Source organism: Mya arenaria, chromosome 17 (genome assembly GCF_026914265.1).
Source record: "Mya arenaria isolate MELC-2E11 chromosome 17, ASM2691426v1".
In the NCBI taxonomy this organism is placed as follows: Eukaryota; Metazoa; Mollusca; class Bivalvia; order Myida; family Myidae; genus Mya; species Mya arenaria.
In genome coordinates this window covers 36,556,375-36,628,463 of record NC_069138.1, presented here as the reverse complement: position 1 = coordinate 36,628,463, position 72,089 = coordinate 36,556,375, and the positions used below count along the sequence as shown (strand labels likewise).

The 72,089-nt window shown below is 33.3% G+C and overlaps 4 protein-coding genes and 1 long non-coding RNA gene across 7 annotated transcripts; 4 read left to right on the top strand and 1 right to left on the bottom strand.

The window, feature by feature from the left end:
* Positions 1-5,434: 5,434 nt before the first annotated feature.
* Positions 5,435-8,453, top strand: LOC128223872 (uncharacterized). The gene is made up of 2 exons (XM_052933313.1): positions 5,435-5,958; positions 6,590-8,453. Exons 1-2 carry the CDS (start codon positions 5,529-5,531, stop codon positions 6,994-6,996), a joined length of 837 nt encoding a protein of 278 aa, XP_052789273.1. The 5' UTR covers positions 5,435-5,528; the 3' UTR covers positions 6,997-8,453.
* A 12,525-nt stretch (positions 8,454-20,978) lies between these two features.
* LOC128223871 (uncharacterized) lies at positions 20,979-22,585 on the top strand. The gene is made up of 2 exons (XM_052933312.1): positions 20,979-21,431; positions 22,049-22,585. The coding sequence occupies exons 1-2, from the start codon at positions 21,002-21,004 to the stop codon at positions 22,450-22,452; spliced, it is 834 nt and encodes a 277-aa protein (XP_052789272.1). The 5' UTR covers positions 20,979-21,001; the 3' UTR covers positions 22,453-22,585.
* A 9,079-nt stretch (positions 22,586-31,664) lies between these two features.
* LOC128223870 (uncharacterized) lies at positions 31,665-32,746 on the bottom strand. 2 transcript variants are annotated; one of them, XR_008259386.1, is made up of 3 exons: positions 32,497-32,746; positions 32,035-32,212; positions 31,665-31,723 (listed from the first exon to the last, which is right to left on the bottom strand). It is a non-coding gene; the product is annotated as an uncharacterized LOC128223870 (long non-coding RNA). The 2 variants fall into 2 exon arrangements; XR_008259387.1 differs by having other exon boundaries at positions 32,066-32,212.
* A 13,176-nt stretch (positions 32,747-45,922) lies between these two features.
* Positions 45,923-47,662, top strand: LOC128223869 (cerebellin-3-like). Of its 2 annotated transcripts, none has more exons than XM_052933311.1 (2): positions 45,923-46,223; positions 47,067-47,662. In XM_052933311.1, the coding sequence occupies exons 1-2, from the start codon at positions 45,986-45,988 to the stop codon at positions 47,468-47,470; spliced, it is 642 nt and encodes a 213-aa protein (XP_052789271.1). In that variant the 5' UTR covers positions 45,923-45,985; the 3' UTR covers positions 47,471-47,662. The 2 variants fall into 2 exon arrangements, with proteins under 2 accessions (XP_052789271.1, XP_052789270.1); XM_052933310.1 differs by having other exon boundaries at positions 45,923-46,415.
* Positions 47,663-54,512: 6,850 nt separating this feature from the next.
* Positions 54,513-56,272, top strand: LOC128223444 (uncharacterized). The gene is made up of 2 exons (XM_052932725.1): positions 54,513-54,933; positions 56,046-56,272. The coding sequence occupies exons 1-2, from the start codon at positions 54,513-54,515 to the stop codon at positions 56,270-56,272; spliced, it is 648 nt and encodes a 215-aa protein (XP_052788685.1).
* The last annotated feature ends 15,817 nt before the right edge of the window (positions 56,273-72,089 follow it).

The window sequence follows — 72,089 nt, the reverse complement described above, 5'->3', positions numbered from 1 at the left end:
TGGTGTCCGGATGATAACTCAAAATGAGTTGACGGATTTAAACAACTTTTGGTGCACATGTTTTTAATAATAAAAAATAGGTTATATTTTGGCTTAAGTGACAAACCACTCCTTTTTGTGGTAGCATTGTAGTTTATGTCCCTTTTCAAACTAGAATTTTGCCAAAAAACGATATTTTATTTGGTTTAACACCATACAATACATGTAAAAGTCGACTTTTGGTTTGGTTTTGGATTTGATATGGCGGACACATGTTTGCCAACGAGTCGAACTGCCTGGAAACAAAACAAAATTTGATGTTAAAAAACAATCACAGATAATTTTACACTTTTCCCTACCATTTTAAGTGATTATGTTGGAACTGCATATGCTTTTGTAATTAAAAGCATTACACTATGAATAAAATACATGCAAATACGTGCCCCGAAAATAAGGCCGCCTTGCATTAGCCAATTGCGAACCGCGGTCTTGGTAATTCATTCGAACAATCAATGAGAAATAACAGAACTATTAAACGTATAGGTGACTTGAACTATGATAGAACCATATTGCGCATTACTCACATATTGATTGAATTGTCAAAGCCATTTTTCTTGTCCTTAGAGTTAATACTTCTTTACAGAAATAAAAAGTGACAATATGATACTGCAATAAACTTATCATAGCTTAGTCGGTCTTGAAGTAAATGTACAAGGTCAAAGGAAATTTTTCATGAAAAATAAACGTTTCGTGCCATAGACATTTTGTGGATATTGCGGACGTGTCGTACCAATCATACAATTAGTGTTTGTATATATCGTACTGATTTTGGAAATTTGAATAGGGTGTTCCCCTTGCACTGGAATAATAACTTTGAAGAATCCATATCAGTGCACATATTATTCATTAGCATGTACAATGGAACATATCATAAGTTTTAGAATTATTCTCCATACCATGTACATATTTCAATCTGCCGCTCCTGGTAACATGACCAAGTATATTATCATCTTGCCAACCTTCCCCTGCAGTACTTACAGTTTTGTTTTAATTAAATACAATGGCTTACTTTATTACACATTTCAAATATTGACAATGTATATGAGCACATTGAATAACATTGTCATCACTGTATCAAGTAATTTCGGAATTTCTTCTTGTTTAATTCTTGCGTAAAATTGATCAGTTTATCATGAGAAATCATCTATAGTATAATGTTTCTAACCCTCGCGCTATGGTGTGTTGCAGGCCATCGGGAATTACCGATTCCTTTGATATGAATATTTATGCGAAAAGCTACAGAAACAAGCTCAGTAGCAAAAAGTTTAAACATAAACCCAGTTTAATGACACTGGGTAAACGGCAAAGACATAGAACATAAAATCACAAACAAGAAACATTGAAGAACATCTCAAAACCGAATTGATTTCTTCATTTAAGAAGATGCCTTAAAAGCAATATACAATGACATTAAATTGCATGTTATCGGAAATCGTACGAAAAAACGTATGGAAACGTAACGTTGTTTCGATTTAATTTCGAATTGAGAACGGGCAAAAATATAAAACTGTTCATAATACCAAATGCATACATTATATCTTCATTTAGCAAATTCAGCAATATTACAATGCATGTTGACCGACTTACTACTTCAAAGGTAATGTACCTATGTTATCATTCTCTGTTCGCTTGGCTGAATCTTCAACTTTTGGTCATAACAATGCAGCGTGCTAGTCTCTCGGTCTGTTAATGTTACTCTTCTAGTATCACTGAAATCAACAGATACACCGTAACTTGGTTTTATTCACCCAGACGGAAATTATTCGGTGCAATGAGTATTTTCAACGTCCCTTATCACCTAAAATCTCAAGACTGGCTGTTTTCTGGTCAGTACATTCTCGAATGAAGATAGTTTGGAAGCACAATCTATATCCAATAAAAATAACAGTATTCTATTTTCAAGAGTCAGAAAGACATGTTTATTAGAAGTTGAAAAAAGCACTTGCTTCAACAGTATTGTATTTCCTAAGACGTCACAAGATCTCTAAATGGCACATTACCGTCTTTACCGTGGATTGTTCTCAGTATGATCCGAGCCGACGTCTTAATACATATAGTTAAGAAGTATTCATGTCACGTATTTAAACATGTAATAATAATGACCTGATTGATAAAAATGAAAGTCAATGTCTTATGCATTAACTATAACTTGTTTATATCAGAGTCAGAGAAATTATTAGTACAACTATACTGAGTTGTATTATTAATAATTGAGTTACGTATAACAATTGCTTTTATGATATATTTACAAACAATAATATCTTCATTCTTATTATATGATGTCTGTTATTCATTGACTTTGAATACACTAGATTAACATATTATTTTTTTTTATAAGTTTACAGTTATTGACAATAAAATCGACAGATACAAATGAAGTGATATTCTTACTCTATGTCCCTACTGTTAAAGCATAAACAATACCGTTCGATTCGGTGTATATCATTACGTGTATATTGCTCTTAATATGCGTAGTACATTGACAAATAATGCATAAGTATGTCCAAATTTACAAAATCTAAATGTTTCAGACGGTTCTAGATAATACATATTAAGCCTGATCAGGAGTAGTAAGCTCTTAATAGAATGAATAGTTTGCAATAGCGGTTCCAAAGGAGGCGTTACCGGCGCCCCCCCCCCCCCACCTCAACCCGTCAAGGGTTGCTTTTTATTTCAATATAGGAGAGTACAAGTAATACAATACGCCCGAAATGCACCATATTGGAATATAAATCGTTAAAATGTTTTTGGGGTGACCCCCATATCACCCTTCCAACACTTTAAACCGAATAATTTTCGGTTTATCCGGGGGGAGCAAGTCAATAGGTTATCCCCTAAGTTACGCCCCCTCTAACTTTGAATCAACACTCCACCTCTGTTTTGCACACACGAAGAATCAAGTGCAGTCACATTAAAAAAAAACCCAGAGGATCGCTCCTAGCATGCCTCATGAAATACGAGGAAATTCTATATAATACAGAGTTTTATGTATATTAGACACGAAACAGACTTCCTTTGAGCGAAATTAAACAGAAAAAACATGCGCCAAAGCAGTCAAGATAAGTTTTTGCCTTATCTAACATATATATCACACTCATAACATTATGTTCCGAGAAAAATAGGTTTAAACATATGTTACTTATATCAGATGACGCTATTTTGAGAGTGTTATCACTTGTTTCATGCTATGTTTCATGATGAAATAAATCCTGTTCGTGGGAAAGATATGGCAGATATAGTATCTGCATGTTATGTTATCAAATTCAGGGCTTATTTATTAGTCTGGAACGAATGAAACTCCTGGGAAAATGTGTTTAAAGGGACATACCATCCAATAATTCAAAATAGAAAACATATATTCTTTCTAGAGATATAAATAATCGCATATATTTACTCATATTACCTGACTTTTTAAACTTTTGAATTTTTTCTGCCATCTATTTAAACAGATGGTTGTTAAACTGTCGAATCGTTGATAATCGATTAAGAATGAACTGCATTTTATTGCTATCATTGTCAAATATATCAGTAACGAATACGGCTTTCACTCTCTGTCACCTTCGTTATTTTTTCTGTTTCAATGGAATCAGTATTCGGAGTTCTTCCAGTTATCCATTGTAACCTACTGAAATACCCGTTTACTTCTTTTGGGTAATGTTATTCAGTGGAATACATTGGAAAGATATTAAATTTGATCATGCAAAATGTAGTAAAAATATTCTTACATTGTGGAAAGATATGTAAAACCCATGGTATTATTTGTTTGTGTTTAAATTTAACATTAATATAAAAATTTAAAAGTTATATTTTTACATGGGTTAAAGGTCATCGGACAATTGAAAAGAAAGATTTCAGAGAGTTTTTATTTTGTTTTGATGTGATTTTAACGTTACAAAACACCGACATATTTGACAATTATTTGCCAGTAAAAGTTTAATTGTATTCGGTCTTAGTGACACATCCGAAAATCCATTCTATTAATAGGTCGACAATTACAATTTTTCATAGAAAATTGCATATGAAACGCAAAGTTATAAATATATTTCCACTAGTAATACTCATTATAATAATAATGATAATGATAATAATACTAAAGAATAAGAAGAAGAAGGAGAAGAAGAAGAAGAGGAAGAAAAATAAAGAAGAAGAAGAAGAAGAAGAAGAAGAAGAAGAAGAAGAAGAAGAAGAAGAAGAAGAAGAAGAAGAAGAAGAAGAAGATAGAACAACAAAAACAACAACAACAATTATAATAACAACAATAACCGCCAATAATAATAATAATAATAATAATAATAATAATAATAATAATAATAATAATAATAATAATAATAGTAATAATAATAATAATAATAATAACAATAATAAATAATGCAAAATGAAACGCAAAATGTTGCGTCAGATAGATAGATAGATAAACCTCAATAAACCGTATTTTTGGACGCATATCTTGTCCCTGTATTTAAATTGTTAGCTCTCAGACAGAGAGATTTTTCGAAAGCAAAATCTTTTATTTTAGATTGAAAACAAAAACTGATGCCATGAATCACAGTAACAATAGAGAAGCTTTAGAACTATTCAAAACAATTTAAACGACTTCCTTTGGCAAAGGTTTTATTTCAAATTTGACAACAATTAAGCAATAACATTACTTTGTTAAAATGATTTCAAAGTTAAATGAGCTGATAAAGTATATTTCCAATCGGTTTCTGTGGCAACGAGATATGTTACTTATTTTACAGCTCATTATAATTTTTCGTTTTGGATATTACCGTTTATAAAAGTAATACCATCTTCCATAGCAAGTACAATACATCACTGAAATATATACAAAAATTTACCACGAATTAAGCATAACAATATGCAGAAAATGGCAATTATTATTATGTGTTTTATGGCATAATACCCGTGTCGGAAAATACGTCATTCCATTAAAAAAATGAAAAATTAATAGAAAATCCATATTTATGTGGTGTACTCAGGACATACCTTACAACACAGATGTATGCATATCGCATTTTCACCCATTACCTCATTTGGACCCATATTTTGCGTCACAAATAACATTTTTTTATAGTTTGCTTATAGTTGATACAAATAAAACAACGTATTAAAAAGGTTGCCATCCTTCTTACAGGTTGCAATTCGAGTTTCATAATTGCATATACAACTGGATTACACTTTTTTTTTCTAAAGCACTGAAATTAAACCCTTATCATTTAACCTTAATAAATCAAAAATTGCTTTACACCGATTGTAAACAAAGTTATTGTTCGTTATTACATATTATCAAATGACTGGTTTTGACATTTTAACTTAAGTGTGAAGCTTGTTCTTTAACTTTCATTCAAAAATGTTTAGAAAGATTTGGGTGACTTGTTTCTGCTGCTGCCTTAAACGTTAGAAAAAAGGCTGAGATCATAAGTTCATGATCATGAGAATTTCATTTAGCGACTTGTCTTTCGTCATTCAAATATTTTTTTTTCTTGGACATGTATTCTGTCAAGTACATTCGGGAATTTTTCGTCATGGTTCTTATGATTGAATCGACGGTGTGTGACATGAATGAACCCCGATGTTACAGCCGGTTTGACTACGAGGAGAAAATGTTGGAGAAAATGGTGAGAGCTGAGATCAAGAATGAGGAACTTCTCGGTAAGCTGGAAGCGCTTGAAAAGAGACTGACGAACGTTGAAACCGAGGTGAACACTTCGAAAATGGAAATACAAGGTCAAGAAAAGAAACACGATACTGATATAGAGAAGTCAGTAAATGCTTTTCAAGACTTAGAAAAAGCATACAATTGCTTACAAATTGAGTTTGAAAAGTTTGAAAACAGGACGAAATTAAATTTTGACGGGCATGAGAAATCCCTTGAGGAACACGATCAACGTCTCGATGTTATGGTCAAGAATATGACAGGTACGTTTAGTTTACTTGCAAAATGGTTAATAGTAGAAACATACTATAAAACAGCGCGTATAAATGTAATTTATACTTTTTTTAAATAGAATATCGTACACTCTACGATGCTAACCGTATTGATCTATTCAACCAATGCAAACTTACGTGTTATTGTATATATTGATGAATTTTATGTACTTAAATCAATTGTATTCAAATACAAAACTGATTGTCTGCTATATTGACCATTAGGTAGTGTGCATATTCTAAAACATTGTATATAATTCGGAATAAACTCTCCTTTTGCTTGTTAATATAAACTAGCAAATCTTATGTGTAATAAATACTGTTCTCGATTACGGGACCAAATGGAGGGAGTGGGTTTGATCCTCCGATCTCCCGCTTCTTAAATTTTCCAAGTGACCCTTTCATTCAAATATTTATGAAAACACAATGGTATACAATTATGAAACCAGATCGAACAATTTAAGACTTACCCCAGCCACACTTTTCTTGTATGACAACTCCAAAATGCCCTAAACAATGTTTGGAGTCAAATTGTATCTGGATAAAATGAGAGCACGCTAATACACAGTCGGTTGAAATTGTAAAGTGCAAAAAAGTAGGATTGTTTGAAATTTAATTTCAGATAGTTTGCACCACCCTCCCGTTGCCTTCTTTGCCACCATGTCGTCCGTTATAGCAAGTTCATCCTCCCGCCAAACGATCGTATTTAACAACGTTGTCACAGATGTTGGCGGGGGCTACAACTCGGGTACAGGCGTGTTCATCGTTCCGGTCGACGGTCTATACGTGTTCTCAACTACTGTCATGGTTGACCTGTCCACATCGACGACTCACGCTATTTTCAATATAAAAAAGAACGGCAATGATGTAGTGTCCCTCATCGTCCAGGACAGAGACGATAACTACGAGACAGTCTCGGGCACTGTCATTCTCTCGTTGCAGGTCGGGGATACCGTAAAGGTGACATGCAATGATAGTGGACGTAACATTTATGATCGCTATACTTTCGTATCTGGTTTTAAATTGTAATCATTGCATATATGATCACAGGACATTTCAGTAAAATGAGCATGCCTTATTTGTTTCTAAAAATCCAATTTAATTAGTACTAAATTTCTCAAGAAACTAGATAACGTTGTGCCTTTGTGTTTGTCTTTAAAGCTTTATTCATGAATAATATCATTCCAAACTGTTAAAATTATAAATGATCATTTCATCATAGTTTCATTTATTGAAAAATATAGACAGATCGAACTTAAAGAATAATTTGCTGAGACCTGACATATCGATATGCATATTCTGCGATATGTGGTAATTGTTTCGAAGTAATAGATATGGCATATATGTTCATTTCTGGAAATATCATTATATGGCAAATTGCATTTTTGCCCCCGTATCTTCCCCGAGACCATGTATCGACAAAGGTCAAAGGGACGATTATGTGTTACGATATGAAACTTAAAACATATTATCATGTACTTTCTTAAAATGCAAAAGCGCTCAGTATTTATAGTTTTGTGTGTTCAGATACATGTTGTAGCACAAGCTTGATCGGAACCTTTTAAAAACTTTCATTGACTGTCATAAAATCATGATTCTATACCTTAGACTTAAGGAAGCCCTTCCTCAAATATGGGAAGTTTGTAGCCTGTTGGCCTCATATTATTTTGGAATCATTTGAAATGGTTTTATATGTATGTGCAGGAAATGAAATGTGAAAACTAGACAGAAAACAATAACAAACAAGCTCTTTACGCCGTGAAAATATGCAAATAGGTCATTTGAAATTCGAATTCAATACAAACTGCAATAATTTTATGTTTAATTAAGTTGTAGTTTTACATAATAGTTGTTAGTAAGCAACACCCATCCAAAAATACCGAAATTCCTAATATATAAATATACAAATTGTTGTACACTAGTGTATTACTTCATACAAATAGCATTCATGTTTTGAAATAGTATTGTGTTGCCAGTGGACAAACTTTTATTTAATAACTCATATATTGAGTGGCAATACATTTTATCATAAAATGTATATATGTTTTTTAATGGGATTTTATTAAACTATCACACTCGTATAAGTGTTCGTTTGTTGCATGAACTGCTATGTTTTGCGTATGACAACATATATACTAACATGAATATCATAGTACATTCATTTTTCTATTCTGACCGTTTGAACATTTATATGTTTTGTCAATGATTAAGCTCGAAGATAAAATGTTCTAACATCCAATGAATCTTATTTGATAAAAAATGAAAATATGTATGCATGTAGAGATATGAAATCAATCAAATGCTTTGTTTGTTTAGGACTGCGACTGTCATTATTTCCGAAACATATCACTTGCAATGGAAAATAAGTTAAACATAAGACAAGCGATCAAATCTAAACTGAAATCACAACAATATAGACAACTTGTAAGCATGATTTTCGAACAATGGAATCTAATGTGCAGTCACGTTTTTGTTCATATAAATATAGTAACCCAGTTGATATACACTTTTTATTATATGCCGAATTTTATATCAAATTCCTTTTCCATATCCGACAGTGAAAATACAGCACACCGTCTTGAAAAATCCGTATCATGATACTATTTTCGTATTAGCAATTTATTAATTTTGCTAAGAATAAAATATTATGTTCTCGTTTTGCTCAATAAAGTGAATTCTGTAACTTCTGACTTCGTTACGCGGTAGTAGCCTCCCTTGACTTCATTACACCAAACAACTTAACACATTTAATTTCATACGCGCATTTGACAGAGGGCAGTAAATCTAAATCAAATTGAATCCGAAAAAATAGGAATAATTAAATATTATGATAAAACGCTTTTCTGGTGGCCTGCATCACATCTCGTTTGGTGAGTAAACATGTTTGTTACACGTGTATCCAACTAACGGGCAAATATATCAGGTGTTCGGGTATGGCACTGTTGGCAAACTGCTTTCTGAAACAACAACTGCGGCTTCATAGTGCACCATAGTCTTTGCAACAGTAAACTTAGACAGAGAGAAACATTATTAGGATTTGCACCCAGCTTGTGTCTAAGATATTGTGGTCATGACCTTTTAAAATGAATTTTTAATGCTTATGTATGTATGTTTATGGTCTGTTCGTTTCTCGCGAAAATGTAATGGAGTTATTTTTTTCAAAATGAATTTTCTTGATGCAACGTAAATGGAAAGGTATTGTACACACGAATTTAAAAATGGCCTGTATGTGATGCAAAATATTGATACAAGTACAATAAGCGACTACAGCTAGAGCCTCTTCGCCGTTATTTGGCAGTGTTATTGTTCTGTTTTGTATTATAGTTTTCTTAAATAAAGCCAATAGTTCCCATATGAGACTTACACCTAAAAGGAAATTGATAACGACTAGGAAACCCATTTATGAACCTAAAAGACTTTATAGACATAAGTAAAAAATCAGGGGTGCGTTTCAGAGACGATCGTTAAGTCAATCGTTAGCTGATTTTGGTAGTACGACCAAAATTACCGATCGGCACCGTTTCAGAGACACAACGTGCACCTGCTTTATCGTTAATTCTGATCGTAAACCTACGACCGGTTAGAGGCACTCGTAAACTCAACGATCAAGATGGCGGATGAAGATTTCCTCCATATCAAAGTATATTTTTACTTTTTATTATCATTTGAGAGTTTGATATTGAGTGTAGCACGTTCGCTGGTGTGGAATTTTCAAACAATGTCTAAAAATAGCTCAGTACGAAAATGTTCTATTTCCGACGATCTGTCAAAAAAAGGATTTTAACTGTACTAGTAGAAGATGTAAGTTTTTTTGTTATATTTAGTTAATGTGCTGATAATGTGTACATCTTAGACACGAAATATGATGTAGAATTTGATTTGCTTTCATTGCTGTTTAACATGTCCTGTAAAACACTTCTTGAAATTTATACTTTTTCGGATGGTTTTTAATTCGGATAAGTAAATTCCTGTAAAATAAACAGGTTCAATGTAATATTAGAGGCCTCTATGGCATGTAGTCAGTGAATTATTAAACAATGTTACCATTTTATCATGTCATGATATAATATTTTATTATTTTTATTATAGTTACACATCTTAATCTAATGCTAAGTCTGTAAATACACTGTACTGTAAACAAGACAGTCATAACCAATTAGTTGGTTTATTGGATAGTTTAATACCATGCACAATATCGGATCACAATGTAATCATTTTAATTCATCTTCACTTGTAAAGGCTACTTGTTTTTATTATAAGATGTCATATGTTCTTTGTAGAACTTTGCAGTATATGTCTACTGGTTGCGTTTGTAAATCCGAACAGTTTTGACAGTTTTTTAACAATATCGTTGCGAGTTTTGGTTCAAGTAACTTCAAACTTGGCATAAATAATGTTTAGTTCAAACCTCAGCCTCTGCTGAAGTACACATTTACAACATATTTTAATTCTTAAACACAAAACGTTAATTTCAAGCACAGTAAATCACCATTCACTCGGTGAATAGGAGAATGTAAATCCCGATCGCTTATATTTTATCTAAAATTAGATTGCGATTCCGTCATAGTTTGTTTTCATTTCTAATCAAACACACATTGGGAATGGGAATCAACTCGAACAGAATCTTATCTTAGGAAATTTGAGTTGTGCCCCTTGCTTCGAAAATCTAAGAACATTCCTTAATACCCATGGTAATGAATACAGTGCGATTTAAAATCTGACGTCATTCCCCCGCGTGCTTCATATTTACATTTCACCTGCTTAGGAGTTTGACAGGGATTTATAAGAAAAATACTCACCTAAATTTGACGCAAATTCGCATTCGTTGCTGAAGGCAAGCGTCTGTATCAATCTATATCATCGAATTATTGATCGAGGTAAACAAACGCGTTATTTAACAGGTGTTCGGTATTTATAAACTGTTCGGATTTACAAAGCGTCCCCTACATGGAAAAAACACTCAAATGACAAAAGTTACATTTGTTTCATATCTTTTCTTTTTTCAAACATACCATTTGATGCCTGTGTACAATAAAAACCTCATGAAAGATTGGCAACAAAGTGTCATGGTCTTGATGGAATATGCTGTGCTCCTCTTTGACATATGTTTCATAATGGTATGAAAAAGGGAATTAAAATCTAATGCTTGTTTTATGAATAATAATATAGGTATAATCAACATATGAACACATTGCCATAAGGACTATTACAGTAATTAAACTGCAAAACCATAGTATGTATCTGCAGGTAATGCACAGGACGTGTGCAGATGCTAATTGATATTCTATGTTCTCATTTAATTTGAGTTTCTTTTTATGCTTGTTAAATATCTTTTGTTTGATTATTTCAGGCTGGTGAGAGAAAACTATCAGGAATGATTCAAGCTAAGTCATGTAAAACTAAGTAAGAAATGATAAAATGCAATAGGACATACACCAATTTCATGAATAATACAATTGTATGAATTTGATATTAATACCATGTTGAGCATCTTACTTTGAACAGTTTACTGTTAAAACATAATTTTATTTTGTGATATTTAACTTGGTATGAACATTCAACTATCTGGAAGTAAATTGATACCAGAATAGTGTGTTTCATGTTTTCTTACGTACCCTACTAATTATAAGTGTTTTTTTTTAGTAAAAATATTTTTCATAAAATATTCAAACTGTTTCAGTTAAAAAAGGGGAATATTAATTGTGTTTTACTTATATGTTAACTATAAAAGGCGTTTTCATAAAGGTATTGTTTTATTATGTTGTGCTGTATTAAACAATATATTATAACTTTTTGTCTTTTTCAGGCCACTGAGTAATTCAAGGTCTCAGACATCTAGAATATGCTCATAGTCAGTCTTCAAGATCTTACCCCAAGCATTCCACTGTGAATAAGGAGACTTTGACAAAACAGTACTTACCATTTCCACTGGAGATAGCAGACCAAGCAGACTTTATGCTACATATATATGGACACAGACACTGCAATTCATTACATATTCCAACACACCATAAGACTTCCAACTGTTTCATAGGCAGTGAGGCATTTGTGTTAACCTCATGAGTTGAAATGAAACTTATTTTTGTTTTCTTTTTTAAGTTTGACTTTGCATTGAAAAAGCCTTTAACTTAACATTTGATTTTCCAAATATATATATATATGTATACAGTGTCAACTGTGATATCCATTTGTACATATCTTCCCCCAAGCATTTAAACAATTGTGATTGATAAAGAAAAATTTGAATGAAACATTTATTGAATCTTATGATAATAAATAAAACACATTCTACCATAGTTGTTCATGTGATATTACCATGGGTTTAATTTCAATGAAACGTTCATACTATCTTTTATAGAAATTATGTGAATGTTTTTATATTTCTGAATACACATAACTTGTTGTTTTTTACTTTGACTGACACATCTTTAAACACACATTGGTGTATATAGTGTATACTCCAGAGTAGGTCATAGCATAAAAGAAATAGTTGATAATATTTGCATGAAACTCTGAACATGTTACTACTATGACAATCTGCACCACTTATTAAGCTACTTTTTTGTTAAATAATGTGTTTTGATAAGACGAGCTTGTAAAATAGCTATATTTTTTTTAGTCATTTTGTGTATCAAGTCTGAATCATGTCAGCAACTGTTGGTTTTATCAAGTATTATGAATGGAATTAAAATACTGTTTATTGAACAGTTTTTACAACGATTGACACAATAAAGATTGATTTATGAATTGTCTTCATACAATAAATCCAACCAGTCAAAATTGTATTTTCGAACTGTTTCCCAATGCAATATCGCTCACTCACAGTGAATATGCATTTAAGTATGAACTAAGGCCGGTTGTTGGTAATACGATCAGTCGTCATCATCATCATCATCATCATCATCATCATCATCATCATCATCATCATCATCATCATCATCATCATCATCATCATCATCACCATCATCAATCATAAACCATCAATAACATCTATCCATCATCATCTCGTCATCAGCAATGTCGTCACCGTCACATCATAAATAGTACCATAGTCGTCGTAGCATCATCATTATTATAATCATAATATTTGTCATCGTCGCCGCATTTTCATTGTCGTCGTCATCACATCATCATTATCATCACTTTAGTCGTCGTAGTCCTTGTATTATTATTTTTATATCATCATCGTCGTCGCATCATCGTCACTATCATCATCAACACCATGCCGCACGTTTTCATTTACTTCACAGAGCATCCATAATACCCGTACTTAAATATTTCACGTATCAAATACGAATGTAGAGTATAATAACTTTAAAATAAGCAGCCTGAACAAATCGTATTTTGTTGTCCAATTTTCTTCCGAATTACACAAACAAATTATAGGGAGTTTCCCGACACAAACAGAATCATATTCATCATTGTGTAATAGTAGTCACTCGCAAGCACCCATTTTGAAGTCGTATTCTTTGAACAAAAGTGTCTAGAATAATCCACAAGCACCACAACGTATAAATATATATACAAAAAGCTACAGAAACATGCTCAGTAGCAATAAGTTTAAACATAATCCCAGTTTAGTGGCAATGGGCAAACGTCAAAGACATAGAACACAAATTTGAGTGAAGGATCCTGGCATATTAAATGCGGTCTAAAAACTCATGAGTGATTAATAATTCAGTAATACAAATTACGTGAATGAAATCAAAACTGAGTGATTAGAAAAATGTACTACAACCTTTGTATAAAAAAGGTCTTCAGCATGGCTAATATTATGTAAACCAAAAACTACCGATCACAGTCTCTGTAAAACTGGAAATTATGACAACATTAAATGTAAGTGCGGGGCGACTTTTTACAGCTTCCACACGGCACTCACAAAACTGCTGTAAATATCAATATATAATATTTTGAGGCGGCGTCCGATGGTTACAATACCCACCCAACGGTGGCGGCTACAGGAATTTATGACTGGAGTGTACACAACCGTAAAAAATGCCATGTAGGTGTGTGTGTGTAGATATATATTTATATATAGAGATCGTCATTCAGTTTGTATCGTTACATTAATTGATTCCATTATTGTAAGTTTTATTATTATTATTATTATTAATTATTATTAATTATTATAAATATTATTAATATTATTATTATTAATAATAATAAAAACGACAGGTGCGCTCACCGGGTAATATGACGTGACGTCATTTCACTTCAGACTGGGTCACTCGCTTTAACGCTGTACTTGATCGTTATATTTTACGTACGACCGTAGAGTTTACGATACGTTTCTGAAACGCCTTTATGATTATCGTTAAGTTGGTCGATATTATGATCGTAAATTTACGATAATTGCAGATCGTAAAATCTATCTGAAACGCACCCCAGGTGTCTAGCTCCGTGATAGAAATAAACTGCGTATTTCTCAAATATTTATTCAATGACAAAGCTATTTTTGTAAAACAATTTGGGACGGTTATACTTAAAGTTAAAACACATTTTCGAAAATCATGTGACAATACAAACGATCAGTGTAATACTGCAGTAAACGTATTATAGCCTTGGGGGTATTTACGACAGACTTGCAGTGAATGCAATACATGAAATTAAAGTTTCCCTTTTAATCAACCGCCTGACTCCGCCGCCGTTTAAGGAGTTCCATCCCAAAGACGTATCAGAACTCCACATGGGAATGTTAACATTGTGCAAATTTATACCAATTTAATGAAAATGGACAAAGTAATATACTGAACAAACAATAACAGTATGAGTTAACAAGTAGAATATTTTCGCACATAAAACTTGGAGACTACAAGTAGAATGTATTCGTACGCGAAATTTGGAGGTGTCGTACCATGTAAATTGTGTACCAAGATACACTGTGGACGATTCGCGGCAATCTTACCAATCATACCAATATTGCTTGGACATTTCGTACCCATTTCAAAAATTTACTCAGGGTGTTCCCTAGCCTTTGAAATAACTCAAATTAGTACACAAATTTATCATCAGCATATATAATAAAACCTATCTTAAGCTTAACAAAATTATCAATGCCATGTACAGATTTCAATCAGCCCCTCATGGTTACCTGAAAAAAATCACTTTCATCTTGCAAACCTTCACCGTCATTACTTACATTACTTTTTATTACTTTCGTGACTTCAATGGCTTACTTCATAACGCAGTGCATATATTTGCCGATGTATATGTGTCTTTGTAAGACGCAGTAACATATAACAAATCGTGTCAGGTTCGATCCTTTTACTCAACTATGATATATACAATACAACGGAAGTGACGTCAACGTAAAGTCAAAACGCCGCGACGTCACGTTACGTAAGTTCGCGCGTATTACAATACAAATACAATTTATGACAATATGAGATATACTACTTCAAAAACTTTCCATCACTTTATAAGGTTATACGAAATTACCTCTTTTATATGTTTATTATTATGTTAAAATATAATTTGTAAATATTAAAATAGTTCATTTTAGCATGGGAAATCCTTTTAAATACAACCTCTTTCACCCTTGCGCTATGGTGTTGTGCATGCCGTCGGGCATTACCGATTCAAATACTTTGGAAATTATCTCAAAAGCGATTTTTTTTCTTCCTCTTATTATATGCATTTAAAGAATATAAATTGACATTTAGGCCACACCAAATTAATGTTTAGTTCCTCGGATTTTTGCCCAAAAAAATTGGAGCGAGCGAGCAAAAAATAAATAAATAAAAAATTGTCAGTTTTCATAAAAACCGAAGCGAGCGAAGAGTGAAAAATATATTTTACCTTATATTCAATATAAATAAGAAAGATGGTTCAAAATAATTGCCTTTAAACCCATTTTAATGCCATCTTGAACTGAACCTCTAATGGACATTGGGAAAATGTCGAATACATACTATTTATTCATCTGTGTTTAGTACAAACATTATATGGATTAATCTAATTTCTTTTATAATTAAAAAGTACTTTAATATGACGATCATTCATAATAATAATTAACCCTGCTTTTAGTAAAAAGTTTGAAACGACTTATACAAATCTACCTGAATCAGTTTAACATCATATGCAACTGTATTTAGACATAACTTAGGATTGATTTTGGATTTGTAAAAAATGATCACTAACACAGGCATCATCAAACGTCAGACTCCATATATTATAACATAGACTAAATTTTGTTTTCATTATCACAGGAAATGCAATGACATATGCTTATTAAAACAAAAAGAACAAGGGTATTTTTCAAAGTACGTTTTTGGTTATTAAGTTGTTTTATGCACCAGCCCATTGTATATGCCCCGCCCCCCCCCCTTAGTCCGGAATAGCGGGGACTTTGACTTCCGGTCTCTCAAAACACGGGTAAAATACCCGACCTGCAGGGACACACTGCTGATAAAATCCCTGCCAAATGGCCCCGCAACCCCTGAATACCTATGTGAGGCCCATTCCCGACTATTTGCAATATGAAGACAAAACCACATTCACTAGGCACTGCGGGGCCACCTGAAAGGTAAAAACACAGCCCATTGCCTCTGCTGTTCCCGGTATACCCCTGGAACAAGGGCGAGGGGTGGGCGGGGCAGTGGTTACAATTGACAAGTGCATTACAATCTCAGATTATGCTGCAAATAAAAACAAAATATAAGGTGATAAACTTAGGCTTACTAATGTTGAGGTATATCCAGACCAGTGTTTATATCGCTATTTGTGCAAAGATAATTGTACAAAACTGTTGTTTTGTCAGAATTTGATCAAAAATGAGCTTGATACATCAATTTGGACCAAACAACGACTATGTTCCAGTTAAGTTGACCTGTCCGATTTCCATTCAAAACGAGTCACTAATTACGCAATATAATCGCTACCAGTCTCAGATACACATGCTTTATTGCATAATGATTGCTTTAAATAATGATCCTTTAGTGCATGAGACGATCAACAATGACTTCATCATGCTCAAAACATATTTATTGTCAAAAATAAGATTTAATTTCCAAACTTCGAGCCACATTGTTTATACCGGAAGCCGCCATTTTGATTGAATTTATTGAAACCCATGCTAAACCGATCGATACTGGTTAGTATACAGTATAAAAACACTACGCATCAGTAACTTCCCTTTACAAAAACACGAAAACTAGCGTAGAAAAAATATACTTGATTATTTTTAGCCTTTTAATAAATTATAACCTGAAAAAAATCTGCTTGGCGATCAAAATGGAGGTGCGGGCGCACAAAAAAAATAAAAATATTTTTTTTACATTTTCAAAAAAATAGGAGCAGTAAATCCCCGGAACGAAATATCAATTTGGTGTGGCCTTAAGTCTATGTTATCGAAAAGCCTTCCAAACCGTTTGCAAACGTAACATCGTTTCGGTTTAATTTCGACGCGAGAACGGGCAAACATCTAAAAAAAAACAGCTTATAATACCAAATGCATTCATTATCTCATCATTGAACAAATTCACCAATATTACTAATGGATTTTGACTGACTTACTCCTGTAAAGGTAATGTATCTATGTTATAAATCTCTGTTCGTTTGGCTGAATCTTCATCTTTTGGTCATAACAATGCAGCGTGCTAATCTCACGAATGGCTGGTTTTTGGTCAGTACATTCTTGAATGAAGATACTTTGGAAGCGAAAACAACATCCAATGTTTGAAAACTATCAGTATTCTATTTCCAAGAGTTTGAAAGATATGATCATGGAATGATCAACTCACCACCTGCTTCAACAGTATTATATTCCACGAGTCAGAAAACTCAACTCTAACGAACGGCCAAACATATATATTCATACACCGTAAGTGTTCCTAAGACGTAGGAAGATCTCTCTAAATGGCACAATACCGTCATTGACACCATGGATTGATCTTAATACGAACAGAACAGACGTTTAAATACATTTAGGTATAACTACGTATATCCATGTCAAGTATGTATTCAAACATATGATAATCTAATAAATTAATTTATGAAAATTAAGGTCAAGGTCTTAAGCATTTATTAATACTTGATAACATTGGGAGTCAGATATATAGGATCTGACACGAGTTGTCATTTAATACAAGATTTTATTAAACGAGTTTATGAAATTTGTTAGTAAGCGAGCCTCTGGCGAGCTTACTAACAACTTTCTTGGACGAGTTTAAAAATTCTTGTATTAAATGACAACGAGTGTCAGATCATTTTTATCACATGCTTAAAACGGTGTTTTATTACCAATTTAGTTCCACTTTCTGAACCGATTTTTTGACAGCCAGAGTTCTCAGAGTAGAATGTCAACGATGCGCCATATAAATAGTTCCAAATTAAAATGACAAAAGTAACTAGCAGTTATCAAGTTTTAATTCTGATAAAGCGCTTAACAAGTTACAACTATAAAAATGTGTAGTAAAATATCCAACATCATGAATAACGAACTCGCTCGTTTCATGCCATGTTTCATGTTGAAATAAATTCTGTTCGTGGGAAAGATATGGCAGATATAATATCTGCATGTTATGAAATCAAATCAGGGCTTATGAATTAGTGTGGAACGAATGGAACTCCTGGGAAAATGTGTTTAAAGGGCCATACCAACCAATGCTTCAAAACAGAAACATATATTAGATACATCTTTGGGCAAACATTTAACCCATTTCAAATGCCACAACTCAAATAAACTTTCTTTTTAAATTATATAAGTAAAGATCAAAATTGTGTCTTTTGGCTATAATCGATGAAAACAAGATGCCATCGAGGAACTTGACCGTTTAAACTTTTGAACTTTTCCTACAATCTATTATTATGGATGGTTGTTAAGCTGTCGAATCGCTGATAATCGACTTAGAATGAGAACATGTATTTTGCTTTCTTTGTCAAATATATTAAGAACGAATATTGCTTTCGCAATCTGTCCCCTACGTTATGTGTCTGTTTCAAATGAGATTAATAGTACACTCTTATTCATGTTTAGTAAATGGGTAATACATCCCACGACCCCTATTATCACAGAATGGTTATTTGGTTGTCCTTCCAGTTCCCTATTGTAATTTACTGAAAATACCGTTTACATCCTTTGGGTAAAGTTATTAAGTTCAATAGATTGAACAGATGTTGTACTTGATCCTGAAATGTAGCTTTTATGACAAACTATTGTCCAAAATCAGAATGGTACACATTTTCTTACAGCATGGTAAGATATGTAAAACCTCTGACGGTTTTGCCATTTTTATGTGTTTAAATTTAACAACAATATTATACCTTTAACGTTATATTTTGAACTTGGGTCAAAGGTGATCGGGCAAACGAAAATAACTCAAAGAGTTTTTGTCTGTCTTGATGTGATCTTAATATTACGTAAACATTCCGATATTTGTCGGTTATTGGCCAGTTACTTTTTTAATTTATTCCTTCTTTGTGACACATCCAAATATCTATTAAGATGAGGACAATAACAATTTTGGTATTGGTAATCGTCTTGGTTTGGACTCTATGAAATACAAAATGTAGCATCATATTGTCCCTGTATCTAAATTGTAAGCGATCACTGAAATATTTCGGAAGCAAAAACCTTTCTTATAGATTGAAAACAAAAACTGATGTCATTAACCACAGTACCAATACACAAGCTAGCAAGCAAGGGTTTTGTATTCAATACAATTAAAATAACATTTTATTTCATATTGGACAACAATTTAGCAATACAATTATTGTTGGGCATGATTTAAAAGCTGAAAGAGCTATAAAAGAGTATTTAACCAGTACGTTTTTTTGTGGCAAACAACTGTTGTCTTCTTTTTTTTACAGTTTCATTATATTTAATATATTACCGCTAAAACAGTAATAATTTATATCATATCAAGTACAATTCATCACGGTAACATATACAAAACGGGTCACAATTTTAGCGAAATCTATCTGCAAAAAATGACAATTGGTCGGTAATATACCCATGTTGGAAAATACGTCATTTCTTGGTTAAAAAAGGATAACAACATAATTCTTTGTTTTATTCAGGACCAACAATAGAACACAGATGTATGGCATACCATAATTTTATCCATTACCTCATTTGGACCCATATGTTTCGTCACAAATATTTTTTTTTATAATTTTCCAATAGTTAATAAAAAATAAAAAATAAGGAGTTAAAGGGACTGTGTCACGGATTGGCACCATTTTTTTCTGTAACGAATCGCAGGACAATTATCTAATAAAGTGTGTTACGCTTTGATATCATAATTGTAAAAAAACGTACCAAAATATAAAAAAAAATTGTGTCGGAGACCGGGTTCGAACCTTCGTCGCCAAAATTGAAGGCCAGCGTCTAACTCACTGAGCTACAAAGGCTTATTCTATTCGGGTGACATAATTAAGCTATACACCTACCTCGGTAATATCACGTGATAACATCGGCTAGCCAATCACGCATAAGGAATGAATTCTACCTGGTAGATATACCCAGTAATCTTTTTTAATGGAAAAATACGAAATAACTACTTAACTTAGATAAATTGTAAACTATGTGGTACTTCAGTTAGTAAGTTTCAATGCATTGTACACGTCGATGCTAAGTTTATGTCAGTTTTCGACAAAAAATTCGCTATTTTGTATACGTGAGAGAGCCCCTTTAACTCCGGCCTTACAAGTTGTATGGACGTATGCAATCGTTCTTACTGGTTGCAATTCGAATTACAAGATTGCATCTTTAGTTTCATGACACTATTTCTGGCTTTTAAGACATGAACTTGTCCCTTATTATCAAACCTTTAAAAATTACAAACTCTTTGCTTTACATTGATTGTAAACAACATCAATATTCGTTATAACATAGTATCATATGGCTATATTTGACATTTTAACTTAAGTGCAAAGCTTGTATTTTAACATTTCACTTTAAAGTATTTATAAAGATGGCATTTTATTAGGTTTCTGCTGCTGTCTTAAATGTCGTAAATAGACTGAGGTCTTAAAACGTATTGCGGCTTGTCTGAGCTGCTTACATAATTTAAATCGAAATATTTTCTTGATCATGTATTCTGGCCAGTATGTTCAGAAATTATTCATTATAGTACTCGTGATTGAATCAACATTTTGTGACACAAATGAACCGCGATGTTACAGCCGGTTTGACTACGAGGAAAAAATGTTGGAGAAAATGGTTAAAACTGAGATCAAGAATGGGGAGCTTTTAGTTAAACTAGAAGCACTTGAAAGGAGACTGGCGAACGTTGAATCTAAGGTAGACAATTCGGTAAAGGAAGTAGAAGGTCTGGAAATGAAACACGATTCTGAAAAAGAGGAGACAGTGAAATGGGTACAAGATCTTAAAAAGGCACACGATAGTTTACAAAGTGAGTTGGAAGATTTTGAAAACACGACAAAATCCTATCTTGACGAGCAAGGGAGATCCCTTGAGGTATACGATCAACGTCTGGACGCTATGTTCCGGAACATGACAGGTACTTTTAGTTATCTTACAACATAATTTAAAGTGGAGCCAAGCTATACACAGCACGTATAAATGTAATTTATAAATTCATAGAATCAGATATCGAACACGATACAATAGCTATAGTATTGATTAAGACCTGATTATTCTAACACATAAATATTTTATACGCCCTTGTCGAAATTCGTACAACGAATATATTAGTGAATACATAGAAGAAGTTATCTCATATGAATTGAATTCAAACCGTTAAATGATTTTTGTTATATTGACTATATACCAGTGTTAAGTTTTATTCAAAGTGATTATAAGCATTTCATTATGATTGTAACTACACACAAGCAATTTATCCATATTTTCAATAAATACTTTTCGCAAAAGCTGATCCAAAATGTATGGGCTTTGATCCCTCCATCGTTTATTTGAATGTCTTAGTGAACTATTTCTGTTAGAATATGGCTGAAAAGACTGAAAAAATATGCAGATCAAATATAACACCAGATGCATAACTGATGAAAATAACAAAACATTCTTAATTCGTATATAAAGGTGGAGCACGCATAGCTACTGTTTTTTTAGGATTGAATATTGCAAAATATTGCAGGATTTTTCTTTATATTATTTCAGAGAGTAAGCACCACTCTCCCGTTGCTTTCTTCGCCACCCTACCTTCTAGTTTTACAACATCCGCCTCCTCTCAAACGATCGTATTCAACAGCCTCGTCACAGACGTGGGTGGAGGTTACAACTCGGGGACAGGCGTTTTCACCGCCCCGGTCGACGGTCTATACGTGTTATCAGCTTCTGTCATGGTTGACCTGTCCACGTCGACGACCTCCGCCCATATCAGCATAAACAAAAACGGCAGTCACGTAGTGTATCTCTATGTCAACGACAGTGACGGTAACTACGAGACAGGCGTGGGCACTGTCATTCTCTCGTTGCAGGTCGGGGATACTGTAAAGTTGACTTGCAATGAAAGTGGACGAATCATTTATTACAACTCGATCTTTTCCGGTTTTAAATTGTAAACAGGGCATGAATGAGCACAGAACATTGAAGTGGATTGAGCTCGCTATCGTTTATCTTCAATTCAATTAATTTCATTTTAATTATTAGAGATCCTATTTAATTCGTACTTGTGTGTGGCTTTTTGTTTGTCAAAAACTTGATGCACCTGAACAATAACATTCATGTATTGTAAATGTTGAATAAATTGAACAAATATAATATTTTGATTATTACTTCAATATTGTTAGCAAAGACAGTTATACCCTATATATGCCCGATAGCGTATTTTGACATATCATAAAATGTCATATACTTTCTAAAGATTCGAAAGTTTTCAGCATTTTAGTTGTATGTATTCAGTTACTGAATGACCTTAGGGCCATCGACTGTGAAAACATTATTCTTAAACCCGATACTTGATAGTAAGATTATGAAAACGGGAAATCACTAAACTACGATAACGAAAACGGGAGAGTAATTTGATGATGATGAACGACAAAAAGACAACAAAAACGCGATAATACGACATAGCGATGATCATAACGCGATATATTATCGTGTTTATACTATCGTACTGTCGAATTTTCACCATCGTGATATCGTGATATCGCGTTTTCGTTAAAGTTGTATCGAACTGTCGAGTTATCATCAACGTACTGTCGCGTTTTCCTTATCATTTTGTCGAGTTTCCATTATTGTACTGTCACGTTATTATCATCGTTCTGTCGCGTTTTCATTTTTGTACTGTCGCGCTTTTATGGAACTGTCGCAATATCCTCATCATACTGCCGCTTAAGGATCATCGTACTGTCGCATTATCATCGTCGTTATGTCGTGTTATCATTATCACTATCTAGTTCCGATGTGCATGCGCATAGAAGAACTTCGCCACCGTGTGACAAAATGTCGGATTCAGAGGAATAACAACCAACTTATTTATAACGATAATCATAAAGGCGTGAAAACGCGCCGGTCTCTCATAAAATATTAAGATAGCGAAGCGTAAAAGCGAATAACACAGTCTAAAATAGAACTACGTCACGTCATCTTAACCTGTCATGAGCTCCTGTACCTTCAATGAATTATACTACTACTACTACTACTACTACTACTACTACTACTACTACTACTACTACTACTACTACTACTACTACTACTACTACTACTACTACTAGTACTACTACTACTACTACTACTACTAGTACTACTACTACTACTACTACTACTATTACTAATACTACTGCTACTGCTACTACTGCTGCTGCTGCTGCTGCTGATGTTGCTGCTGCTTCTACTGCTGCTGCTGCTGCTACTACTTCGACTTTACTGCTGCTGCAGCTACTGCTACTGCTACTGCTGCTACTACTACTACAACTACAAAGTATTATTTTATTAAAAAAGGTCAAGGTCTTACGAATTTATTATTACTTGTTTGCATTGGCAGTCAGAGAAATTACCATAATTAATATACTGAGTTGTATTATTAATAATTAAGTTACATATAACAAATGCTTCCATGATTTATTTACGAACATAATTATTTTCATTCTTAACATATGTCTGTTATTTATTTATTCAAATTCCATAATTCGAAAACAGATGGATTGATATAGACAATTCGATTTTTAGAAGTTTAACGTTATTGACAATAAACTAGACGGATACAAAAAAAAGTGTTTTTTACTCTATGTCCCTACAATTACAGCATAAACAATAACGTTCGGTTCGTGGTATATCATTACGTATGTATTGCTTATAAGATGCTAGTCCATCGACCAAAACGTATGACCAAACTAAGTAGATGTCTTAATATGTTTCCGACTATTTGCACAATCACTGATTCTACGTACATGATATACAGTAAGCAACTGGTTCTTTTTAAGTGTTTTAAATAATAGATATAAAACCTATTTTACAGATTTTTTGCTTAGATTAATATTTTGCAAATCCGAAATAAATGCAGTAAATATAAGGAATACACGAGCCATTCATATTAATGTTTGCTTTATAGGACAATCGCCGTTCTGTTTGGCAGTAAACCTGTTGAAAATCTATCAAATACACTGCTAGGGTTTGTAAGGAAATACAAAAAATAAACAAGTATAACAAACTATCCTGATGATATATTAAAGACACAAAACAGACGTTCCTTTGAGCAAAATAATACAAAAACATGCACCAAAGCAAACAAGATATTTATTTGGCTTATATAAGATACATATCATTATGTTCCGTAAAAATATTTTTTTATAAATTGTTCCTATCTCTGATGACGCGATTTCGAATATTTATCATTTGTTTCCATGCCATGTTTCACGATGGAATAAATCCTCTTTTGTTTTATTGCATGTGGAAAAGATATGACAGACATGTTATCTACACATTATAAGCTCAGAATCAGTGTTAGTTGGTTAGTGTGAAACGAATAGAAATCTTGGGAAAGCGTTATTAAAGGGCCATTCTAAGGAATTATTCAAACATATTCCTTCCAGTCATGAAAAATGGAATAAATTGTCACTCAAACTCGCATTTGTTCTGGCCAATTTTGGATAATGATTATCCCCATCCCCAATGCAAAACACACAAATGAACTTTCATTCCAAATTATAGTCGATAAGCGATTTGTCTCTTCCGGTTAAATGATCGATCAAAACAATATGTAATGAGGGAATTTGACCTGTTATGTATTTTGTGTGGAATATTGGAGTTTCCAAAGTCTTTCTTCGACGATGAATTATAATGTATTCTATGGTCGTTAAACTGTCAAATCATTGATTACCGATTACGGGTTAGATCATGTAATCTCCATCATTGTCCAATAAATGAATCAGTAACGAGAATACTGACTTGCTAGCTTTCACAATATGTCCTCTACGTTATGTTTCTGTTTAATATGTAAATAAACCTCATTGTCAATTCCTTAAATAAACGGCCTTTCGGCAATTGCGAATGTTTTACGATAAACTCAACAACTTCGGATATTGCCGGACCGCAAATCATCGCATTTGAACATAGATTGAAAATTGTTTGTTTGTGTCAGCAGGCCACGAAAAATCAACACGTTGAAATGTGTTGATTTAATATTTGTTAAATGAATTGTTGTCGATAGCGTTTCAATTTAACGTAAAAAATGTTTTGTAGTGAAAAATTTTACCCGCGTTATTGTGACGTCATTTGTTAAACTGTTTTCGGTTACGGTCTGGTCGTTCTATTTACAGGATGGGTGAAATATTTATTGAAAAGATTTCTTAAAAACAATGTTGTTAATTTTATAATAAACAATATAATAAACTATTTGTGTAAATATAAGACATTAATTGGTTATCGATGTCATTCGGACACTAAAAAAATTCCAGTTCAACTGCGCTAATATTGCAATATAAGACATCAATCACGCATTTCATCCCTCAACGTTTTTAAATTGTAAACAGTGCATGAATGAGCATAGAACATTTAAGTGGATTGTGGATTATCGTTTATCTTCAATTCAATTCTTTTTAAAAAATGATAATAGAAATCCTATTTAATTCGTACTTTTGAAACTTTCTGAGTGGGTGTCTTCTAGTGTACCCTATATCAGCCTGATAGCGTATTTTGACATATCATAAAATGTCATATACTTTCTAAATATTCGAAAGTTTTCAGCATTCAAGTTGGACTTGCTCAGCTACGGAATTCCGTTAGAACCATCGCCAATGAATACATTGATCTAAAACCCGATACTCGATGGAAGAATGATAAAAACGTGAAATCACGAGACTGCGGTGACAAAAACGAGACAGAGGTAGAGGTGATGATAATGCGATATATTATCGTGTTTCCACCGTCGTACTGACGCATTTTCACCATCTTTTTTTCGTGATATCGCGTTTTCGTTATCGTTGTATCGTACTGACGCGTTATCATCATCGTACTGTAGCGTTTTCATAAAAGTATTGTCACGATTCCATTATCGTACTGTTGCGTTATTATCATCGTTCTGTCGCGTTTGCATTTTCGTGCTGTCACCGTTTTTTATGGAACTATCGCATTATCATTATCGTACTGCCGCTTCATGGTCATCGTACTGTCGCATTATCACCATCGTAATGTGGTGTTATCATCATCGTTCTATCGCCTACCTGTGCGCATGCGCATAGAAGAACTTCGCCGCAACGTGCCAAATGTCGGATTAAGGGGTGCGTTTCAGATTTTACGATCTGCCATTATCGTAAATGTACGATTATAACAACAACCAACTTAACGATAATCATATAGGCGTTGCAGAAACGTGTCATAAACTCGCCGGTCGTAAAATGAAGTCAAAGGTCTAAAAAAACAAAACAACACGTCATCATAACCTAACAAGAGCACTAGTCTCTTCAAACAATCATACTACTGCTACAATTTCTACTACTACTACTACTACTACTACTACTACTACTACTACTACTACTACTACTGCTACTGCTACTGCTACTGCTACTGCTACTGCTAATGCTGCTGCTACTGCTACTGCTACTGCTAATGCTGCTGCTGCTGCTGCTGCTGCTACTGCTACTACTACTACTACTACTACTACTACTACTACTACTACTACTACTTCTACTACTACTACTACTACTACTACTACTACTACTACTACTACTACTACTACTACTACTACTACTACTACTACTACTACTACTACTACTACTACGACTACTACTACTACTACTACTACTACTACTACTACTACTACTTCTACTACTACTACTACTACTACTACTACTACTACAACTACTACTTCTACTACTACTACTACTACTACTACTACTACTACTACTACTACTACTACTACTACTACTACTACTACTACTACTACTACTACTACTACTACTACTGCTACTGCTACTGCTACTGCTACTGCTACTGCTACTGCTACTGCTATTGCTATTGCTAATGCTGCTGCTGCTGCTGCTGCTGCTGCTGCTGCTGCTGCTGCTACTACTACTACTACTACTACTACTACTACTACTACTACTACTACTACTACTACTACTACGATTCATTTCTTAAATGGTGCATGATAGTGCACGTTATTTTCAGAACTTTAATTGCATTGCTTTCATAAATATTATTTTTTTATTTGAAAATAAGCATGTTTCCATCTTCCTACTATGTACTACAAGTTGTAAATAATTTCTTAGCATGTCAATTGGACGCGTATAATCCGCTGTGTATAAAATTTAAGGAAGTCAAAGAATTGACTACAGTTTAAACCATAGCGAATGTTATAACATGAAATTGTAGTTTGTGTTATAATGATTATCTTTTGTGATGAAGGGGGGGGGGGGGGTAAACGCCGAATATAAGCATGAGTTAATTGTCTAAAATTGTTCAGTTTCCGTTCAGTTTTCCCACGTCAGAATTATCATTGATTGTGGGATGAATACGCTTGCAACTTTATGGACCCTTAGCCGAATGGTTAACTATACACATTATTTATTTTTAAGCTGTTATTGTGATGACAGTATTTTTCGACTTTTACCTTTGCTACTACTCGGATGCAATGCGTTTGCAATCAAGGATTTCATTTTCAATCCTGACTATACCCGCATAATTAAGGCCCATCTTGCAAATTTTATGATGCACAACAATGAGTGATAAAATCTAATGATATCAATAATCAATTAGGTGCTCGTCGCATGGACTGAATTAGGAGTAGAAAAAATGCCGCTCAATCTCAGAATTAATAATACAATGAAAATACAGGGGCAGTAGTCGAAAATTCAAAAATTAAACCTTGTATATGGGACAAGGCAAGGGACCAATCGACAACGAACAATAGACATAAATATATTAACATCACATACACAAATACAAACACCACAAACTGAAATGAACAATTAACAGTAAGAAAAGAGACAGAGAGAGTGAAATACTCGATAATAGCACAAAAAGTATCAAACGGGAAACATTGTCGACAACACAACGCAAAAATAAAGGGAAGAAAGATACAAGCCAAAACGGGAATACTGACGAGATAGACAAAACCTCAAAAATGACGGACAAAACAGAAAAGTCAACAAAAACACAAGAAATAGAAAGTGTTTTAGAAAACGACGATGATGGAAACCTTACGGATTTACAACCTCTCTCTATCAATAAAATTCAAGAAGAGCTGAAACATATGAATGAAAAATTTAATGAAGTTGTATTAAAAAACAACCAGTCGTTAAAGGAAATTATAAAAGAGATAGTGACTGAGGTGAAAACAGAACTCACCAAAGAGTTTGACGACAAGATAGATAGATTACGATAGATTAGAATCCAGATTATTTGATTTCGAAATAGAAAACGACAATCTTCGAAAACAACTTCAATCTGACAAGAAAAACGAAGAAAAACTGTCTGATAAGAAAGTTAGTTGACTTAGAACAGACAGTTTTTACACAAGAAGGTAGAATAAACGAACAATACTCTCGTAGAAACAATGATGTCATTACGGGCATTAAAGAAAGCAATGAACCGGAAACTCCAGAAACAACAACAAAATCAATATTAAACATTTTAAATGAGAAACTTGAAGGTTTAAATTTACATGAAAATGATATTGATATGTCATCGACTTGGTAGACCTGGACCAAAACCAAGACCTATTATCGTGAAGTACGTCTCAAGAATAAAACGCAATGCCCTTTTCAAGCGCAGAAAAGAGTTCAAAGGGACACTTATCTTTATTAACGAGGACCTCACAAGCCTGAATATACACATCTTGGGTACTATTAGGAAAACGCTGCAGAACCCTGAACGTGCGACAGAAAGAGCATGGACATGGGAAGGGAAGCTCTTTCATAAAGGGCAAGACGGGAATATTCGCCAGATACAACACCGTGAATACAATCGTTGGATTGGTATCAAATAGCCTACACGCGTGAGGAAATGTATTGGGAGACGCTATCTGTGACGCTCAGTGTACTTATACAACAATAGGAAACTTTTGATTGACTTCCAAGCGCAGCACGCTTATAAATACATGTGATTTAATCCGCTTATTATATTGACCACCTTTTGACTTTACATCATACATTACAATGAATGGAATTGTACACGTATACAACTTAAATAAAGTATTCAGAAATGCACGTTAACATGAAAATGTAACAAAAATAGAAGTTAAAAAAATACATTACTTTACATTTAGTATATATTTTTCGATACTTTTATTTCCACACATTATTGTTTAAACATATGCATTGTGCAATGTGTTCAGTACAGCTTTAACTTTCCCTTTTGAAAGGTCATTAACTAAAATGAATATAAAATATGCTTATTCACTGACTTCAATTGACATTCTAATTTAAACAGATGACAAATGCATTTACATGACCTATATATGTGTACAACCTAAGTTACGTTTTTAGACAAATTTGAAAACCTTGGTTATATTCTTTTCACCATATTGTCAAGAAACCATTTTCTGTGTACTTTATCAAAGGATATACAAATGGTTTATACCAATGTTATGTTGCAAGACGAGTAAGTTTTGTAACGAGTCTGTTCCAATTTTCGCTACCTTTCGCAAGGAATATTTATATTTCATTTTGCGTGTTTATATTCTTGTACATTTTGTTTATTGACACAACTTAAATGGAAAGGTTATTTTACACAATGCATCTTATATGTTTGAATGTGCATTAAGTAGAACATCAGAAATAGTGAGTGGAGCATTAGAAGCCATACTATACATCGATCCGAGATGCCAAGATAAGCTCCGCCCCCTTAGATATTGTTACTATGCGCCCCAAGCGTAAATTCAAAATGGCGGCTCACGCGCTGCTACGATAGCATTAGAATCCGATTTTCTCGCGAAGATTTCGGACAATATCAGTTAAATATTTACCAGATCAAGCCAAATTATCGGGAAAGGTGTAAGAAAAGGGATTAAATTACTTTCTACAAGGTAATATTCATGACATTAAAGTTTTGGAAGAGGAAATATCTGCCATGTTACCGCGAGATGCTGGCATTCAATGAGAAAAAACGACAAGCATCATATGTTAAGTGTCGATGTGGAGAGGGATTCCATACGATATAGGTATTGCTCATGAAAACCAGGGTATGTGAATTTCCAATTGTATTTAACAAATGTTATTATTCTAGTAATTTTATTCTTAAATATACATTGTGAATTATAAGCAATTTTGGATCGCCATGTCTTTTACATTTCATGCCGTAATACGGAATGCGAAAAAAATATTTTCAAGTCGTCGAGTAGAGAAAGAAGTAAGATACTGTATGTTGTATTTCAATTTATTGGTTTTCATATTTCTAGTTACTGCCTCGTTTTAGACATTTAACATCTGGAAAGTCAAATGATACTTCATGGGTCAGTGTAGGATAAACACATGCCAATTTCACAGCATGATATCATGCTTTTGTTTTGATAACTTGTCAACAATCTCTGTTTTCATTTTTTTTATAGATTGAGCGGTCATTGTTCACACGTGGTTGGCTTAATCAAGTCACTTCAGGAACTCAAGTTGCACAACTTCACCCATGTTCCTGATCAACAAAGTTACACAAGTATTCCCCAACAATGGAATGTGCCAAAGGGATCAAAGATCAAGCCAGTTCCAGTGAACCAAGTCATAGTAGCACAGTCGGAAAAGGAAACCTGTCCTTTGCCAGATAGATACACAGACCAAGTTTACAAATTTTAAATCTAATTAAATAAATGAACTACAAACACACAATTCACTTTACAATGCTTTATTCCAAACATGAATAAACTAACAGTTATTCGATTATATCAAAGAAGCAGAAATAAAATCATATGATTCCTGTATAATATTTAAACAACTTTTAACTATTGCTTCTTTGAGCAGAACTATATCGACATTTACAGTTTGTTTAAATTCCCACCAGTTGCTTTAAAATCTGAATTTCACAACACTTTGATGAAAGTGCAGACTGTTATTCTTCAACTTGGACTTCTTTTTGTGACAACTGTTCTTTTAGGGAATCATTTTGAGCGGTAAGTGCAAACATCCAAAGCATAATAAATTTTACATTTAAGACAAGATGTTTAAAACTGACTCCTACCATTTCTCAAGAGTGTGGGAATACCTCTGTTTGAAATGCAGCACCTATTGATTTACCGAAAGAGTTCACACCGTTAAATACCACACAACCTGTGAAGACCCAAGTAAAACAGAACTGACAACAAGATCATAGGCATTGTTAGAGTGTTGGTTTCACTTACATAGACATTCGGTCTGTGTTTCTACTCCTGGTACAGTGTCTGCAGGATCCTGGACCAGCTTTTCTCTGAAAGAAATTATTGTTATGTTGATATATTTATATGCAAATTTACACACACAAAAAACTGTGTAATTTCCGTGTAATAATGTTCTCTTCAGTTCTTTTGAGTGTTCTTTTCTGTAACATACAAAATACTTGTATTAAAATATATGTAACTATAATGCTGTTGTTTTGTATTGAAAAAGGAACAGTGGCATTTTAAAAATGAGTAGAAGTCTACAAAATAATACAGTCTCAGTTTTGCAATTTATCCTACATGGTACATGTTATACAAGTCTTCCGCGCACTCCATAAAGATAAATAAAACTCTAACGCACAGGCATGTGATATCTTGTATTAAATGCATACACTTGCATTTTGTGTATAAATGCTGCCATAAGTTTCCTTTCCAAGTGACCGCTTTGTGGGGAGTTTTCTTGAAGATGTTATTCTCCAGCCATCAGCTGATGGTGGGTCAGGATACTCTTTAGATGGTCCATTTCCTCCATGAAAGTGCTTAAATATGCATAATAGTAAAATATAATTAGTGTGACAAAACTCCACAATGCCGGTCAGTAACATATTATACATATTATACAATAAAACAGTAGTTTAAACTTGACACATTCATAACCTGATGGAAACTGTCAACAAGCATGATCTCCATATGGAGGTCAATATTTAGGACACAAGAAAGTAAACAAATTAAACATTTGGCATGATTTGCAGAATTCAGAATAATAATTGAAATGATTGTATTTTGATCGTTTTACGATAAAACCAAATTTTAATTTACTAACCTTCGAGCAGACATCTTCGTGCTGGTTTATCCTGTTGACATTCAGTTTCTCTTGTGGCCGTCCACAGGCTTTAATCCAGCATTTGCACTTCTCAATATCGGATTATAGGTCGGAAATCGTTTAAATCGGCCTCCATTTAGTCCCTCCGGATACCTTAATCTGCATAACATATTCCCCATCCGCATCGTTTAACCATTTTCACAAATCAGTCTTAAAACTTCAATAAAATGTCCGGTTGTAAACAGTTATCGCTGCTTTGTTTGTGGGTAAAGATGGCGGACGGGACTCGGTGAATAATTTGCAGCTTTCTCATTGGTCAATAATGATTAGTTTGATTGACAGGTCGGATCGATGTATTGTAAATGTATAACGAATTTGTCTTTATGATTGAAATTACTTAAGAATGTTATACAATGCATTTTTGCGTGTGTCAAATTAACAGTCCATATCTTTTTTTTCATTTTTCATTTTTGAATTCAATACATGAACAGACTAAATGAAAATAAAATAAAACTTTTTATATAGAAATAAGGTGTTACTACAAACCAATGCATCTAATTCTAAAATCAATTTGCGCAATGCAGTAAGCATAGATCAGTCGTACTTAATGATTTCTAATACAAATGTGATATAATTTACATGCAAAGAAATACATACAAAAGTATATAAATTATAAAATGTAACACAGTACTAAGTTTGATATTAATTTAACACTATTGTTCACACACTATTTTAACAACACTTCATCACGCTTTTTAGTTATTTTTTTGAGAGCCCATATCATACTGCCTTTTAAAAAGATTATAAACACACGTTAACATATACCCTAAATAGAAATCATTTTTTTCACCTTATCTCGTATATAAATAGCTAATATTGATCACGCATCGTTTGTAAAGTAATTTATAATATATCAAATGATCTAATGGTCTTAAGAAAAAACACTGATACATACAATCTACATGTTTTATAATGCGTTATGGTTTCTTATTACAATGATTTTGAAATGGATATTTTTTAGCATATGGAGACAAAAATAGCAACACTTAATGTTCGCGGTTTAGGCAATTACCAGAAAAGGAAACACATGTTTGAATGGCTTAAATTAAATCATTATGATATATGTATGCTTCAAGAGGTACACTGTAAAAAGGAAGTGATTCAAAAATGGAAAATAGAATGGGGGGCTGATATTTAGCGGAAAGAAATCAAATAGTGAGGGTGTTGCATTTCTTTTTAACCCAAAACACAAAATTGAAATAAAACAAGAAACAGAATTGATAGAAGGTAGACTTTTAATTGTTGACATAACAATACATGACTCAGAAATTTCATTGATAAACATTTATGGTCCAAATAAAGATGATCCACTGCTTTTCTTACAGCTTAAAAATTATATTCTCAACCACAACGACAAAACATTTATAATAGGGGGAGACTTTAACACAGTTTTAAACGAGAACTTAGACAAGAAAAATGGCAAAACTGAAACTCATAAAAATGCAGAGCAAAATTATTGGAAATGTTAAGCTCCTCAAACTTAAGCGATGCATGGAGACTAAAACATCCCGAAAAATTACAATATATTTGGCACTCGAACACAAAACCTCACATCCACTGTAGACTATAAAGCCCGGCTATAAAACAGATCACTCACTGGTTTCAATTAGTTTAAACACGTAGAAATTAAAATGAGGCTCGGGGTATTTCAAGATAAATAACTCTGTGTTATTAGACCCAATTTATCAAAACGGCATAAAAACCTGCATACCAGAAACGGTAAGTTATAACACCGAATGCAATGCAAATACGCTTTGGGAATTAATAAAAGGTTCAATAAGGAATGAAACTATAAAGTTTACAACTCATCTTAAAAAGATTAAAAATATTGAAAAAACAAAACCACAAAATGAAATACAAACATTAGAATCAAAACTCAATACGAATAACAAAAACGAAATTGATCAAATATCTGAAATTATCTTAACTAAAAAACAAAAACTAGATAAAATAACACAAACACAACTAAACGGTATCATATTAAGAGCTAAATCAATTCACGTTGAACACAACAAAAAGAACACGAAATATTTTGCCAACCTTGAGAAGAAACGCTGAGGGAAAATCAATAAATACTTTAAAGGTTCAAAAACGAGAGAATAACAGGTATCTTAAACGAGGAAGTGCGATATTACACAAAATTATACTCTAAAGATAAACAAATTAAAAAAGAAGACATGCAACCATTTCTAGAAAACCCTTACAGAACACTTAACGAAGATGAAAAACATGCATGTGAAGGCCTTTTGACCAGCTACGAATGTGAACTAGCCCTTAAAGATATAAAAAACAATAAACGCCCGGGCTCTGATGGATTAACTAAAAAAAATTATAAAACCTTTTGGAAAGACATACAACATCACCTTATTAGATCACTTAATTACTCATTTAGTAAAAGACATATAACGCAACTTCAGAAACAGGGATTAATAACACTTTTATCGATACTAAATAAGGACCTTGATGAACTATCTAACTGGAATTACAGTATTAGATACTAATACTGGATCTAACTAATTACATTACTTAACGTAGATTATAAAATGGCAACTAAAGCCATTAACAGTCGAATAAAAAAGTTTTACCATCAATTATAAGTCATGAACAATCCGGGTTTGTTAAGGGTAGATATATAGAAGAAAACGTAAGGTTAATTTTTGAAATCATAGAATATTTACAAGAAAACAAAAAAAACCAGGACTCTTTATTTTTGCCGACTTTGCTAAAGCTTTTGACAGTTTAAACCACAGTTTTATCATTGAATGCATAAAATCATTAAAGTTTGGACCAGATATTTCAAAATGGCTAACTCTATTCTACAACAGCATTCAGAGTCTGATAATTAATAATGGACATATATCGCAGTCATTTAAACTCGAAAAAGACGTTCGACAGGGCTGCCCATTGTCGGCTACATTGTTTATAATTTGCTTACAAACACTATCTAACTATATTACACTAAACGACGACATAAAAGGAATTAAAAATAATGACAAAATCATAAAGCAAACCTTTTTTGCCGATGATTCAACATTTTTCAATAATGGTGACAAAAAATGCTTTGAAACACTCGTACAAACCCTAGAAATGTTCTTAAAATGCTCAGGCCTAAACCTGAACACCAATAAATCAATTATTATGAGGGTGGGATCATTTAAAAACTCAAATATACAGTTTTGTTATACCAAAAAATTTGTATGGACATCCGATTATGCTACCACTTTAGGAATGACATTTACAAATGATAGAAATGCAAATATTACAAGATATATTGATAAAATTTTTTCAAGAGTTTAGAAACGTATTAAAACAATGGCAACACAGAAAACTGACACTGATGGGAAAAGTTACGGTAATTAAAACATTTGCTTTACCTAAGCTTTATTGAACTAGCTAATCCAACTAAACAAATGATAGATGATATAAAAAATACATTTTTGATTTTATGTGGGATGGAAAACCGGATAAAATAAAAAGAATTATCCTTTACCAAGACTATGAACACGGTGGACTTAAGCTTACAAATATTGAATCATTTTTGAATTCCATTTAAGCATTATGGATAAAAAATATATAGACCCGTCAAATAATGGAGACTGGAAAGTATTCTTTCATTGAAAACTAAAAATCTACGGTCATGAACTACTACTTAAATCAAATTTTGATTAAACAGTTATAAATTATATAACACCAGAAGGAACTTTCCTAAATGATGTACTAAAATCCTGGTTAAAAATAAAAACCACATTTTATGAAGAGAAGTCGAGAATAAATGTAAGTAAAACAATAATTTGGAATAACAAAGAGATAAAACAAAACGGCAACACACACTGTATTTTAAAGAATGGTATCAAAAAGGCATACAATTCTTCGAACACATGTACGACTACAGGGTAAATTAGTTTTACAGTTTTGAAGGAATAAAAAGCTTATACGACATAAATAAAAACGGTTTCTTAAAATATTTGACACTAGTTAATTGTATCCAAATTCATTTGAAAACGAGGATTAAATCCGAGAATATCAATCAAAACAGACCCCAAATAATGACAGATAAAATAAAGGAATCGAGACAAACAAATAAGTTTCTATATTCGACACAACAAAAAAAAACAAAATCAAGCCATCATCAGAAACTAAATGGAAACAAACATTCCCGAATATAGAAAATATTGGATGGAAAAAAATATATAATACAATTTATATAAGCTCGAATGATACATCATTACGAAGTTTTCTATATAAATTCTTACTAAGAATAATACCCACAAATACGTATTTGCATAAACGTAGAATAAAAAATTCTAACTTATGTGATTTTTGTAGCATACAAATCGAGACAATAGATCACTTATTTTGGGACTGTCAGAAATTAAAACCACCATGGAGTGCCTTAAACGACTTTATCAAACAGCGATCGATAAATATCGTTATAACGAAAGAAATAGCATTTTTCGGTATCCATATCAAATTTAAACACACACCAATATGTAATTTCCTTATCTTATTAATGAAATTTTATGTATTCTCAATGACATACCGAAACACTATCCCATCATTCAATGCCTATTTACAATATTTAACTCTCAGACAAGAAATTGAAGGATATATCGCAATGCAAAACGGTAGATATGATTACCACACTCTCAAATGGGATGTATTAGAATTATGTAAATTTTAAAATAATTAAGATACCGATGGTATACAGAACCAGAATGCATATAAATAGTATAGATTCCTTTTTTTCCTTTTTTTACACAACCACATAAAGTAAAATCAGCAATAAGTGAAGGGGAAGTGTATCTGTGTGTATGTGTGTGTGTGTGTGTGTGCGTGCGTGCGTGCGTGCGTGCGTGAGTGCGTGAGTGCGTGCGTGCGTGCGTGCGTGCGTGCGTGCGTGCGTGCGTGCGTGTGTGTGTTTTGTTTTTTGCGCGTGCGTGATTATTTTTTTGATATTCTGAAAATATGAAACAATATAGACATGTTTTTGACTTATAATGTGTTTGAGATTATCATTCAGTTATTATATTATCTATGTTCAAAATAAACGAGAGAAAAAAAAACACAAAAAAACCCACAAAACACCCCATACACAAATGCAAACGCCACAAACAAGCCATATCCTCATCAAAATTGCTTTACCGTTAAATAGTGGGATTACCGCATTGGAACGGTCAGTAAAAAAGAGTTCACTGGAACCCGAGTCTTCTTTGGGCGTAAACTAGTTAGCATGGCCATTACCTCACACATGCCGCACCATTGACCAACAATTACTCAATTAAAATATATAAGCCTAATCAGAACACAGATCAACTTGAAAACAATGAAGAATAAGGGAAAAATAACATTATTGTAAAGCGGTGAACACTGCAGGACGACATAGATTTCATAAAACAGTAAAGAAATCTTCCTAAAAATATATTAAGTGGCAATACAAAATGCTTTTTTATTATGGGATGTATATTATATTGTTTTGGAACGATCAAACTAGAAGGGTAATATCTTATTATTTCCCCTACAAACAAGGTTTGGGGGAGTATATAGGACAGTCTGTCTGTCGGTCGGTTGGTCGGTCTTGTCTGGGCGGTAACGGATGAATGGGCCGACGGATTTCATTAATATTCGGTACACGTGCGTTTAACACCATAAAATACAGGAGAACTACAACTTATTTCTTACGGAGGTTTTTTGAAAATTAGAATTTGCTTCAATACCGGACAATGACTCATGAAGGGCTGTTTACTAATTAAAACAATTTTAGTACAAAAATTAACGCCACAAAACAGATAATTTTTACGAAGTTTTCTCTCCTTTTCATCAAAGAATATACCAAACATATGGTGTCTGGACAAAAACCCATGACAGAAATGACGGATTTAAAAGAGTTTTTGTATGCATGTGTTACGTCATACATTAAGGTTATATAATCGACTTTGGTAACAAACAATCATTTTTGTCGGAGTTTTGGTCTCTTTCACGTAAGTGTTTGCCAAATATACGGTGTCCGGTCAATAACTAAAAAGAGTTGACGTATTTAAACAACTTCTGGTACACATGTTTTTACAATAAAATATAGATTATTTTTCGGCTTAAGTTACAAACCTCTCCTATTAGTGGTAGTTTAGGTCCCTTTTCAAAACTGGAATTTGCCGAACAACGGTATCTGGACGATATTTTGGTTAAACATCATACAATATATTTAAAAGTCGGCTTTTGATTCAAACCAATAATTTGTACATGAGTTTTTTCCCTTTTCAAATAAGAACGTGTTATAAATTCGGTGTCCGGACAAAAGCTCATGAAAGGCAAGACTAATTTAATTGTTTGTTGTACGCATGTATAACACCATATCATACAGACCATAATTGACTTCAATTCACTATTTTATTCCAAGTTATGCCCCATTTGAACTAAGATAGCGCCAAGGTTACGGTTTTCGGACAAACACTCATGAAAGAGTGTATCGATTTAAACAAAGTACACATGTTAAACAATATAAATAACATATCTTGTGCGACTTTGGTTGCTTATCATCTATTATTGACGTTTTTTGGTGCCTTTTCAACGTAGAATTCAACGGATTTAAATGATTTTCGATACAAATATTTATCTCAAAGACAACACGTCAAGTACGTCATAAGTTACATTCCACTTTTTACGACGTTATTGCCACTTTAACAACTTAGAATTTGCCGAATATTCAGTGTCCGGAAAATAACTTATGAAACGGGTAACGGGTTTTCAAAGCAAATGATACACATGTTCAACACCATAAAATACATGTCAAGTTTTATTGATCACAAAACATCTTTTTAACATAGTTTTGATTCCATTTTATCTTATACTTTACCAATAGTTGGTGTTCGGACGATTACTTATGACTAAGGTACAATGAATTTTATAAAAAAGGTACATGTTTGAATCAATTGACTTTTAAACACCGGTCTGGCTTGACTCTGGCTACAATCCACCAATAACGGAATATGGCATCCTTTCACAAAATAGTGTGCCCATATTGTGTCCAGGCGTTGTATGGGTTATTCGTCAATCCTGTGACAGCTATAGTTTACATTCTGTATTGCGTTGCTTGAAATGTTATACACTTGGAGCCACTTCTAAACCGACACGTATATAATTCGGTATAACTAGTTTGTGAGCATTCAAAAATGGAATAAAATTATTTCAACACATAAAACGTGTATTTCATGGAAATTCATCAAGATTGATCAATAAAAACACATACAACCAAGCAAATAAAACACATCCAAATCCAAATTCAGAACATGACATAACAACGTGAAAAGTCATCAAATAACAATCATTTCCTTACATCCGAAAAACTAATAGTGTTTGTCCTCCCATGGCTCTGATGAAGTGCACACACCTTTGTCTCATGGACATTCTGTAGTTTTGTATGAAACCTAGGGGAGCATTTCTCCATTCCTGCACAAGGGCCTGTTCCAGTTCACACATATTACGAGGTGGTGCTTGTCGCCTCAGTACTCGGCTGTCAAGCTCGTCCTACAGATGCTTAATATGGTTGAGAACTGCTGACTCGAATCTAAAAGGAAGCCGTCGGACGCGTTGGTGCTCTAGGAATTGCAACACGGATCAAAACAAAAACTATATCTTGCAGCGTTGAGATCTTCTTGAACAATACTAAGTATGAATTTTTGTGTTACCTCAGTAACACCATCACTGAATCGCTACAATATGTTTCTCGTGCAATTTCACACTCGTCGTTCAATTTTCGACCTCGACGTCTCTATACTCGCATTCTACCATCGGCGTGATAAAAGTTGAACCGCCACTTCGCTCGATCTCAAGTCGACGGGTGTGTTATGGTGGACACATATCTGCCAAAGAGTCGAGCTACATGTAAAGAAACAAAGTTAAATGTAAAATAAGCAATCACAGATAAATTTATACTTTTTCTAAAACTTAAACTGAATATGTTGAAACTGCATATTTTTTCAATTAAAAGCATGCGAATATAAATAAAATACATTAACATGCGCTTCTGAGTGAATGGCCGGCCTGTAAGATGCTAAATGCGCGAACGAGCTTTTGGTTATTCATTGGAACAATAAATGTTAAATGACAGAACTACTAAAAGCTAAGATGACTCACTCTGTGATAGAAATATACTGCGCATTACTCACTTATTGATTGAATCAACAGAGCCGTTTTTGTTCTTCTTAGTGTTAATACACCTTTTCAGAAATAAAAAGTGACATTATGATACTATAATAAACCTATAGACATTTCGTACCAAGATATGTTGCGGACGATTCGAACCAATCAGACAAATAGTGTTTGTACATTTAGTACCCATTTTGGAAATTTATACAGGGTGTTCCCTTGCTAATGGAATAATAACATTGAAAAATCCATTGTAGTACATATATTATTCATCAGCATATCAAATGGACAATACGATTTTTTTTTTAAATTATTCTCCATACCATGTAGAGATTTTAATCTGACTCTTCTTATAATTTGACAAAATACATTGTCATCTTGCCAACCTTCCCCTGCCCTACTTACAATATTTCTTGATTAACTTAATAACTACAATGACTTACTTTATTACACAGTGCAAATATTGCCGATGTATATGAGATATACTACTTCAAAATTGAATGACCATGTCATCACTAGTTATACGGAATTTCTTCTTGTTTACCAATATCTTAGAATATACACCTTGCGTAAAATGAATCAGTTTAGCATAGGAAATATTTCTATAGTATAATGTTTCTAACCCTAGCGCCTTGGTGTGTTGAATGATGTGGGGAATTACCGATTCTTTTGATATGAGCTCAAAACCGAGTTGATTTCTTCTTTTTTATAGATACCTTAAAAGCAATTTAAAACGACATTTAATTGCATGTGATCGTATGAAAACGTTACGTCGTTTCGGTTTAATTTCGAATTGAGAACGGGCAAAAATAGCAAAACACAATACTTAATGCATACATTATATCCCATTATAACTCCATTTAGCCAATTCAGCAATATTACAATGCATTTTGACTGGCTTACTCCTTCATAGGTAAGTTATTATTTTCTGTTCGCTGTTTGGCAGCGTGCTATTCTCTGTTTTATTCACTCAGTCGGAAATAATTCCGTGCACGGAATTTAAAAATTTAAAAATCCCGTATCGTCTAAAATCGCAAGAACGACTTGTATGAGTTAAGTATCTTCTGGATAAACTATTTACAACGTCCTGTGTCGCCTGTAATCGCCGAGATTGGCTGGTTTCTGGTCAGTACATTCTAAAATGAAGAAACTTTGGAAGCACAAACTACAATGTTTAAAAAAAGAACAGTATTCTATGTCCAAGAGTTTGAAAGACATGTCCATGTAAAGTTAAACACAGCACTTGCTTTAACAGTATTATATAGTCCGAAAGACGTTTATAAACGCTCACGAACGACCATAAAATATATTTATACACCGTTATTGTTCCTAAGACGCCTAAAGATCTCTCTGAATGGCACAAAACCGTCATTGACCCCGTGGATTGCTCTCAATACGAACAGAGCAGACGTCGTAATACATATAGTTTTATATGCATGCATGTCACGTATTTAAACATATAATAATCTCATAAATTAATTTATGAAAATGAAAGTCAATGTCTTAAGCATTCATGGTTACTCGTTCACATTGAGTGTGATATATTATCATAACTAATATAGTGAGTTGTATTATCATAAATTGAGTTACGTATAATAAATGCTTCTATGATATATTTACAGACATTAATATCTTCATTTTCTACATGATTTCTGTAATTCATTGAATTTGAATACAGATGGATTAGCATAATATAATCGTTTTTATAAGTTTACAGTAATTAACATTAAAATCGTCAGATACAAATAAGGTGATATTCTTACTCTATGTCCCCCTACTATTACAATTTAAACAATAGCGTTCGATTAGCGGTATATTGATTGTAATATGCGTAGTACATTGGCAAATATTTTATAAGTATGTGAAAACTAACAAGACACCTAAATGTGTTCTCGACTTTTTGCACAATCATTTGATTCTATGTATATATATATACTGAAACAAAGAATTGTTTTAGATAATACATATTCAGCCTGATTGGGAGTAGTTATATTTCTTATTAAAATGAAAATTTTGCACTAGTTGGTCCAGGGAGATGAGACCGCACTCTGTGCCCCGCACCACAAAAATCGTCAAAGTTTGCGTTTTTCAAAATAGGAGAATAAAAGAAATAAAATATGTCCAAAATGCACCATATCGGACTATAAATTGCTACGGGGCCTCAGTCAAAATGTTACTCTTATAAGTTACGCCCCCTCTAACGTTGAATCCTGACGCCACCCCTGTTTTAGGAAACAGAGAGCCAGTAATATTACTGTTTGCTTTATAGGACAATAACCGTTCGCAGTAACCCTGTTGAAAACTATAATATGCACGGATCGCTCCTAGCAAGCCTGATGAAATCCGAGGAGATTCAAGATAAACAAATTATAATATATCACACACGAAAATAGACTTCGTTTGAGCGGAATTAAAAAGAAAAAACATGCGCCAAAGAAGTCAAGATAAGTATTTGGTTTATCTTATGTACGTATCAAATTTATTTCATTATGTTCTTAAAATAACTTTAAATTAACGTTACTCATATCAGATGACGCTATTTTGAGAGTTTTATCACTTGTATCAAGCCATGTTTCATAATGAAATAAATCCTGTTCGTGGGAAAGATATGGTAGATATACTATCTGCATGTTATATACTCGCATTCAGGGCTTTTAAATAGTGTAGAACGGAATAAACTCCTGGGAAAATGTGTTTAAAGGGCCATACTAACCAATGATTCAAAACATAAAACATATATTCCTTCTAGAAAGTTAAAAACAATCGAATAAAGTTTCACTCAAACCACCGATTTACTTCTTTCCAATTTTGGGCCGAAGTTTTAAGCTATTGCAAATGCCACAACACAAATAAACTTTATATTCGAATTATAGGTGAATAACCAATTCGTCTCTTTTTGCTAAGTAATCAATGAAAACAAGATGTCATCAAGGATGTGTATAACCAATGGTATTATTAAAAAAAATGTGTTTAAATTTAAAAACAATATAAAACTTTAAAGCTATATTTTGATATGGGTCAAAGGTCATCGGGCAAACTAAAATAGTTTAGAGAGTTTTCTTTCTGTTTTGATCTGATTTTAATATGACGAAAACACACCGATATTTGTCAGTTATTTGCCAGTAAAGATTAAATTGTATTCGTTCTTTGACAAATATTCACATTATTAGGAGGTCGGCGATCACTATTCTTTATAGAACATTGCATATGAAACGTTTAGTTATTAATATATTTTATAACAACTACATCGGCTGATGTCCCCTTTGATAATAATAATAATAATAATAATAATTATACTTGACAAAATGGAGAAGACCATCTGACGTTTAAATGTGTGTATTTTGGTAATGGTTATCTTACTTCGATTAGTTTATAAAAGGCATAATCCATTTGGTTTGGACGCAATGAAATGAAAAAAAATGCATCATATTGTCCTTGTATTTAAATTGTAAGCGATCAGACAGAGAGATATTTCGGAAGTAAAAATCTTTCTTATAGATTTAAAAGAAACACTGATGCCATGTATCACAGTACCAATACACAAACAAGCAAGCAATGAGTTTGTATTACAATTTAAACAACTGCCTCGGGCACTCTTATATATAAAAACCTGTCACAATTTTAGCAAAAAAATCTGCAGAATATGGCATTTATTCGGTATTATACCATTGTCTTAAAATACGTAATTTCTGCCAGTTCTGTGTTGTATTCCGGACAGACAATATAACACGGATGTATGCATATCGCACTTTTAACCATTATCTCATTTTGACCCATATGTTGCGTCACAAATAACTTATTTTATAAATTACAAATAGATGATACAAATGAAACAACGTATTAAATCCGTCTATACAAGGTATACGGACGTTCCCATCCTTCATACAGGTTGCAATTCGAGTTCCATAATTGCATCTATAACTGGATTACACTTTTTCATGCCCTTGATTTACATTGATTCTAAACAATTTCTTTCATGCTATTCGAAGAAATATGGGGTTTTATCAGTGAAATAACAACAGTGAAAATTTGATATTTTCACTGCAAAAAAAGGAGTGAAAATATCAACTTACAGAACTACTAATTTTACAAATTAACAACTTACCGTTTATTACCGGTTATCCCGTTTTTTAAACGTTCTTTTCATCTTGAAGCTGATCGAAATTTCGAATATTTGCTTTCATACCAAACAAATTAAAGACGAAAAGTACTGTTCGAACATAAATAGAGCTTTTTTCATCGTTCAAATGTATTTTGAACATTTTTTCGTTGTTATACGTAAAACGAGCTTCCCGGAAAATTCACACAACATCTTTCCGATGATCTTATTTTTTTTACACCACCCACGCTACAAAATTTGTCAACAAAGTAGCATTCACTCTTTACCTGAAAACAAACCTGTTTCCAAGCGAATCAGACTGGTCTCTGACAGTAAGATGACTGAATATCCATGTATCATAAAAAGCAGTCTAAAAGTAAGAAAAAAAATATAATCCAATGAATATCCGCATTTGTTTTGCTAACACATTTGACCTTCCAAATTTTCATTCATAAAATGGTGGCGTAGTAATTTGCTCCGCTTAAAATAAAAGTGTTTTCGTTATTTTTGGAACATATTTGCACTTATAAAACTTCATTGATTACTGTTTATAAAAGATTTCACTAAAAAACGACCGAATAATAAATTATAAGAATAAATAGGAGAGACCATTTTCTCAACAAACCGAAAATAGAAAAGTTGACAGCTATAATTTTGCGTGAGGGGCAATCAACGGATAGCGGCGTAAATAACACCCTTTTCAAAAAAGGGGGTAATTAAGAAAAAAATAAAAATAAAATAAAACTCCGAAAATAAGCATAAAAGAAACAAAAAAAATGTTTATTTCAGTGTAAGATCGTATTTAATTTCACTCGTGATCATAGAAAAACTATATATATATATGTTTTTACTATAAATGTTTTTTGTCCACTTGTGAAATAAAATAAGATCTTACACTGAAATAAACAAATTTCTTCTATATCATTGTTCGTTATTACAGATTATCATATTGCTGATTTTGACATTTAAACTTACTTAAGTGTGAAGCTTGTACTTTAACTTTTCATTCGAAAGTATGTATGAAGTTGCTGGACATTTCATTGGTCGACTTGTTTTTGCTGCTGTCTTAAATGTTAATAAAAGGGCTGAGATCATAAATTCGAGTCATTGGTTTAGAGACTTGTCTCAGCTGCTTTCGTCATTTGTCTCAGCTGCTTTCGTCATTCAAATAAAAATTATTTCTTGAACATGTATTATAGCAAGTGTGTTCAGGAATTTTTCATTATTGTTCTCGTGTTTGACTCGTCGTTGTGTGGCATGAATGAACCGCAATGTTTCAGTCGGTTTGACTATGACGAAAAAATGTTGGAGAAAATGGTGAGAGCTGAGATCAAGGATGAGGAGCTCCTCGGTAAACTAGAAGCGCTGGAACAGAGACTAGTGAACGTTGAAAATAAGGTGGACAATACAGTGAAGGAAATACAAGGTATAGAAAAGAAACACGATGCCGAAAAAGAGGAGACAACAAAAGGGTTACGAGACATTGAAAAGGCATACGATAGTTTACAAACTGAGTTAGAAAAGTTTGAAAATACAACGACATCCATTTTTGACAAGCAAGATAAATGCCTTGAGGTATACGATCAACGTCTGGACGCTAGGTTCCGGAATAGTACAGGTACATGTATCTTACTTACAAAGTAGAGCCAATCTATAAAACAACACAGTGACGTATAAATGTAATTTGTAAATTTATAGAATCAGGTATCGAACGCGATAGAATACTAGCATTATAGAGTTAGACCTGAATGTCCTATTAAATATTTTTTGTTTACGCCCTTGTCGAAATTCGCACAACAAATACTTATATATAAGTGAATAAATAGATGAAAAATACCTTATACGAATTGTATTCAAAGCCTGAAATGTTTTTTTTTGTAATATTGTCTATATACCAGCGTAAATTTTCATTCAAAGTGAATATCAGCATTCTGATATGTTTGTAAAAATACACAAGCATCTCGGCAATAATTTATGTTCAATAAATCATTTTCTCAATAGCAGATCCAAAATCTATGTGATTTGTTCCCACCTTCGTTTATTTAAATGTCCAAGTAATCTATTTATGTCAAAATATGGTTAAAAGGACAGTTTTATGCAAATATAACACCAGAATGCACAATTAATGAACACATTTCTTATTTTTTTGTATAAATGGGGGGAAGTCTGTGTAATCAATCGTGAATTCTGGTGTAATATTTGTATATATTTATATATGTTAAAACAGAATAGTGCAAAACAGTACGATTGTTACTTAATATGATTTCAGCGAATATGAACCACTCACCCGTTGCCTTCTTTGCTACCATCTCGTCCAGTTTTACAACATCATCCTCCTATCAGACGCTCGTATTCGACAAAGTTCTCACGGACGTGGGCGGGGGTTACAAGCCGGGGACAGGCGTGTTTACCGCCCCGGTCAACGGTCTATACGTATTCTCAGCTTCTGTCATGGTTGACCTGTCCACGTCGGCAAGCTCCGCCCATATCAGCATAAACAAGAAAAGCAGTCGCGTAGTGTATCTCTTTGTAAATGACAGTGACGGTAACTACGAGACAGGCGTGGGCACTGTCATTCTCTCGCTGCAGGTCGGGGATACTGTAAAGTTGACATGCAATGAAAGTGAACGAACCATTTTTTACTACTCGTTCATTTCCGGTTTTAGATTGTAATCAGCGCATGTATCTGCACAGAACATTCAAGTGGATTGAGGTCTCTATCAAAATCAAATCATTTTATTTTAATTAATCGAAATCCTATTTAATTCGTTCTTTTGAAACTTTCTGAGTGTGTGTCTTCTAGTTTGTCAAAAATTAGATGCTCCTGAAAAACAAAATGCATGTACATGTATTATAAATGTTGAATAAAATGAACGAATTATCATAATAGTTTGATTATTACTTCAATATAGGTTGCATAGACTGTGGTACCCTATAGCAGCCCGATAGCGTAATCTGACATATCATAAAATGTCACTTTCTTAAGATTCGAAATTGTACGTGCTCAGTTATGGAATTCCGTTTGGACCATCGCCAATGAATATGTTGATCTCAAGCCCGATACTCGATAGTAAGATGACGAAAACGTGAAATCACAAGACTGCGATTACAAAAACGAGACAGTAAGATGATAATGAACGACGACATGAAAACGAAAACGTGATATTACGACATTACGATGATGATAATGCGATATTATACCGTGCTTTTACCATTGTTTTGTCTCCTTTTCACCATCGTTATATCTTGATATCGCGTTTTCGTTATCATCATCGTTCTGTCGCTTTTGTATCCTCGTACTGTGAGTTTTTATTATCGAACTCTCACGTTATCATCATCGTTCTGTCGCGTTTGTAATTTCGTACTGTTGCGTTTTTTTATTGAAATGTCGTATTACAATCATCGTACTGCCGCTTAATGATCATCGTACTGTCGAAATACCATCATCGTAATGTCGTGTTATCATTATCGTACTATCGCCTTCTATGCGCATGCGAACTACTAGTACTCCTACTTTTACTACTTCTAATTTTACTACTTCTACTCCTACTACTACTACTACTACTACTACTACTACTACTACTACTACTACTACTACTACTACTACTACTACTACTACTACTACTACTACTACTACTACTACTACTACTACTACTACTACTACTACTACTACTACTACTACTACTACTACTACTACTACTACTACTCCTACTACTACTACTACTACTACTACTACTACTACTACTACTACTACTACTACTACTACTACTACTACTACTACTACTACTACTACTACTACTTCTAATTTTACTACTTCTACTCCTACTACTACTACTACTACTACTACTACTACTACTACTACTACTACTACTACTACTACTACTACTACTACTACTACTACTACTACTACTACTACTACTACTACTACTACTACTACTACTACTTCTACTACTACTACTACTACTACTACTACTACTACTACTACTACTACTACTACTACTACTACTACTACAACTACTACTTCTACAACTACTTCAACTACTCCTACTATTATTACTACTACTACTACTACTACTACTACTACTACTACTACTACTACTACTACTACTACTACTACTACTACTACTTCTACAACTACTTCAACTACTCCTACTATTATTACTACTACTACTACTACTACTACTACTACTACTACTACTACTACTACTACTACTACTACTACTACTGCTGCTGCTGCTGCTGCTGCTGCTGCTGCTGCTGCTGCTGCTGCTGCTGCTGCTGCTGCTGCTGCTGCTGCTGCTGCTGCTGCTGCTGCTACTACTACTACTACTACTACTACTACTACTACTACTGCTACTACTACTACTACTTCTACTACTACTACTACTACTACTACTACTACTACTACTACTACTACTACTACTACTTCTACTACTACTACTACTACTACTACTACTACTACTACTACTACTACTACTTCTACTACTACTACGACTACTACAACAACTACTATTGCTACTACTTCTACTACTACTACTACTACTACTACTACTACTACTACTACTACTACTACTACTACTACTACTACTACTACTGCTACTGCTGCTGCTGCTGCTGCTGCTGCTGCTGCTACTACTACTACTACTACTACTACTACTTCTACTACTACTGCTACTTCTACTACTACTGCTACTTCTACTACTACTACTACTACTACTACAACTACTACTACTACTACTACTTCTACTTCCACTACTACTACTACTACTATTACAATTGTAATTTCATACAATATCTCTCCAGCCAGCAAATTCAACATTGTTTTCAAATCCATTTTGACTGTAGTATTCTTACAAACGTAATGTATCTGTATTACCATTCTCCATTCGCTTGGCTGATTCTTCCCGCCCTGAAAACGTTATTCTTTTAGTGCCAATGATTGATTGATTGATAGGGGATATTCAGGTAAAATACACAATTACAGTAAAAAATAATCAATATGTTTCCAAGTCATTACTGATAAAAGGATAAAAAACTGGTATAACAAAAGGATCAAAACCTGATAGAATATAATGAGAACAACAGACTATATATCTTAATAAACATATAATGTAATTGTTCGTAGGAATGAGTTGGTAGTATCTTCTTGCTAAACAAGTAAAAGGGAGCATTTGAAGAAGATATAAATGTGTATCGGTCCTAGCATTGGCCATAAAACCCATGAGGCTTATTTCCAGTGAGGTTATGTTAATCAGATGAGCTCCACAATATCACCATTGCTTTTTTATTCGCTCAGACTAAAATTATTCGGTGCCCGGACTATTAATAAGATCTCTTATCGTCTCAAATTCTTGAACGGTTGGTTTCTGGTCAGTACCTCGGTCTATTTAGAACCTCCTTTATCGTCTGAAATATCAAGAACAGTTGGTATCTGTTCAGTACCTCCTGAATCTAAGACCCTTCAGAGGCGCAAACTACATCCAATGTTTGCAAATAGTACCTTGAGCTAATACATCGTAAAGGTTACAAAGACGAACCTGGATCTCATATACTGTAAGTTCTCCTAAAACTTACCAAGATCTCATATACTTTAAGTGCTCCTAAAACGTACCTATATCTCATACACCGTAATTCTTCCTAAGACGTACCTAGATCTCATACACCGTAAATGTTCCTAAGGAGAACCCAGATCTAATGTACTGTAAGTGTTCCTAAGACATACCTTTACCTCATACACCGTAATTCTTCCTAAGAAGACCCTAGAACTCATGTATAGTAATTGTTATTAATTGAGTAACACAAACAATAACATGTATACTTTACTTTTAATTATAAACCAACGTTTCGGCGCCAAGCCCCTTCTTCAGGGTTGTAATAACAACTCATTATTAATACATTTTTATAGTTATTGTTACTAAGACGTACCTAGATTTCATACATTGTAAGTGTTCCTAAGATGTCCCTAGATCTCATACACCGTACGTGCCCTAAGACGTACCCAGATCTCATATACTGTAAGTGCTCCTAAGACGTATCTAGATCTGAGATACTGTAAAAATTCCAAAGACGTACCTAGATCTCATACATTTAAATTGCTCCTAAGACTTATCTAGATCTCATATAATGTAAGTGTTCCTAAGACCTACCTATATCTCATACATCGTAATTGTTCCTAAGACGTCCCTAGATCTCTTACGTCGTAAGTGTTCCTAAGACGTCCCTAGATCTCTTACGTCGTAAGTGTTCCTAAGACGTCCCTAGATCTCTTACGTCGTAAGTGTTCCTAAGACGTCCCTAGATCTCATACACCGTAAGTGTTCCTAAGACGGCCTTCAATCTCATACACCGTAAGTGTTCCTAGACATACCTAGATCTCATACACCGTGAGTGTTCCTTTGTCGTCCCTAAATCTCATACACCGTAAGTGTTCCTAGACATACCTAAATCTCATACACCGTAAGTGTTCCTAGACATACCTAAATCTCATCGTGTTCCTTAGATGTCAAAAGATCTTTTCATATATCTTCACTCAGTTATACTAAGTCATCCCTACATCTCTCTAAATGCCACATGGCTGTTATCACAACTACTATACTAAACCGTGTTATTGTTAATTGAGTAACGTATAAGAATGGCTTCGTTGATATATTTACAAACATTACTGATTTCGCTCTTATTACTTGATGTCAGAAATTGATTGAATTTGTAAACAGATGAATTAACATAGTTAACCCGTTATAAGAAGTTCTACGTAATTTGACAATAGCATCGACATAAACATTTGAAGGGATATGTATCTGTGTCTCTACTATTACAACATTTAATATCACCTTTTAACTCGGTATATTATTACGCGTGTATCTCTATTAATATGCTTAGTACATTGACAATTACTACGTGAGCATGTTCAAAATAACATGATTCCTAAATGTGGTTGAGATTTTGACATTTGGCACAATCATCTGAGTTTATTTAAATTCAGTACAGTAAGAAATGGATTTTTTTACTGTTAAAGATAATACATATTCAACCAGATCAGGAGTAATTTATCTATATTAAAATATTTTGTACACCCGAAGAATAAAGTGCAGTTGTTTAAGAAACGGAAAAGCCATTAATATTACTGTTGGCTTTACTGAACAATATCCGTTGGCAGTATCTTGTTGAAATGCATAATATGCACGTATCGCTCCAAGAATTCGTGATAAAATACGAGGAGATTAAAGATAAAACAACGTAATAACCACTATCATATATATCAGACACAAAACAGACTTTCTTTGAGCGAATTTAAAAAGAAAAAAACATGCGCAAAAGCAATCAAGATAATTAGCTAACATATATTTCAAACGATGCTCCGATAAACTTAACTTTAAATAAAAGTAACTTATAACAGATGACGCTATTTTGAGAGTTTTATCACTTGTTTCCATGCCATGTTTCAATGATGAAATACATTCTGTTCGTGGGAAAGATATTGCAGATATGTTATCTACATGTTATGAACTCAAAATCAGGGTTAAATAATTGTTTAAATTCTCTAAAAGGAATATATGCTTTATATTTTGAATCATTGGTTGGTATGGCCCTTTAAACACATTTTCCCAGGAGTTCCGTTCGTTCCCCAGTATCGAATAATTTCACTCAAACCAGCCATTTTCTTCTGGCCAAATTTGAACCGAAATTTAACCCATTTCAAATGCCACAGCACAAATAAAAGTATAAAGGTCAAGAACCAATGTGCTTTGGCTAAATAATCAATCAAAGGTAGATGTCATCAAGTTCAATAGATTGGAAAGATATTGCATTTGACCATGAAAATGTAGCGATTATTGCACACTAATGTCCATAATCAGAATAAAACCCATTTTCTTACAGTATGGTAAGATATGTAAACCCCCTGTTGTTGTTTTTTTCATTTTCGGTTGTGTTTAAATTTAACATTAATATAAAACTTTAAAGCTCGTTTTTAACTTAGGTTAAAGGACAACGGGTAAACAAAAATAGTTCAGTGAGATTTTTAATTACGTTTTAATGATATATTACAATAAATAACAATCACAATTCTTTAAAGAACATTGCATATGAAACGTAAAATATTAATACAACTGAATCGGGTCCCGTTATTCAATTAGCTTTTACAATATTCAATATGTATGCAAAATAATCTATTTAAAAATAATGATAATAATAATAATATTATTAATGAGTCTTGTTTTCATAAGTTTTTGTTTTTAATGTATAAAAAAGGTTTTTGCTCTCTCTCTCTGATCGCTTCAATTTTAAATACAGGAACAATATTATGTAACTTTCTGCGTTCAAACTAACCGTTTATTTAACGTAAAACTATCTTTCGCAGCAAATAAAACTGATCACTGTGATATATACGGAAAATAAAAGTTAATAGCAGTTATTCGGCATTATACCCATGTCGAGAAATACGTCATATCTTAAAAACTGAAAACTTAATAATAACATTATGTGTTGTATTCAGGACAGACAATAGAACACGGACGCATGCACATAGCATTAGCACCCATTACCTCATTCGGACCCATATCTTGCGTCAAAAGTATGTTTTTAATAATTTACAAGTAGTTGATACAAACAAAACAACGTATTAAACGTTTGCCAACCTTCTCACAGGTTACAATTCAAGTTTCATAAATGCATCTATAACTGGATAACAATAGTTCATGTTTTTTACGAAATGAGCATAAACCTTATCATCAAACCTTAATGAATAAAATAAAATCATTGATTTATATTGATTGTTAACAATATCAAGAGCACTTGTCTCTTCAAAGAATCATACTTCTACTACTACTACTACAACAACTACTACTACTACTTCTACTTCTACTACTACTACAACTTCTACAACTACTTCAACTTAAAATAATAATAATCATAATAACAATAATAATAATAATAATATTTTTTTTTAATAATAATGATTATATTAAAAATAATAATGATAAAATAATCATAATAATATAAATAACGAGAAAAGTAATGTTGATATTATTCCTGTATGGGAACCATATCTTTTTCATCACTTCATAATTCATTTTTTAACAGTATGTTTTAATATGTGTATATCTCATATACCTCATATTGACCCATACGTTCAGTGTGTGTCACAAAAGAAAAACAGTTCATCGTTGTCCAACCAATACAGGTAACTTGCTTTTTGGATCATTAACGTGTTTTTCGAATTTCCTTTCCCATTTATAACTGCTGAATCATTTTAAAATTTATATTACATAGTTAACACAAAAAAAGGTAGCTAGATTGTGTAGTAGTATGGACGTTTGCCAGTCTTTCTTGCAGATTGTAGCTCGTGTACCACAATAAACACTTTCTCATGGCACCCTAAATGGCCAACAATATTGCTTGTTTCTTAAGAAATGAACCTGTTTATCATCGAACCTAACTAAATTAAAATTGGGGGGATAACACTTATTGAGAAAGGATATCATTGTTCGTCATTCTATGTTACCGTATGGCTGATTTTGCTCAAGTGTGAAGCTGGTTCTTTGACTTTTCACTCAAAAGTGTTTAATAAAAGTTGGACATTTCATTGGGCGTCTTGTTTCTGCTACTATCGTAAGTGTTTATATAAATAGGTTGAGATCAGATATTCGAGGATTTCATTACGACTTGTCTCAGCTGCTTCCGTTATTCAAATTCATTTGAAAACGTTCTTTAAATGATGTATTATAGCAAGCATATAAGGGAATTGTTCGTTATCGTTCTCGTGATTGAATCGTCATTGTGTGACCTACATGAACCACGATGTTACAGTCGGTTTGACTACGAGGAGAAAATGCTGGAGAAAATGGTTAGAACTGAGGTCAAGATGGAGGAGCTCCTCGGTAAACTAGAAGCGCTGGAAAAGAGGCAAACGAATGTTGAAACTGAGATGGACACTTCGACAAAGAAAATACAAGATCAAGTCAAGAAACACGATACTGAAATAGAGATGTCAGCGAAGGGGATTCAAGATTTGGAAGAAAGATACAAGAGCTTACAAACTGAGTTTGAAAACTCGACAAAATCCTATTTTGACGGGCGTGAGAAATCCCTTGAGGTATTCGATCAACGTCTGGACGCTATGTCCAAGAATATTTCAGGTACGTTTAGATAAGTTTGCAACCTAATTAATTGTAGAAACAAGCGATAAAACAGCGCGTATAAATGTAATTTTTACATTAATAGAAACAGGTATCGAACACGATATTATGCTTACCGTATTGAATAAAACCGGAATATTATATAACATAATTATTTCAGACGCCAAACGAAATTTGTGCAACGAATATATACTTAAATATCAATTAATATAGAGAGAGATATATGAGAATTTACTTGTATCAATTGTATTAATAAATAAAGTGATTTTTCTTACATTGACTGTTTACCAGTTTAAAGTTTATTTCAAAAAGTATGAACCTCAATAAGCTTTCCGTTATATTCGTAAATATCAACAAGCACTTCGGCCATTTGTTCAATAAATATTTTTTTCTCAAAAGCGTATCCAAAATGTAAGGGCTATGGTCCCTACACCGTTTATTTTAAATGTTCAAGTAAACTATTTATTTCAATATGGTTGAAACGTCAATTTTATGCAAAAATACACCAGAATGCACAATTGATAAGTACACTTAAAGAAGAAATTCTTCATCTCTTTATGAAGGGTGAGCACGCTTATTTAAGAAATATAACACACCACTGAGGGCCATATGACATTATAAGGACCGGTCAGTCAGCCTACGAAGGTGTATAACGCCTCGGTCCATTTACCTTCGGGGGCTGACTGGTCGGTCCTTATAATGCCATATGGCCCGAAGTCGTGTGTTATAAACCTTATACTTTACCAAACATTTCATATTACTATTCATTATTTTGAAAGCGCTATTAATGTTTTTCATTGAAAAAACAATCAATGTTTACTTGCAACAATTGTTCGCAGTTGTGGAAATCACAAGTCGTACTCAGCATTTTTATGACGTCAGCCGTCCATATTGTATGACGTCAGCGGTCCGAGATCCGAACCGGCTAAAAATATGATATGGACCGCTGACGTCATAAAACTAGGTTTTTGATTAAAATACACTGATATATGGACCGATCGACCTTATATGTACATATAAAAGACACATTTATGTAAGGTATAATATATATAAATATATATGAATTTATATATTGTTTGTTGGAACTGTAGTGTTACTTTATATGATTTCAGAGAGTATGCAACCATCTCCTGTTGCCTTCTTCGTAATCATATCGTCCCGTTTTACAACATCTTCCTACCATCAGACGCTCGTATTCAACAAACCTGTCACGGACGTAGGCGGGGTTACAACCAGAGGACAGGCGTGTTCACCGCCCCGGTCGACGGTCTATACGTATTCTCAACTTCTGTCATGGTTGACCTGGCCACGTCGAATACCTTCGCCAATATTAGAATAAACAAGAACGGCAGTTACGTATGGACCCTATATGTTAACGACAGTGACGGTAACTTCGAGACAGTGCCCACCACTGTCATTCTATCGCTGCAGGTCGGGGATACCGTAAAATTGACATGCAATCAAAGTGGGCAAATCATTCATGAATTTTCGTTCATTTCAGATTTTAGATTGTAATCAGCGCATGAATGAGCACAGAACATTTAAGTGGATTGAACTCACTATCGTTTTCCTTCAATTCAATTCGTTTTATTTAATTGATAGAAATCCTATTTGGTTCGTACTTCGGAATCTTTCTGATTTTGTGTTCTTTTGTTTGTCAAAAAAATAGATGAACCCTAAAAATAGATTCATGTATTAAAATGTTGAATAAATTGAACACATATGATATTTTGATTATTACATCAATATTGTTAGTTTTGCATATACTGTGATACCCTATATCAGCCCGAAAGCGTAGCTTGAAGACTTATCCAGATCATATGGATGATTGTGGGAGGTGGTATTAAAATGACATACGTGTATCATAAACTGTCATATACTTTCTACATATTCGAAAGTTTTCAGCATTCAAGTTGTATGAGCTTAGTTACATGTTTTTACAAATTTATGGATTGGAACCTTTAAAAACGTCCATTGTTCAATGGTATTAATTGACTGAAATAAACTCGATACCAAACTTTAAGGTTTCCCAACCACTAATATGGGAAGTTACGATTCTTTAGTTTAACAGGCTTAAGTAGCTTATTTTAATAAGCAAAATATTTACTTTAATTTTGAAAAATGGTTAACTGTTGTTATCATAAGGTTTATTCCTATTTAAAGTCGAAATATTCTAAAAGAAGTTAATATGACAAAAAAAGTGAGCTTAGCTTAATCTTGTTATAAGAGACTTAAGGCATTTCAAGAAATTGGGGCCTGGTGTCTTCATATGACTTTGGTATCATTTCAAATGGTTTTATGTGCAAAAAAAAAGACAATGCAACAATACGACGGGGGAAAACAAACAAGTGTGTTTGACCTTAAACAATTGCAAATCAGTTGAAATAAAAAGCAAACTTACATTCTACAATAAATTTAATGGAGAAATGGTCATTTATTTAACATATCACCAAACAGCAAGTATTACCATTATAAAGAATACACACATTACAGGAGGTGACCAGGCATCGAAATTTAACCATATGGTTAATGGAGAACTAACTTATTTGTTATTCGGATTCCTAAACAGCGGGATAAATACATCTGTTACGTTGTAAAGCACACTAGCTATTCTCAATCGCCTTTATTTACAAGTATTGCCACATTCGACAATGTAGCTGTAAATTATTTTTTAAATGTTATTCAAAATAAAGCATTCGGACCGACACAAAAAGTGATATTAGTAGTTAACATTTTTATTTCAATACCTAGATTATTAGATATACGTTTTACGTCACAAATATGACGTCATCAAACCAATCGGCAGGAAGGTAGTACGTACAAATTTGTAGTGTATCATTTAGTGGGATTATATGATTTTTCGATGGATTATATTCAGGTGTGATAATGTTTTATATCAGTAAGGGCAAAAAACGCTCATACCTTAACAATGTAATTGACAATATATCGTATACGATATATCATTTACACCCATTTTTACATATGCATTGTGCGTTCCAATTTCCTTGTTCTAATTTGTTACACGGTTAGTAGGTGACCCGATATGGAATGAACAGGTCATATGTAACCATATCCAAATATATCCGTCTATCCCATATCGCGTCACATACATACTCCTTAACGTATATATCACGTCGACAACTTGTCTTCATTGATCAAAACACAGACATTATCTGAGACGCCATTTTGCTATAATGTAATGAATAGCGACCTAATATAGAAATATATGGGTTCATCGAATTAACAATCCTGGACTGGCGTTACGTCATTCATGTTGTAGACGTGATATATTAACTTTACTTCATATAATCAAATATAGTATGTGGGTAGAAATTGATAAACTGTAGTCTCCTATAACTCACATATTGAGTGGCAATTAAAAATGTTATTTTATTATGTAATGTATGTTTCTATATTGTTTTTGAAATATTTCAATAAACTCTTAAACTGGTAGGTTAATATTTTATTATATTCCATATATAGTGGGCGTGTCGGTTAGTCGGTCGGTTTTGTACGGACGATAACGGGTGATAGAGCCTACGGATTTCAATACTTTTCAGTACACGTTTGTTTAACACCATAAAATACAGGTCAACTTTGACGTTGGTGACACACTAGTAATTATTCACGCACTCTTTAAGAATTTGCCAAAAAATCCGTGTCCGAACATTAACTCTTGAAAGGATGCTGACTAAATAAGCGATTTAAATACAAATGTTTAACACCAAAATGATTTACTTTGGTTACAAACAACTAATTTTTGACGAAGTTTTCCCCACTTTTCAACTTTGAATTTACCAAAATTACGGTGCCAAGACAATGATCCATGAAAGAGTTGACGGATTTCAAATGTTATTCAAAATAAAGCATTTAGACGGACAAAAAAAGATGACATTAACATTTCTATATTGTATTTTAATACCTAGTTTAAATACAAATTACGTTACAAATATGACGTTATGAAACAATTTGGCATGTACATATTTTCAGTGAATGATAGATTATGTGATTTTCGATTGATCATGTTTAGGGTGTGATTAAACGCTGCAAAAAAAGATTTATATCAATACAGTCAAAAACGCGCATATGTTTAGAAAGTACGTAGCAATATCTTATACGGTAGATCATTTACATCCAATTAATCTTAAGTACACATTATGCGTTATAATTTCAATGTTTAAATCTATGTTTATGCCAAACTACGTCGTTTCTAGCTTGCTACTGTGAAAATGTATATATTGTAATGATTATATTAAAATATATGGGGTAAGTAGGATATAAAGGGCATAGGAAACATATCCGAAATTATCCGTATGTTCCATATCGCGTCACATACTTACCCCATAACGTATAATTCACGTCGACAACTTGTTTACATAGTTCAAGACATCAACACTATTTGAGACGCCATCTTGGTACAATATAAAGATTAGCGACCAACTGTGGAAAAATATACGGTCACCGAGTATCCTGTCCTGGACTGTTGTTGTATCATGTCGAAAGGGTGATATATTAACGTTACTTCATATATGCATTTATAGCATTTGGGTACAAGTTGATTAACTGTAGTCTACTATAACGCATTATTGAGTTGCAATTCATTATTTTTTGGAAATATTTTAATAAACTATCAAACTAGTAGAGTAATATTTTTAATACCCCCACCAAACAAGGTTTGTGGGAGTCTAAAGGAGTATATATAGTCGTAGGTGCAGAATTGCAACAGGGATCAAAACACATATCTAGCAGCGCTGAGGTTCTCTTGGTCAAGTACCAAGTATGTATGTGTGTGTAACGTCAGTTCGGCAAACATCATCACTGAACCGCTACCATATGTTTCTCGCTCAAATACACACGCATCGTTCAAATTTCGATCTCGATATATGTATACTCGCATTCTTCCATCGCTGTTGTAAAAGTTGAACTGCCACTTCGCTCGTTATCATGTGCGTTGCCAATGTTGCAGTAGATTTGAAATGGTGGAGACGTCTGCCAAAGAGTCGAGCAACATGTAAATAAACAAATTTCAATGTAAAAAAACAATCACAGTTAATTTTGCACTTTTCTTGAACCTTGAGTGAAGATGTTGAAACTGCATATTTGTGCAATTAAAAGCATGACAATTTAAAAAAAATACATTAACATGCGTTTATGAGTGAATGGCCGGCCTGCAACATGTCATATGCGCGAACGAGCTATTGGTTACTAAAAGCTCACTCTATAATAGAAATATACTGCGCATTACTCACATATTGATTGAATCGACAAAGCCATTTTTGTTGTCCTCAGTGTTAATACACCTTTTCAAAAATAAAAAGTAACAATATGATACTGAGTGTAATAAACCTATAGACATTTTATACCAAGATATGTTGCGGACGATTCGAACCAATCAGACAAATATTGTAATGTATTTTTCGTACCCATTTTGGAAATTTATACAGGCTGTTTCCTTGCCACCGGAATAATTACTTTGAAAAATCCATTTTAGTGCATATATTATTCATCAGCATATCTAATGGAACGTATCATAAAATTTAAATTATTCTCCATACCATGTACATATTTCAATCTGCCTCTCCTGGCAACATGACAAAAGACATTGTCATTGTGCCAACCTTCCGCTGCTGTACTTACAATATTTGTTTGATTAACTTAATAACTACAATGGTATAATTTATTACACAGTGCAAATATTGCCGATGTATATGAGATATACTTCTTCAAAATTGAATGACCTTGTCATCATTAGTTATACGAAATTTCTTCTTATTTACCAATATGTTAGAACATACACCTTGCGAAAAATGGATCAATTTAGCATAGGAAATATTTCTAAAGTATAATGTTTCTAACCCTAGCGCCTTGGTGTGTTGAATGACGTGGGGAATTACCGATTCTTTTGATATGAGCTCAAAACCGAATTGATTTCTTCTTTTTTATAGATACCTTAAAAGCAATATAAAACGACATTTAATTGCATGTGATCAGAAAAAAACGTTTGAAAACGTAACGTCGTTTCGGTTTAATTTCGAATTGAGAACGGGCAAAAATATCAAAACACAATACTAAATGCATACATTATATCTCCATTATATCTCCATTTAGCCAATTCAGCAATATTACAATGCATGTTGACTGGCTTACTCCTTCATAGGTAAGTTATTATTATCTGTTCGCTGTTTGGCAGCGTGCTATTCTTTGTTTTATTCACTCAGTCAGAAATAATTCCGTGCACGGAGATTTTAAAAATCCCGTATCGTCTAAAATCGCAAGAACGACTTGTATGAGTTAAGTATCTTCTAGATAAACTATTTACAACCTCCTGTGTCGCCTGTAATCGCCGAGATTGGCTGGTTTCTGGTCATTACATTCTAAAATGAAGAAACATTGGAAGCACAAACTACAATGATTAAAAAAAGAACAGTATTCTATTTCCAAGAGTTTAAAAGACATGTCCATGTAAAGTTAAACACAGCACTTGCTTTAACAGTATTATATGGCCAGAAAGACGTTTATAAACGCTCACGAACGACCATAAGATATATTCATACACCGTTATTGTTCCTAAGACGCCTAAAGATCTCTCTGAATGGCACAAAACCGTCATTGACCCCGTGGATTGCTCTCAATACGAACATAGCAGACGTCGTAATACATATAGTTTTACATGAATGCATGTCACGTATTTAAACATATAAAAATCTCATAAATTAATTTATGAAAATGAAAGTCAATGTCTTAAGCATTCATGGTTACTCGTTCACATTGAGTCAGATATATTATCATAACTAATATACTGAGTTGTATTATCAATAATTGAGTTACGTATAATAAATGCTTCTATGATATATTTACAAACATTTATATCTTCATTTTCTACATGATTTCTGTAATTCATTGAATTTGAATACAGATAGATTAACATAGTAGAGTCGCTTTTATAAGTTTACAGTAATTAACATCAAAATCGTCAGATACAAATAAAGTGATATTCTTACTCTTTGTCCCCCTACTATTACAATTTAAACAATAGCGTTCAATTAGCGGTATATTGATTTTAATATGCGTAGTACATTGGCAAATATTGAATAAGTATGTCAAAACTAACAAGACCCCTAAATGTGTTTCCGACTTATTGCACAATCATTTGCTTCTATGTATATATACTGAAACAAAGAAATGTTTTAGATAATACATATTCAGCCTGATTGGGTGTAGTTAAATTTCTTATTAAAATGAATATTTTGCACTAGTTGATCCAGGAAGATGAGACCGCACCCTGTGCCCCGCACCACTAAAATCGTCAAAGTTTGCTTTTTTCAATATAGGAGAATAAAAGAAATAAAAAATGCCCAAAATGCACCATATCGGACTATAAATTGCTACCATTTCTTGGGGGAATACCCCAATTTCCCCCTGCGTTAAACCAAATAAAGCTCGGTTCTTAGGGAGGGCCCCAGTCAAAATGTTACTCTCATAAGTTACGCCCCCTCTAACGTTGAATGCTGACGCCACCCCTGTTTTGCACATCCGAATAATTAAGTGCAGTCAATTTAAGAAACAAAAGAGCCAGAAATATTGCTGTTTGCTTTATAGGACAATATCCGTTCGCAGTAACCCTGTTGAAAACTATGATATGCACGGATCGTTCCTATGAAGCCTGATGAAATACGAGGAGATTCAAGATAAAACAAAGTGTAATATATCAGACACGAAACAGACTTTCTTTGAGCGAATTTAAAAAGAAAAACATGCGCCAAAGCAATCAAGATAAGATTTGGCCTGTCTAATGTATATATCAAATGTATGGCATTATGTTCCCAGAGAAATTACTTTAAATAAATGTTACGTATATCAGATGACGCGACTTTGGCAGTTTTATCACTTGTTCCATGCCGTGTTTCATGATGAAATAAATTATGTTCGTGGGAAAGATATGGCAGGTATGTTATTTACATGTTATGAACTCAAAATCAGGGCTTATTTATTAGAGTGGAACGAATGGAACCCCTGGGAAAATGTGTTTAAAGGGCCATGCCAACAAATGATACAAAACGTTCAGCATTTATTCCATCTAGAGAGATAAAAACAATCAAGGAAATTTTCACTCAAACCAACGATTTTCTCCTTACCAATTTATGGCCGAAATTTAAACCCATTTCAAACGTCACAACACAAATTATTTTCAACTTATAAAAGTAAAGCATCTATTTGTCTCTTTCGGCTAAAATCAATGCAAAAAATGAAAGAAATTTGACCTTTTAACTTTTTCTTGTCATCAATTATAATGGATGGTTGTTTAACTGTCGAATCAATTAAGAATGAGAGCATGTGTTCTGCTAGCATTGTATAGTAACAAATACTGCTTTGCTGGCTTAAGCAATATGACCCCTACGTTATTTTCCTGGTTCTACTGGAATAAGTACAATCTCATGTTCATTAGTGTTGTGATACACCACACGACCCATATTGTCACAGAATGAGTGTTTGGTTGTTCTTCCAGATACCCATTGTATACTGGAATGACAGTATACTTTTTGGGTTATGTAGTAAACTTCAATAGATTGGAATTGATAATGAAAAGGAAGCCATTATTACACACTAATGTCCAAAATCAGAATGGTTCACATTTTTACGGTCTGGAAACATGTAAAACCACTTTTGTTGTTTTGTTTCTTTTCATTTTCTTTTGTGTTTAAATTAAACATCAATATAAAACTTTAAAGCTAGTTCTTAACATGCGTCAAAGGACATCAGGAAAAAAAAATTCAGTGAGTTTTTATTCCGTTATGATGTGATTTTAATATTACGAAAACACCCCGATATCTGTCAGTTATTTGCCAGTGAAGATATAAATTTTATTCGTTCTTTTTGACACATACAAATATCCATTCAATTAAGAAGTCTACAATTACGTTACCTGATGGAGAAGACCAGCTGACGTTTGTTTGTGTATTTTGGTAATGTCTATTATTCTTCGATTAGTTTTTAAAAGACTTAATTCATTTCCAACACGAAAGTTATTATTAAACCAATGTCGGAAAAATTCGTCATTTCTTGGTAAAAATGAAAACACAATCTGTGTTGTATTTAGGACATTCAATAGAACACAGATATGTGTTTATCGCATTTGCACCAATAACATTATATGTTGCGTCACAAATAACATTTTTTATAGTTTACAAATAGTTGATACAAATAAAACAACGTATTAAAGGTGTGCAATCCTTCTTAAAGGTTAAAATTCGAGTTTCATCATTGCATCTATAACTGGATAACACTATTTAATATTTCTTAAGAAATGAACTTGAACCCTTTATTATCGAACCTTAATAAATAAAAAGTTCGTTGATTTAAATTGATTGTAAACAGTAGCATTGTTCCTTATTTCATAGTATCACATGGCTGATATTGACATTTTAACTTAAGTGTGAAGCTGGTACTTTATTTATTTTTTTTATTCTCAAGTGTTTATAAAGATGTTGGGCATTTCATTAGGCGACTTGTTTATGTTTAAACTATCGGTTACTGATCTTGTTTCTGTAGGTTTTCATATAAGTATTGTGTCTGCTGCTGTCTAAGTGTTTATAAATATGTTGAGATCAGAAATTTGAGGATTTCATTACGACTTGTCTCAGCTACTTCCGTTATTCAAATTCATTAAAATTCTCTTTAACATGTATTCTAGCAAGCAAATTAGGGAATTGTTCATAATTCTCGTGATTAAATCATCACTGTGTGAAATAAATGAACCGCGTTGTTACAGTCGGTTCGACTACGAGGAAAAAATGCTAGAGAAAATGGTGAGAACTGAGGTCAAGATGGAGGAGCTCCTCGGTAAACTGGAAGAGCTGGAAAAGGGGCTAATGAACGTTAAAACTGAGGTGGACACTTCGACAAAGAAAATACAAGATCAAGAAAAGAAACACGATACTGAAATAGAGATGACAAAGAAGGGTATTCAAGCTTTGGAAGAAAAATACTATATCTTACAAACTGATTTAGAAAAGTTTGAAAATTCTACGAAATCTAGTCTGGACGCTTTGTCCAGGAATATTACAGGTACCTAAGATTAGTTTGCTACCAAATTTATTGTAGAACCAAGGTACAAATCAGCGCGTATAAGTGTAATTTATACATTTAAATACTCGGCAAAAAAGTCATGCGACTAGGTATATAATTTTGAATGTATTTAAAAAAACATTTTTTAATATGAAAGAATAAATCAAGAACAATCGCTAATTACAAATTTTAATGAAGTTTATTGCTATGAATAATGCACTTTATCGATTTAATCAGTATAGTGGTGTAAAGGTCACAATATAGCTCGTTTCGGCGTTTAACCACTATGTATAACCAACCACTGGAATCGTACAAATCCCAAACAAAATCAACAAAAATAATGTAAAACAACGAAAGGTTAACAATATCAAAAGAATATCACACGACTACAAAGCCATATTTTTATTTCATATTCTTAATAAAGTCGTATTCTTATTTTTTTAAACATTAATAATGTGTATATCCCCCGTAATTGTTCCTGCATTCAATCACTCTGGCTCTTAATGTTTTTGTTTTATTTGCTGTTGTAAAACCGCTAATATCAACGGCCATTTATCCAATATATGTTTTTCTCATTAGCGGATCCACAATGTAATGGCTGTGATTCGTCCACTGTTTTTTTAAATCTTAAAGTAAACTAGTAATGTCAAGATATGGTTAAAAATACAAGTTATGCAACAATAACAATATTATGCAAAACTGATGAATACACTGGGACAAGACTTTCAGTTCAGAATAAACAGGGGTGCACGCTTTTATATTGCTTGTTCACATTGAATAGTGCAAAACAGTTTGTTTGTTATTTTGCATGATTTCAGCGAATATGCACCACTCTCCCGTTGCCTTCTTCGCCACTCTTTCGTCCGATTTAGGAACATCATTCTCCCCTAAAACGATCGTATACAACAATGTTGTCACAGACGTGGGTGGAGGCTACAACCCGGGGACAGGCGTGTTCATCGCCCCGGTCGATGGTCTATACGTGTTCTCAACTTCTGTCATGATGATCCTATCCACGTCGACGACCTACGCTAATGTCAGAATAAAAAAGAACGACAGTCACATAGTGACCCTCGTTGTCGAGGACAGAGACGGTCAATTTGAGACAGTCACGGGTACTGTCATTCTCTCGTTGCAGGTCGGGGATACCGTAATGGTGACAAGTGGACGGTACATTTATGGCGGCTATACTTTCTTATCTGGTTTTAAATTGTAATCATTTCGTCAATGAGCACAGGAAATTTCAGTGGAATGAGCTTGCCTAACGTGTTTACTTATAAGAACATGTTGATAAACATTTACAATTCATTTATAAAAATCAAATTTAATTAGTACTCAGGAAAGAAACTATATGACATTGTGCCTTTTTTGTCTTAAAAGCTGAATTCATGACACAGATCATTCCACACTGATTAAAAATATAAATGATCGTTTTATCATAGTTTCATATTTTGAAAAACGTACAAAGAAAGAACTTAAAGAAAAGTTTGCTTAGTACTGACATATCGATATGCATATATGCGATATGTGGTAATTGTTTCGAAGTAATAGATGTGGCATATATGTTCATATTTAGAAAAACAATATATTTCCAATATTTACAGATTATTGTATGGCAAATGTCATATCGGACCCCGTATCACCCCCAAGACCGTGTATCTTCATGGTCGAAGGGAAGATGATGTGGAACGATATGCAATTTAAAACATATCATGAACTTATTATCATATAATTTCTAAAGGTTAAAAAGCGCTTAGCATTCAAGTTGTGTATTCAGCTACATACTGTGGCAAAAGTTTGATAGAAACCTTTAAAAACTTTCATTGACTGACATACAAATCATGATTCTATACCTTAGGCTTACGGTAGCCCGTCCTCAAATATGGGAAGTGTTGAAGCCTGTTGACCACATATTATTTTGGAATCATTTGAAAGGGTTTTACATGTATGTGCAATAAAAAAAATTGTGAAAACTAGACAAAAAAACAACAAAAAACAACAACATTTTGCTACTGAGCTTGTTTCTGTATTTTTTCACATAAGTATTTGACATTGGATTTCAATACAAACTACAATATTTTCATGTTTAATTAAGTTGTACTTCAATTTACATAACAGTTATTAGTAAGCAACATCCATTCAAAGATACCAAAATTCCTTCTATGTAAATATATATATTGTTGTAACACTAGTTTATAGCTTCATACAAATAACATTCATGTTTTAAAATAATATTGTGTTGCCAGTATACGAACTATAGTCTCCTATAACTCAGATATTGAGTAGCAATACATTCTATTATTATTTTATCAGTTTGTGTATATGGTTTTTAATGTGATCACACTCGTATAATTTGTTCTTTTGTTGCATGTGTTGTACATATGTTAACATATATACTAACATAAATATCATAGTACATTCATTCTTCTGTTCTAACCGCTTGAACAGTTATCTGTATCGTCAATGATAAAGCTCGAAGATAAACTGTTCTAACATCAAATGATATTTACTCTCATACAAGAAAAAATATATTTCCCCTTTTGAAAAGATGTTTGCATGTACAGATATGAATATAAAATAAATGCATCGTCGATTGAGGACTGCGACTGTCATTATTTCCGAATATAAATCGCGTACAATGAGAAAAAAGCTAAACATAAGACTAGCGATCAAATATATACTGATACGCCAACAATATATGTTACTTGGAAGCATGGTTTTGAAACAATGGAATCCAATGTGCAGTCACGTTTTTGTTCATATAAATATAGTAACCCAGTTGATACAAACTTCATATAAAAGAATACAGCAGTACATGCAAATTAAGTCTATTGATAATACTTTGTTACACGTGTATCCAACTTACGGGCAAACGTATCAGGTGTTCGGGTATGGCACTGTTAGCAAAGTGCATAACCGAAACAACAACTGCGGTATCATAGTGCACCAAGGTCTTTGCAACAATAAACGTAGACCGTGAGAGAAATTATTAGGATTTGCACCCAGTCTGTGTCTTAGATATTGTGGTCATGACCTCTGGAAAATTGGAAAAATGCAGCAAGCGTTGTCCGCGAACATTTTAAAATGAATTTTTACTGCTTATGTATGTACGTTTATGGTAAGTTGTCGTTTCTCGCGTAAATGTAATAAAGTTTTTTTTTCAACGTGAATGGAAAGGAATTGTAAAAACGAATTTAAAAATGGCCAGTATGTGGTGCAAACATATTGATACCAATACAATAAGCGACTACAGCTGCAGCCTCTTGCCTTTATTTGGCAGTGCTACTGTTCTGTTTTGTATTATGGTTTTGTTAGATAAAGCCAATAGTTCCCGTATGAGACTAGACACCTAAAAGGAGAATGATAACGACCCGAGAACTCATTTATGATCCTAAAAGACTTTACAGACATAACTCATAAAAGTTCAGATGTCTCACTCTGTGATAGAAATAAACTGCGTTTTACTCACATATTTATTGAAATGACAAAGCTAATTTTGTAAAACAATTTCGGACGGTTATCCTTAAAGTTATGTTTCTTTTTGAATCAACCGCCTGACACCTATGGAGGCTATTCGCCAAAAGTCCAGACGTGTATGTGTGTATTTTGGGTTTGTAACATTGATGATTTACCAATTTACATTTTACAACCACCAACTCATCGGTTGTATGTTTACATTTTTCACTGCACATTTTCATTTTTTATTGTACCGATTGGAGTTTTATTCTCGTTGCATCTATTCAACAGACGATTCAGTCGTGTTTATAAAGTTGTGTATGTTGAACACTCGTCATTCTGTGAAAGTCACATGCCGAGTTTTACATTGCGGTGTGCAGAAGACAGATTTCAGTTCGTAGTTCTATAAAGTACATTGTATGGTGGTGACTTTTCATTCGCAGTTGAACATGTTTACGAGATGAATTTAATTTTATTTATAGATAGCTCCGCCTTAACCATGTCATAACTCCGCTTTAACCATGTCTTAACTCCTCCTTACGTCTTTCGGAAATTTCCGCTATCACTCGACTCTATTTAAACCAATTATGGATACTTTGGACCATTGACATTGCGAACCTTATTATGGACATTACGAATCATCCATATTATGACACTTTGGACTATGATTTGGAAAAACGATGGATTATAAATTATTTCATGTCGAATAAAATAATATATGATATTACAACATGTTTTGTCTATATAATGGTGATTAATACGCACATATGACATGAAATGAGATGTATGCAAAATGATACTTGACTCAAACACAACAAAATGTAAGTCATTAGCATTAAATTATACTTCAAGAATGAAAAGTCCCATTGTCTTATTTTTCTTTTAAAGCTGCACTCTCACAGATTGACCGTGTTGACAAGTATTTTTATTTTTTGTTTTGGAATTAGCCAATTTTTGCGTAAATGTCTGCATACCAGTGGTATAAGACTGCTGACAAAAGATCAGATACAATTTTTCAGTTTTACGTTCGCAAATTGATGTTTTATGGCTAAAAGTGATACTACAGTAACGTTTTAAAAAATAAATGAAAAATGTCGGCAGTTTTCCAAACAATTTAGATCTGTTTTATTGTGAGTAATCTTATTAATTGTATAGAAAGCATTGCTGCCAAAATCAGCCGAGTCTGGGACAAAAAAGGTTGTCAAAACTGTCAATCTGTGAGAGTGCAGCTTTAAATTACTATAAACACTATTTTAAATTCTACCATTAGAGGACACTTTCTTGCCTTTGTGCAATGTTTAAGATTGCAAGTAATATTAGATAATTTAAAATTTACGAAGAAAAAAATATAAATTTTTATTAAGTTGAAATTATTCACTAAGATGCTCCAGAGGTTTATTACCTGGTAGCTGGAACTGTATGGATAAAATGGATAAACAACTTCATTTAACTCGTACACTATACTGTAAAGAATATTATTTTATAGGTAAGTAATAAAGTATTTTAATGATGAAGTCAATTTATTGCTAATAAAAAATTATTACTTGCTGCTACCTTTTATATCCCACCCTCACTCAACAGTCACGGCTTTTTTTCACATTTAGGTGAAGCGGCCCTAGCCCTTTTTGAGGGGAAAAATCGCGCGTTTGTTTTTCTAATCTAAGACTCACGATATCTTTTTTTTAGTTCTTGAAACCCCCCCACTTGATTGTTATGGTTCACAGTGGCAGATCCAGTAATTCATAACTGGGGGACACAGTTGGGTTGGAGGACTTCCATCCACATGGATATTTTGTTTTAATGATGTATTGAAATTACACGTTTACAACATACATGCTTATTAAGATAGTACAATTTTTTGTAAATGTATAACATCTGACAAAACTAGTTGGATATCATTATGATGTCCATCAAAAGTTTCGTGGGTTTGCTGGAGCAGGTTTTGAACAGGGACTTGCGTTAGAGGGGCGTTACTTAGGGGCACAACTTTTTGGACATGATCCCTCGAGTGGGCATGACATTAATATGTTTAAAATGTGGGAAGTGGGGTTTAGGGGTACTTCCCCTAGAATATTTTAAATATTTTTAGACTGAATTGGTGCATTATGGCGTAAATAAGTAATATTGACAAAAAACCCTTTAAGTTTACTTGCGGGCCAATTGGGGGGGGACACAGGCCCTACAGCTCCCTCCCCCCCACTGAAAGACCCGCCCATGGTCCACTTGTAAATATAAAATTAATGAATTTTTTTTTGCTTGCTTGGGTTTATAAGTAAAAAAGAAAACTGACAGGGGCAGTATAAATCTGGGTCCGTGAGCCCAGCTCAGATACACCCAACTGCAATTGACTAAATAATATGGTTATTTATAACCCATTTAGGAACATTGATCGTCAAAATAAAATAAAAGTTAGTTTTAGTTTTTATTGTGAAATAAAGAGAGAGTACTCGGACTTACAACCGGGAATTTACAGGAGGTAGGCGAAGATGTTATCTCCCTTGCTTGATTGGACGGAAATAAACGAAAGAAAATCTGATTCGTTAGCTCTGCCCATTCACCTTCGTTTCTTTCGGTGACATTTACCATATAAGGTATAGCGAAATCGTCTATCCTTGTAATTCTGAACTTGTCAATTCACTTTTGTAAACCTGGACTTGTTGGACTGCAAATGTTCATTTTACGAATGCGAGTGTCGACTGTAGGATTGCAGTTTTACATATGCATGATTCGGCTTTCTAAATTACATCATCATATTGTTAAAGGCAAGTTATACGATCTATGTTTTAGTGAGTTTATACAGGGTAGATCTGACAAATATACATTTTGACTACTATAATGACAAATGACAAATCAATACGGAAAAACTGACGATTAGAAACAACAAATAACACGTCTACATTGACAAATGTAAGAGATATTTAGTACGATTAAGAAGCACATTGTGGGAATTACACGTCTGGACTTTTGGCAACGAATAGCCTCCATAGACACCGCCGCCGATAAAGGAGTTCCATTTTACAGATGTATCAGATCTACACATGTGAATGTTAACATTGTGAAATGCTATACTGAAACTGGACAAAATCCTATTCTGCAAAAAAACAGTAACAGTTAATGAGTAAACAAGTAGAATTTATTCGCACGTGAAACTTGGAGGCTTCAAGTAGAATGTATTCGTACGTGAAATTCGGAGGAATCGTACCATAAAACTGTTGTTCCCAGGTACACAGTGGACTATTCGCAGTAATTTTAAAAATTATACCAAAATTGTTTGGACATTTTTAATCCTGTTTGAAAGTTACTTAGGGTGTTCTCTAGCCTCTGAAATAACTCTACAAATTAATACACAAAATAGTATCAGGCAGTATATATAATGGAACATATCATAAGCTTTAAAAAATATCCATGCTATGTACAGATTTCAAATCAGCCTCTCATGGCAACATTAAAATGTACACTTTCATCTTGGCTGCAAAACTTCCCCTGCAATACTTACAATACTTTTAATTACTTTCCTGACTTAAATGGCTTACTTCATTACACAGTGCAAATATTAGCCGATGTATCTGAGATATACTACTTCAAAATTGAAAAACATTTCCATCACTATATCGAGTTATACGGAATATCCTCCT

Excerpts from the sequence above, each read along its gene's own strand:
- LOC128223869 (XM_052933310.1), top strand. The coding sequence starts at position 45,986 with ATGTATTATAGCAAGTGTGTTCAGGAATTTTTCATTATTGTTCTCGTG. Across the intron at positions 46,416-47,066 it reads TAGGTTCCGGAATAGTACAG|CGAATATGAACCACTCACCC; the intron begins GTACATGTATCT and ends ATATGATTTCAG.
- LOC128223872 (XM_052933313.1), top strand. The coding sequence starts at position 5,529 with ATGTATTCTGTCAAGTACATTCGGGAATTTTTCGTCATGGTTCTTATG. Across the intron at positions 5,959-6,589 it reads TATGGTCAAGAATATGACAG|ATAGTTTGCACCACCCTCCC; the intron begins GTACGTTTAGTT and ends ATTTAATTTCAG.
- LOC128223444 (XM_052932725.1), top strand. The coding sequence starts at position 54,513 with ATGTATTATAGCAAGCATATAAGGGAATTGTTCGTTATCGTTCTCGTG. Across the intron at positions 54,934-56,045 it reads TATGTCCAAGAATATTTCAG|AGAGTATGCAACCATCTCCT; the intron begins GTACGTTTAGAT and ends ATATGATTTCAG.
- LOC128223871 (XM_052933312.1), top strand. The coding sequence starts at position 21,002 with ATGTATTCTGGCCAGTATGTTCAGAAATTATTCATTATAGTACTCGTG. Across the intron at positions 21,432-22,048 it reads TATGTTCCGGAACATGACAG|AGAGTAAGCACCACTCTCCC; the intron begins GTACTTTTAGTT and ends ATATTATTTCAG.